Source organism: Ornithorhynchus anatinus, chromosome 11, assembly GCF_004115215.2.
Source record: "Ornithorhynchus anatinus isolate Pmale09 chromosome 11, mOrnAna1.pri.v4, whole genome shotgun sequence".
NCBI classification, from domain to species: Eukaryota; Metazoa; Chordata; class Mammalia; order Monotremata; family Ornithorhynchidae; genus Ornithorhynchus; species Ornithorhynchus anatinus.
The window spans coordinates 8,989,646-9,061,559 of record NC_041738.1 but is presented as its reverse complement, the minus strand read 5'-3'; the positions used below and the strand labels follow the sequence as shown (position 1 = coordinate 9,061,559).

At 45.2% G+C, this 71,914-nt stretch overlaps 1 protein-coding gene and 1 long non-coding RNA gene across 5 annotated transcripts; one reads left to right on the top strand and one right to left on the bottom strand.

Annotated features, from left to right (window-relative positions):
• Positions 1-35,835: 35,835 nt before the first annotated feature.
• Positions 35,836-39,785, bottom strand: CBLN1 (cerebellin 1 precursor). The gene is made up of 3 exons (XM_029074433.1): positions 39,225-39,785; positions 38,915-39,034; positions 35,836-37,638 (listed from the first exon to the last, which is right to left on the bottom strand). The coding sequence occupies exons 1-3, from the start codon at positions 39,495-39,497 to the stop codon at positions 37,441-37,443; spliced, it is 591 nt and encodes a 196-aa protein (XP_028930266.1). The 5' UTR covers positions 39,498-39,785; the 3' UTR covers positions 35,836-37,440.
• A 268-nt stretch (positions 39,786-40,053) lies between these two features.
• Positions 40,054-70,328, top strand: LOC103170616. 4 transcript variants are annotated; one of them, XR_486298.3, is made up of 3 exons: positions 40,054-40,097; positions 62,219-62,331; positions 69,704-70,328. It is a non-coding gene; the product is annotated as an uncharacterized LOC103170616 (long non-coding RNA). The 4 variants fall into 4 exon arrangements; XR_003762772.2 differs by lacking the exon at positions 40,054-40,097 and adding an exon at positions 40,925-41,013; XR_005660594.1 differs by lacking the exon at positions 40,054-40,097 and adding an exon at positions 41,077-41,095.
• The last annotated feature ends 1,586 nt before the right edge of the window (positions 70,329-71,914 follow it).

Genomic DNA, 71,914 nt, shown 5'->3' with positions numbered 1-71,914 from the left:
TCAATCCATTGCATGGAAGCTTAACTTCCTGATTATTGCTCTATTTAACTCGGAATATGAAACATTCCTGCAGGCAGGACCAGGCCCCCACTGAAGAGCGTTCTGCCAGCCAGTTTCCTAGGGGCAATCAAGAGGGGTCAGAAGGTCTCTCGCTGACCCCAAAGGCCGGGTGAACGGATGTTACTGTAGAAGGATCAGGCAAGATCCTACGCGTGGCCCAGTGGATAGAGCAAGGGCCTGGGCGTCAGAATGACCTGGGTTCTAATCCCCGCCCCACCAACTGTCTGCTGTGTGATCTTGGGCAAGTCACTTCACTTCTCTGAGCCTCAGTTCCTTCATCTGTAAAATGGGAACTAAGACTGAGAGCCCCACATAGGACAGGGGCTGTATCTAACCTGATCGGCTTGTACCTTCCTCAGAGCTTAGTACAGTGCCTGGCACATTGTAAGATCTTAACAAATACCGGAGAAAACAAAGCCTGCGGATCCTTTTCCCACAAGCCAGGAGAAGGAAACAAATCTGTGTTTCCATAGGAACCTGCCAGCATGAGCAAGGGCCAGATTGGTTCAAGAAGGATTTGGATAGGTTCATGGAGGGGAGGTCTCTAATGGGCTATTAGTGAGAGTTCTAGGGATGGAAAAGGGGAAATTTGGGATGTTAGATGTTTGACTTAAATAGTGAGAATAATGTCAAGAGGGAAGGACACCACTGGGCAATCCCTCTAAGACCCTGGTGCCCCTGTAAATGACAGAAAACTGGGCTGGGTAGTCCAGTTTTCTGGGCTAGAAATGGCACTGCTATTAATCTCATATTCTTATGGAGACCAGAAAATGCTTGGGTTGGTCTAAGACTGAACAAAGGACTGTTTACCATAAGCACTAATAATAATAATAATAATGATGGTATTTCATTCAATCATTCATTCATTCAACTGTATTTATTGAGTGCTTACTTTGTGCAGAGCACTGTACTAAGCGCTTGGGAAAGTACAACACAGCAATAGAGACAATCTCTGCCCACAATGAGCTCATAGTCTAGAGGGGGTATTTGTTAAGAACTTACTATGTGTCAAACACTGTTCTAAGTACTGGGGTAGATACAAGATCAACTGGTTGTCCCACATGGGTCTCACAGTCTTAATCCCCATTTTACAGATGAGGTAACTGAGGCACAAAGAGGTGATTTGCGCAAGGTCCCGCACAACAGACAAGTGGCAGAGATGGGATTAGAACCCACATCCTTCTGACTCCCAGGCTTGTGCTCTTATCCACTAGGCCTCGCTGCTTCCCATAATACAGGCTGGAAGCAGAAACCAAAACTATCTTCAGGTGTAAAAGGTCTTTATCTTGCCTATTTCTCAAATTTCCCGTACCGACAGCAAATATACCCCCTCTGCTAGTTCTCCTACAGTATGGTCTAGTGGGAGAGAGCAGAGAACTGGGAGTCAGGAGGCATGGATTCTAATCCTGGCTCTGCTATAGCTTCCTATGTGACCTTGGGCAAGTCATCTGACTTATCCATTCAAAATCCTTGAGGTGTCCCAACTGTTTACTCATAGACACCGGTTCCCTGGGCATGGTCTATTGGCAGGACAGCTTTCTGCAGGCACAGAATGTCATCCTTGACTCGTCCCTCTCGTTCACCCCACACATCCTATCCGTTACCAAGACCTGCCGGTTTCACCTCTACAATATCGCCAAGATCCGCCCTTTCCTCTCCACCCAAACGGCTACCTTACTATTACGGGCTCTCGTTATATCCCGGCTAGACTACTGTGTCAGCCTTCTCTCTGACCTCCCTTCCTCCTCTCTTGCCCCGCTCCGATCTATTCTTCACTCCGCTGCCCGGCTCATCTTCCTGCAGAAACGATCTGGGCATGTCACTCCCCTTCTTAAACAACTCCAATGGTTGCCTATCGACCTCCGCTCCAAACAAAAACTCCTCACTCTAGGCTTCGAGGCTCTCCATCACCTTGCCCCTTCCTACCTCTCCTCCCTTCTCTCTTTCTACCGCCCACCCCGCACGCTCCGCTCCTCCGCCGCCCACCTCCTCACCGTCCCTCGGTCTCGCCCATCCCGCCGTCGACCCCCGGGTCACGTCCTCCCGCGGTCCTGGAACGCCCTCCCTCCTCACCTCCGCCAAACTGATTCTCTTTCCCTCTTCAAAACCCTACTTAAAAATCACCTCCTCCAAGAGGCCTTCCCAGACTGAGCTCCTCTTCCCCCTCTACTCCCTCTGCCATCCCCCCTTTACCTCTCCGCAGCTAAAGCCTCATTTTCCCCTTTTCCCTCTGCTCCTCCACCTCTCCCTTCCCATCCCCACAGCACTGTACTTGTCCGCTCAACTGTATATATTTTCGTTACCCTATTTATTTTGTTAATGAATTGTACATCGCCTTGATTCTATTTAGTTGCCATTGTTTTTATGAGATGTTCTTCCCCTTGACGCTGTTTAGTGCCATTGTTCTCGTCTGTCCGTCTCCCCCGATTAGACTGTAAGCCCGTCAAACGGCAGGGACTGTCTCTATCTGTTGCCGACTTGTTCATCCCAAGCGCTTAGTACAGTGCTCTGCACATAGTAAGCGCTCAATAAATACTATTGAATGAATGAATGAATGAATACCTGTTATGTTGCTGCATTGTATTCTCCCAAGTGCTTAGCTCAGTGGTCTGCCTACAGTAAGCACTCAATAAATACAACTATTTGGAGCCAGAGGGTTGAACAAGAAGGTTTTGTCCAAAAGTGGGGTTGGATCCCTCAGCTATTTACCAGCCCAGCCCAATCCCTGCAAGAGTCAGCATATGATTATGACAGGATCGTGGATGGCAAACTGCTATTCTCCTCTGTCCAAACACATTTTTTAATATTTGCTATGGGCTTACTGTATGCCAGGCACTGTACTAAGCGCCGGGGTAACTACAAGCTAATCAGGTTGGACACAGTGTAATTAGGAGGAAGTAGGATTTAATCCCTGTTTTACAGAAGAGGGAACTGAGGCACAGAGAAGTGAAGTGACTTGCTCAATGACGCACAGCAGACAAGTGGCAAAGCCAAGATTAGGACTCAGGTCTCTCCGTCTCTCCCCATCCTCCAACTACTAGGCCACACTAAATTGTTTATATTCCAGCACTCTCTTGTCCTGGATGGGGATACCGATTCCCACAATCCCTCAAGATTTTGGAAACTTCCAGAAGGAGGTAGATTTGGGATAATAGTGGTACTGGAATTTAGCGAATCAGTATTCCTCCAGAGTGAGAGAAGGTATGAGGAGAACTAGTAAAGCCCCAGGTCCTCTGTCTGATTCTTTCCTCTCTGAGTGGGTAAGTACAAGACCTGACCTGCCCGTGTTCTGTGACCCTTCTGACTTTTTTTCTTGGTATTTGTTAAGTGCTTACTATGTGCCAGGCACAGTGCTAAGTGCTGGGATAGATACAAGCTAATTAGGGAGAACACAGTCCATGTCCCACGTGAGTCTCACGGTCTGCATCCCCATTTTACAGATGTGGTAACTGAGGCACAGAGAAGTGAAGTAATTGATCCAAGGTGCCACAGCAGACCAATGGTGGAGCCAGGAGGAGAACTCAGATCCTTCTCTCTCCATTAGGCTACTTTGCTTTGGGGTTAATGATTGTTTCTGGATAAATGAGAAAGTACCATAGCAATGTTTACATATGATTAGGTGAAGCTGAAAGACTGTTGATGATGAGTTAAGACAAGAACCTGGGGGAGTCATTTCCACTGCTCTATCTGTGGGGTATAAATGCAATCCCAGTTTTCTTAACGAGGTGGATTTAGTTTCTACTATTAACCTAAACTTTTTCTCTGGGGTGACTTGTGTGCTGTTAGATTGACTAGCGAGACACTGAATTTTTTCATGGCCTTTTCCTCGTTTAATTATAATAGTGGTAAAAATAGTAATAGTGATAGTGATGGTAGTAAGGATAAGGAGGCAGGAACCCAGGAGAAGCAGCGTGCCTCAGTGGAAAGAGCCAGCCCTCGGGAGTCAGAGGATGTGAGTGCTAATCCCAGATCCTCCACTTGTCCTCCACAGAGAAGCAGCGTGGCTCAGTGGAAAGAGCCTGGGCTTGGGAGCCAGAGGTCATGGGTTCGAATCCCGGCTCTGCCACTTGTCAGCTGTGTGACTGTGGGCAAGTCACTTCACTTCTCTGGGCCTCAGTTCCCTCATCTGTAAAATGGGGATGAAGACTGTGAGCCTCACGTGGGACAACCTGATGACCCTGTATCTCCCCCAGCGCTTAGAACAGTGCTCTGCACATAGTAAGCGCTTAACAAATACCAACATTATTATTGTCAGCTCTGTGACTTTGGGCAACTCACTTCACTTCTCTGTGCCTCCATGACCTCATCTGTAAAATGGGGATTAAGACTGTGAGCCCCATGTAGGACAACCTGATAACCTTATATCTATCCCAGCACTTAGAACAGTGCTTGGCACATAATAAGCACTTAACAAATGTTATAATTATCATTATTATTACAGTGGTAGTAGTGGCCTCTCCTAAGAATCAACTCCTTATCGTGGCAGGAGAGTTTGCGTTTGCCATGTCGTAAAGGGCTACCCATAATGGAAAGGTCTAAGCCAAAGCGTCAGACCATGTTGCTTCACCTTTGCTGGGCAGCGGCGGCATGGGAAAGAGTCAAAGGCGGATGATCAAGCCATCAAAATGGTGATCAAAGACACCGTTTTTGACGGGATGGTATTTATTGAGTGCCTACTAAGTGTGGTGGACTCTACTACAGCATGGAAAAGTACAAAAGAACCCAAACAAGCCATTTTCTGCCCACAATCAATCAATCCATCTCTCAGTGGTATTTACTGAGCATTTACTGTGTGCAGAACACTGTACTAAACTCTTGAGAGAGTACAATAAAATAGAGTTGGTTCCCTTCTTTTCCTACCCATAGTGAGCACAAGGACCTTGCTATCTGATGGAGTCACCTTTCATTTCCAAAATGAAAAATCCTAGCAATTGCACTGTGGGCTTGGAGATTTGACAAAGCACACGGTCTAATGACTAGAGATAAATTACTGAAGGGCCCATCATTAATCCATCATATTTATCGTGCACTTACTATACTGTACTGTTCTGCTTATTGAGCACCGTACTAAGCACATCAGCAGCGGCTGATTAACTCAGCACCTTTGGTGTGTAAAGCACTCTGGACTAGATGTTTGGAGAGCAGAAAGTCACATCTGAAATCTGCTGTGGAAGATAGACATACATTGATAATAATAATAATGTCGGTATTTGTTAAGCGCTTACTGTGTGCGGAGCACTGTTCTAAGCACTGGGGTAGATACAGGGTCATCAGGTTGTCCCACGTGAGGCTCTCAGTTAATCCCCATTTTACACATGAGGTAACTGAGGCACAGAGAAGTTAAGTGACTTGCCCACAGTCACACAGCTGAGAAGTGGCAGAGCCGGGATTCAAACCCATGACTGCTGACTCCCAAGCCCATGCTCTTTCCATTGATGAATATGGGGTGGCTCAAAAAAGCATGAAAATAAACCTAAATATACTCAGTTTTCCTTTAATGTAGGAGTGGCAGTTTCCCGATGAACCCCAAGGAAAGAAAAATCTGCATTACAGTATGTATTACTTAAACAACACTGCATGCCTGCTAACAGAGGAGAAGCAGCATGGCCTAGTGGATAGAGCAAGGACCTGGGAGACAAAAGGTCATGGTTCTAATTCCAGCTCTGCCACTTATCTGCTGTGAGAGGTTGGGCAAGTCACTTCACTTCTCTGTGCCTCAGTTCCCTCATCTGTAAAATGGGGTAAAGACTGTGAGCCCTATGTGGGTCAGGGACTGTGTCCAACCCGATTATTTTATATCTACCCTAACACTTAGAACGGTGCCTGGCACGTAACAAATACCCTAATTATTATTAACAACTTTCTCCCAGCACTGCATCGCAATCTCTCCAGATAGGTGCGTATTGTCAGAAGAATGATCCATAATTCCCTAACAGTGTTCTATACAAAATGCAGAGTGAGAATCAATCAATCAATCATACTTATTGAGCACTTACTAAATGCAGAGCACTGTACTAAGTGCTTGGGTGAGAACAATACAACAGAATTAACAGACACCTTCACTGCCCATGGTGTAATGACAATAGGTAATAGGCACAGGTGGTTAATAAACCAAGGTGAAATGCATGAACAGACATATATACACACACAAAAAAAATATGTTGAAGTGAAAAAATAGCAACTCAAAGATTAGGACAGTGTAAGATGCTGAAGAACCTAGGACCGTGTAATTCAGGCAGTAGCAATTGTGCTTAATTAATGTTACTATTCCAAACCCTTTATTCACAGTTCACTAGACTCTCAGCACGTTATGGGCAGGAAAAGTGACTCCTAATTTGGTTGTATTAGCACTCAGTAAATACCACCAACTGATTATTTATCTGAGCCAGTGCAGGAGGGAGTGGGATCTTTTTGAATGCAGTGATCTGGTTAAAACTCTCTTGAAAATCTCCAATTCTAAGATCTCTCTATTAAGTGCCCTAAAGGAGTCATTATCTGAGAATGAGAACTTGAGTAATCCTACTTCAGTTAGTCAATCAATCCGTGGTATCTATTGAGTGCTCCTTGTGTTCAGAGCACTGTGCTAAGCACTTGGGAGGATATAATAGAGTCCGTAGGAACATTCCCTTCCCCAAAGGAGCTTACGATCCAGCAGGGGAGACAGACACTAAAAGAAATTACAGGTACAGGAAGGCACAGAGTTTAAGGATTTGCATATAAGGATTGCGGGTATGGGGAGTGAGTACCTTAATATTTCCTCTGGGCATATGTGTGTCCAAAGTTTATCAATCAAAGATATTTATTGAACATTTACTGTACTAAATGCTTGGGAGGGTGCGATACAACGAAGGTGGTTTAACTCTTGGTATATACCGTAGTTGTCATTGTTTAGGCAATACCCACACTATATTTTATGAATGTAAGAAGTTTCTATAAAGACCTTGACATTCCTAATATATTTCTGGACAATTTATGAAACCATTATCACTTTCCATTGAGAGAGACCTGTTGATACATGTGGGAACGCATTATTCAAAAGGCCTTGACTCTAGATCTAAAACTGCATTTCATTCAACAATAAAACTGAATCAAGAAGGAAAACAGCCTGGTGGATAGAGCACGGACCTGGAAATCAGAAGAACTTGGGTTCTTATCTCAGCTTCTCCACCTGTCTGCTGTGTGACTTTGGGGAAGTCGCTTCAGTTCTCTGTGCCTCAGTTATCTCATCTGTAAAATGGGGATTAAGACTGTGAGCCCCACGTGGGGCGGGTTCTGTGTCCAGCCTAAATAGCTTGTATCTACCCCAGCACTTAGAACAGTGCCTGACGATTATTAACTGTTTAACAAATACCTTTAAAAAAAGGAACCCAAGTTCTTTCCTCCCTCCTTCCTAGCAACCAAGCTCTTTTTGCCAGGAGCACATCGAGTCAGTTCTCAGTGTCTGGTAGAGAACTAGTATTGCCGACTTGAACACCTTCACAAATTGTTTTTCCAGCAGAGCTCAAAGACCCATTAATGAGTTCGAGTTAGAGCCTCTTGGTAAAGTTCAGTGCTAAAGGGCTTTATCCATCTCATTTTTTCCAATCCTGGAACCTGGGACGTATAGGGATATGGAGTTAGAACAAGAGGGAATCCAGTTGGGATCGGCAGGGTATAAGTGATGACTGGAAATGTAGACAGCGTCTTTCTATTAGACAGCCAGGTGACTGCACTTCTGATTCCTTCTCTGTTGAGTCTAGCGGAGAAGCCATGAACCAGGAGTCTCTGAGGGGGTTCCGCAATGGAGAGGAGAGGGGAAGATTTAGAAGCAGCATAACCTAGTGGATAGAGCACAAGTCTGGGAATCAGAAGGACCTGGATTCTAGTCCCTGCTCCACCACTAGTCTGCTGTGTGACTTTGGGCGATCGCTTCACTTTTCTGTGATTCAGTTACCTCATCTGTGAAATGGGGATGAAGATTGTGAGTCTCATGTGGGACAAGGATTGAGTCCAACCTGATAACCTTGTATCTATCCCAGCACTTAGAACAGTGCCTGACACATAGTAAGTGCTTAACATACACCATAAAGGAAAAAAAAAAGAAGAGAAGCGGGAGGGAGAGAGCAGTCAAAAAGTCAGGCTGTCCTCCTCCTTCCTTAGACTGTAACTCATGTCTAGGAGAGGGACTTTGTCCAGTTTGATTATCTTGTACTTGCTTGGCACATGACAAGCATATAATCATCATCATCATCAGGTCCTGGAATTTCCCTTTTGCAGATCCCTGGTATAGGAACACAGAGCATAATGGGAAAATGGTAACCTTGTTCCTGCCCCTCGAGACACTCACAGAATGACTTGTTTCTTTGATTTATGGCATTTGTTAAGTGCTTACTATGTGCCAAACACTGTTCTAAGTTCTGGGGAAGATACAAGTCAAAGATACAAGTTCCTGTCCCATGTGGGGCTCACAGTCTAAGTAGGAGGGAGAATGGAAAAATGAAGAGAAAGACCTAAGCAAGAAACAGACAAGCTTCATTTTACCTCCACACTAAGTTCCTTCAATTAATTAATCAATCAAGAAATCAGTGGCATTTATTGTGCACTTACTCTGTACCAGTCACTGTATTAAGTGCTTGAAGAAGTACAATAGGGTTAACAGACAGGATCCCTGACTTAAGAAGCTTATATTATTTTTGTTATTGTTATATTTATTAGGTGCTGATTTTGTGCCAAGCAGTAATCTGAGCTTTGGGGTAGATAGTCAAATTGATTGAGCACTTACTGTGTGCAGAGCACTGTACCAAGCACTTCAGAGAGTACAATATAACAATTTACAGACATATTCCTGGCCCACAATAACCTTTCAAAGTAGAGGGGAGGACAGTCATTAATATAAAGAGTTACAGATATGTTCATAAATCCTGTGGGTCTAGGATGGGCTGGGATGAATAAGGGGAGCAAGACACAAGATAATCAGGTTGGACATAACCCCTGTCCCTCATGGGGCTCACAGTTTAACTAAGAAGGAATAGGATTTAATCCTCATTTTACACATAAGGAAACTGAGGCACAGAAAAGTTAAGGGACATGCCCAAGGGCAGACAAGTGGTGGAGCCAAGATCTCCAACTCCCAGGCCTGGGCTCTTTCCAACCAGCCACTTTGCTTCCCTAAAATGTTTTTTGGGGCCTCTCTAAAGTGGGGAAACAGATTCTAAAATAAATTACAAGCAAGGGAAGCAACCTAGTATAATGATAATAATGATGGTATTTGTCAAGTGCTTACTATGTTCCAGGCACTGTCCTTAGTGTTGGGGTGGATAAAAGCAAATTGGGTTGGACATGTTCCCTGTCCCACTTGGGGCTCACAGTCTCAATCCCCATTTTACAGATGAGGGAACTGAGGCCCAGAGCAGTGAAGTGGCTTACCCCAGGTCACACAGCAGACAAGTGGCGGAGCCGGCATTAGAACTCATGTCCTTCTGACTCCCGGGCTCTGAGGGTAGTGAATGACTATATAAATGGCCCCCTAGCAAAGTGAGAGAGGGGGCCATGTGGTCTTAGATCTTGATTTGGGGGACAGGCCTTCAGGGACAGTCCCAGTCCTGGAATCTCTCCCCAGAGTCCCCAAGAACTGCCAACCCATGTTTGTGGGGGAAAAGACAGTCAGTCAGTCATATTTATTTAGCTCTTACTGTGTGCAAGACACTGTACTAAGCTCTTGGGAGAGTACAGTAGAACAATAGAACAGATGTATTCCCTGCCCACAGTGAGCTTACAATCTAGAAGGGGAATACAATATAACTTCAGTTATATTCTACTCTCCAAGCTCTGCACATGGCAAGCTATTGGGAGTCAAGGGAGGCTGTACTTCTGTGTAATGTCTGGACACACTCCCACTTACTGAAAGATCAAGAATATATGTTTTAATGGAAGGTAAAAAAAAGTTGAAGCACTGCCGGAAACTAATCCTAAAAGGTGATCTCCATTTTTCACCGTTTTTTCGTACCCAATGTCTTATTTTAGTATTTTGCAACTATTTAAGCACTCGTGTTTTATTTATGAACTGGGGATTATGAACTGTTGAAACTCCATTAAGTCCTTCCCGGGGGGATATTCTCCGCTGAGGTCCTTTAAATGATCGCTCCCCAAATATCTGTCTAATTCAGATTTAATAGGACCGTTTATTGTATGTTGATCAAATAATAATGAATTAATAAAGCATTTGCTGAGGTTTAGGTAACAGACACATAATCTATCGTGGTTAAAGCTCCATGCAAATGTTTTTAATAATCAGCATTTAATATGCAGTAACTCAGATGTAAATCCAGCTTAAAGGCACATTTGGAAACTGAGTAAGTAGCTTTCTGACTGAGCCCTTTGTCCTGAACAAATCTTCAAGGTGATTGTACCCCCTGGCTTTTGGTGCTGGTGAGTCTAAGGTGGAGAGCATCCTTGAATGTTGTGGGCAATTTGGGACCTCACTCCAGATTGAGCTGTTAGAGGGATTATTCATTCAGAGAGAGGGGAGATTGGGTGTAGATAATACAAGATAACAGATAATTAGCAATCAACCAATTGTATTTATTGAGCACTTACTGTGTGCAGAGCATTGTACTAAGTACTTGGGAAAATACAATATAACAATATACCAGATGTGTTCCCTGCCCACACTGAGTTTACAAGCTATAGGGGGAGTCAGATATTAATGTAAATAAATAAATTACAGATATGTACATAAGTGCTGTGGGTCTGAGGGGCGGGGGGGAGTGAATAAAGGGAGCAAATCAGGGCAATGCAGGAGGAAGTGGGAGAGAAGGAAATGAGGACTTGGTCAGGGAAGGCCTCTTGGAGGAGATATGTCTTCATTAAGGCTTTGAAGGTGGGGAGGATAATTGTCTGTTGGAGATGTAGAGGGAGGGCATTCCAGGCCCAGAAGCGCGACTTGGGGGTGAGGTCGGGGATGAGGTAGTCTAGATAGAGGTATGAAAACGAGGTATAAAACCAAGGAGGGAAGTTAGGAGGACCATGGAGAGAGGTGTCTTGAAGTCAGAAACGCTCAGAGGGATCACGGCATGGAAAGCAGGCACAAAGACAGACCCACAGGGAATGACAACCTAACCCTCTTCATCTGATAATCCTGAAAGTAGACAATCCTCTTATGGACAATGGAGAGTTGACTCTGACCAAGGGACAGAGGCCCATTGAGAACTCCTCCTTCTTCTCCTTGTTGATTGACAGTAGTAAGTCTGGGGTTTGCTCCAGCAGGTATAATAGCAATGATAATAAAATAATTATGGTATTTGTTAAATGCTTACTATATGCCAGGCACTGTACTAAACGCTGGGGTGGTTATAAGCAAATCGGGTTGAATTTAGTGCCTGTCCCAGATGGAGCTCAGTCTCAATCCCCATTTTACAGATGAGATAAGTAAGGCACAAAGAAGTGAAGTGACTTACCCAAGGTCGCACAGCAGACAGGTGGGGGAGCAGGGATTAGAACCTATGACCTTCTGACTTCCAGCCATGTGCTCTATCTACTACGCCATGCTGCCCTGAAGATTTCCCCCGGCAGAGGATCAGAGGGGAATGGCATACAGCCCTGCCTGATTCTGTCTCCCACCCCGAGGTCCAAGGCTACTCTCGCTAGGGGCTACTCACACTAGAAAGTGTCCTCTTAGCAGATCAGAGGAGCTAGAAACATGAACGAATCAATCAATCAGTGGTATTTATTGAGCACTTACTATGTGCCAAGCACTGTACTAAGCACTTGGGAGAGAAGTAATGTGGCTTTGTGGAAAGAGCATGTGCTTGAGAGTCAGAGAATGTGGGTTCTAATCCCAGCTCCACCACTTTGCTGTGTGACCTTGGGTAAGCCACTTAACTTCTCTGTGCCTCGGTTACCTCATCTACAGAATGGGGATTAAGACTGTGAGTTCCATGAGGGACAACCCGATTACCTTGTATGTACCCCGGTGCTTAGAATAGTGCTTGGCACATAGTAAGCACTTAACATATACCTTAATTATTATTATTATTACAATTCAACAGAATTAACAGACTCATTCCCTGCCCATAATGATCTTACTGTCTAGAGGAGAAGCTAAGCTCACCTCTCCCCCTCAGCACCCCCAACCATGACCATGACCATTTTGCTGGTGCTCCCAGTTTAAGAGGTTGGTAATGCACACTCTCTAGTCTCACCAGAGAGGAAGCAGGGCATCTCTTGGGCCCTCAAGACAGGGGATCCAGCTGCATCTGGCAGGGGTTGCTGAGAGAGAGTCGTCTCTTTCCTCTCTCTCTTGGGCTGAGGCAAGTGCGCACAGACTCTGGTGGGCTGTAGCAACCACAACTGGAAGTCATCCACGTTGCTAGGGAGCTCAGGACCCTCCCGGGATCGGCATCCCTCAGTATGTCTTGCGGCTTCCGGGAGCTTGGGCAGCCAGGCGGCAGGTGCCTATGGGTTGATGGGGAGGGTGGTTTGTCACGATCCAGCCGGGGCTGGTTCCTCCTATCAGCCTGAGCTCCACCCCCATCAGTGTGCCCACTCCTTCCCTGCATCTTCCAGCCGGCCGGAGAGGCACCCATTCTCATGTCCTGTCATCCTCCTTCTTCAGATCCTACAGACCACTGCTCTTCCCATCTTCAAAACCCTTCTGAAATCCCATCTCCAGGAGACCTTCCCTGATGAAATACTAATCTCCCTACATCATGTCCTTCCAAATGTCACTTCGGCACTTCCGCACCACTTGAGCCCTTGTTACAACCTACCATAACCCCTATGCCCATTTCTTACATAGCCTATTCCTATACCTTAAGCACTAACTTGTGTATGTATCCACTCATTGTGGGCAGGGAATGTATATGCCTATTGTTGTATTGTACTCCCTCAAGCTCTTAGTACAGTGCTCTACACACAGTAAGTGCTCAGTAAATGCAGTTGAAAGAATGAATGCATTTTCTCTCCTCCTCCTAACTTTACTTTAGTGTCCTGTTTCTCCCCTTAGATTGTAAACCCCTTAAAGGCCTACCAAGGACTGCACTCCCCACAAGCATTTAATACCGTGGGGCTCTCCATCCAGGAAGTGCTTAATCAATACCACTCCTTAAAATTGTTTCCCTAAGCATTAAGCAAATACTTCTCACAGTAGGTTATGAGTCTCTCACCATCTTTCCCCATCTTACATATCTGCTCTCTTCATCTGTTATTCTTCACTTTCCTCTTCCCATTCCTCCCAGGCTCTCCTAACTGTACCTCACTGTCACCTCTCCCACCTCCATCTCCTCGCTTATGCTGTTCTCCTGGCTTGAAACAACCTCCTTCCCTGAACTGTGCAGGACACAGTTCTTCCCATATTCAATAAAATCCCACCTCCTCCAACAAACCACCTCCAGTGAATTCCTACATAAATCCATTAGCGACCCCTAGCATGTATGTATTTATATCTACCTATCCTCAACACTTTGGCATATATATTTATTCAACTGTACATTTAATTATTTCAGCTGATTATTTTATTTCCCTATATGTGTTTATTTGTCTCCTACAGTAGAATGTAAGCTCCATAAGAGCTTCTTTTGGTTATGCTTTTCCCCTCTAGAATGTGGGCAGGGAATGTGACTACCAACTCTGTTATATTGTTCTCTCCCAGTCAGTTGGTACAGTGCTCCGCACACAGTAAGCACTCAGTAAATATGATTGATTGATTCTTACCGAGGTGCTTGATAACTGTACATTACACTCAGTAAATACTATTACTACTCCAATGGGTGTTCAATAAAAATTGCTAAGGATAATGATGACTAAGAACTGGGGAAGACTTGAAATCAGATAGAGCCATGACTGAAGGAAATTAAGAGAGCCCTGAAGTTAGGTCTGAAGAGAGTTTTCAATGTCCTTGGGAGACCAAGCTGCTCAATCAATCATATTTACTGAGCACTTACTGTGTGCAGAGAACTGTACTAAGTACTTGGGAGAGTATAGTTTTTATAGACCATGTTCCCTGCCCACAAGGAGCTAACAGGCTAGAGGGGGAGACAGACCTATAAGTAAAGTATGGAGATAGACATAACTGCTGTGGGGTTGAGGGTAGGGAGAATAAAGGATACAAATCCAAGTACGTTGGTGACACAGAAGGGAGACAGAAGGTGTCTTGATATTGGGGTTACTTAGATTCTGAAGTACTGTAATTTTTTATTTTAATGTCTTCCCCTTTAGCCTGTAAACTCAGTGTGGGCAGGGAATGCGTCTATTGTTACTGTATGCTCTGCACACAGTTAAGAGCTCGATAAATGCAACTGACTGGTTGACTACAGTGTGTTTGAGATGGAGATGCAAAGATCATAATGCACGCAGTATGGTTAGGCAAGCCTTTGATTTCATAATACTACCGCTAAAGGGTTTCAAGAGGGAATCGTTAGGATATTTGCAGTCAATCCAGATACAAAAAGGTAGGAGAATAAGTCATAGAGAGATAGGTATAAAGGAGGAATAATACCACAGCAGCATCGTTCTGGCTTGAGGGAGCCCCGAGTTCGCAAGCGAACCTTCTGCTCTCACACTGTGCCTGACGTCAGCTGCAGCATTTCTGGACCCAAGACTGAGGCTCAACTTCCTAGATGTTTCTGTGGCCGGTCGGTCTTATATACCATTTGACTCTCCAGCATACGTGAGCAGATAGGCCACCAAGGTTTATCATTTGGTGAACAGCTCTTCCTGCCCTGGGCTCATTGACTGTCTGCAGGACTGATGAGTCCTTTTGTGTAAGAGCACAAATCAGTGTTATGGAAACTGTATGTTGGGCTACCCAGGAAATATGACGAGCCATAGGCACAATACCCCTCATTCCTCTGTTGAACCCTCTATTTTCCTCCTCCAGTACAATGTTCTTGCATGAGCCTGACACCTTCATACACAGGGTAAATGGAAGCTTAGTCAGCAGTCATCAACCACTCTCCCCCATATGAGACTTCCAGAGCAAGAGATGAAAGGAGAAGTTCCTCTCCCCAGAACTGCCCCATCCCCACCCTCTTGGCTCCCCCTTGACCCATTCTGGGAAAGGGTGGATCTCCCCTCTGCCATCCCATCCCTCCCACCCCCTGCTATCCCAAGGCTCCTCTGGGAGTGACTTGAGAAACCAAGCTCAGAGCCACAGAGTGGATGGAAGCTGTGTCATTTCAGTGCATCTGGTCACTTGAGATTTGGGGCTCCATTTCTAAAGTGGGAGGGAAGGATGGTCTGGAGAGAGCAATTCTCCCGTTCGCTACGGTGACCGAAATGAGGACCAACGCCAGAGAGAGCCTTTCCCCTGGCACCGTCCAAACTGATTTGAAATATCTTCGGGTCTAGGGAACGAAAGACCCGCATATGTTACGGGTGACATCTCTGTGGAGAAGATTCCAAAAGGAAAGTCGGAATGCCAAGAAGCCATTCCGGATGCCCTTTAGGTCATTTAAAATTCCTCTCTTAGGGCATAAAAACTCTGCTCTTTAAGCTTAATGCATTTTGTCTGTACCTTATTTACAATTGTCTAGTTAATCAAGTCCATCTGTTATATAAATGTGATCATCATTATGCTAATGTCTGCCCTCGACATGCAAATCTGTAAACATTTGCATGCCTAATATAACAGTTCTTGTCCATAGCGTTATGTTCCTATTTACTATCTATATTTTATGACTTATGGATTTCTAAACCTTTAAATTTATATCAACACTATGACATATCTGCAGGCAGAGACAGTTTTATGAGCACTAAAAAAGCTGCAGCACACAACCACTAAATACTAATGACATAAATGGTAGCCACTAATGGTCTCTATTTTTATTACAATACAAAACTTCAATCCATTGTAATTACTCCCGCAATCCACGAGAACCAATCTGTACTGTACGATACCCGTTGGCATCAGGGTGGTTCATGCCGGCGTTATCTGCTGAGTATAGTAGCGCTCTAGGTTGCTAAAGTGGCTTAGATGCTGAAATCAGCAGCCAGAGCTAAAAACGCTCTTTTATTTCCCTTCGGGTCCAGCGGCTAAGAACAACCTCGATAGGTAATGTTCTGGTCGCTTTCCAAACCCCACCCATTGCCGAGTGAGTGGAAGATGCACCAACTGAGATCCCTCTCACTTTTATTCATTCATTCTCACATCTCTGGCCGCAAGTCTTAAAAATCCATAAGAAGGAATGGGAAAATTTGAACCTGGAACCTCTTCAAACATTTCTCTCCCCATATCAATCATTGGTGTTTATTGAGTGTTTACTGGGTGCAGAGCACTGCCCGAGGTGCTTGGGAGAGCGCAGAACCAGAGAGGTGGTAATAATAATCGTGGTGTTTGTTAAGCACTTACTCTGTACCAAGCACTGAACTAAGTGCTGGGGTGGAAACCAGCAAATTGGTTAGGATAGAGTTACTGTCCCACTCGGGGCTCACAGTCTTAATCCCCATTTTACAGATGAGGGAACTGAGGCACAGAGACTTGCCTAAGGTCACGAGACAGCCAAGTGGCAGAGCTGGATTTAGAATTCAGGTCCTTCTGTTTCCCAGGCCCATGATCTATCCGATTGGCCACACTGCTTATACTCACACTGTTCCCTGCCGACAAAGATCTTACAATCTAGAGCCTTTGCTTGTGGACTTTTTCCTCACTCTTTGGTCCCCCACTCCCCAATCTGATGGTTTAATGCCTTTGATTTAACACCCTCTTACTTGCCATCCTTTCCACAAAACTTCCTTCTCAGCTACATCCTTCTTCCCAGGTGGTGAGACCAATTGGGAATTATTGTGCCCATTTCACAGATGGAAAAACTGTAGCATTCCCAGTGTCCATGGGTTTCCTGGTTGACAAATCCCTGAGGGGGTAGCGGATGAAAAAGTTGGGGATGTCAAAAGACCCACTCCCAACACGAGGATAAATGTGTAGGAAAGCAACTATTTCTCCCAGCATCCTTTGGGGCCACTGTCTGAGACAGAATATGGGGCTAAATTGGCCTGACTAGAATATGGGTTGTTTATAATAATTATGGTATTTGTTAAATGCTGCCTCCTTTCTCCCAGGATAGAGGATTCTGCCCCCTCTCCTAAAATGGTCATATACTAACTCTGATATATTGTATGCTCCCAAGTGCTTAGCACAGTGCTTGGCACACAGTGAGTGCTCAGTAAATAACATTGATTGATTGATCCTTGCAGTGGCAGTGAATCTCTCTCTGCCTAGTATGTGAGATGCCAAACCATTCACTGATGAGTATGATCAATGAGTATGAGTATGGTGCTGATAATGCCAAGGTCGCGGGTTCGTTCCCCGTACGGGCCACCTAGTATTGAGAAGCAGCGTGGCTCAGTGGAAAGAGCCCGGGCTTGGGAGTCAGAGGTCATGGGTTCGAATGCCGGCTCTGCCATTTGTCAGCTGTGTGACTGTGGGCAAGTAATTTAACTTCTCAGTGCCTCAGTTACCTCATCTGTAAAATGGGGATGAAGACTGTGAGCCTCGCGTGGGGCAATCTGATTACCCTGTGTCTACCCCAGCACTTAGAACAGTGCTCTGCACATAGTAAGCACTTAACAAATACCAACATTATTATGATATAGGCAGCATGGTGGATTTCAGTTTCAGTGTCACGGGAGAACTATCCAACACATACTGGAATTGGACCCCATTGGGGAAAGAAGAAAATTTCACCTCTGTCAGTGTGTGAAATGACAGATCTGGGGGTCTGCCATCCTGTTGATTCGTAAGGTGGCTATCACTGTCTCACTTCCCCCTCACCACTGGAATCTTTTATAAGGACAAGTTAACCTTCCACCCAAGTTGCAGATTATACAACTGGTAAGTGAGGGAGAAGCAGGTGTCAGGCCCATCCCAATCAATCAATCATCAATCAATCAAATTTATTGAGTGCTTACTGTGTGAGAGCAATCTACTAAGTGCTTGGGAGAGTACAAATAACAATATAACAGGGTTGGTAGACACATTTCCTGCCCATGATGAGTTTGCGGTCTACAGCATTTACAAGAGATAGGTGATAATCTGTGAGTTTAAGAAGAGATGTTTTCTACTTTTTCTCATTAGCTGCACCTGCTCTGGATAGTCCTGCCCAAGGCTAAAGCAAGAGTTTCATAGATTCCATCCATGTTTTACTGATCCTGATATTAACTGATTGATTAGTCAGCTTGAATTTTTTTATCACACCCTTGCATTGAAGAGCCGAAAAATATTTTGTGGCGGTCGTACAGAAGGGGTATTTTTACTGAGAGACTGTGGATTTATGCCTGACTCCTAGCTGGCCCTTGACTTTCCCCATTTGAAAAACTACTTTTTTATGGTGTTTGTTAAGTGCTTACCATGTGCCAGGCCCTGTACTAAGCTGGGGGTAGATACGCTTAGCAGGTAGGACCCAGTCCCTGTCCCACAAGAGGTTCACAGTCTTAATCCCATTTTTCAGATGAGGTAACTGAGGCACAGAGAAATGAAGTGATGTGCTTAAGGTCACTCAGCAGAGAAGCGGTGGAACTGGGATTAGAATCCAAGTCCTCTGACACCCAGGCCCTGGCTCTATCCACTATGCCACACGCTACTTTCCTAGACTGCTCTCTACTTCCCGTCTTCACATTTGACATCTCTCTGAGGCTGCAGGGAAGTGGAGGGCTGTGACTGGGAAGGGGTGTGAAGAGGCAAAGTCTGAAATGCAGGCTGTCAATCAGGTGGATGGGCTGACAACAGGGACTCAAAACAGGCTGCACAGGGATGGGATTGGTGGTGTGGGACTCCAGTATTTCAACTCTAACTGTACTGCACAAGTTCCACAAATAATACCAGATTGATGTGCGGTACTAGGTTTGTCCCGGGATGGTTCAGGCCCAAAATTGACTTTTCTAGAAGAAAATTCTCTTCAAAATCTTGCCCTGGACAGACATAAGCCACAGATTCATTCCTAATTGTGTTGGTCCCTCAAGTCTCTCCACTTGATAGCTACTTTTTTATGGTATTTGTTAAGCACTTACTATGTTCCAAGCACTGTAGTAAGTGTTCTTGCTAGGCAGAATGCCCAAGTCTGAAGAGACCTGGGGAAAGAGCCTGGGAGGGAATATTTCACAAACCAGAAAACAACTTGATTTCAAGAATCTGAAACACAAATGAGAGTGAAACGGGGTGAAGAGCATATAATCAAAAGGGAGAATTGAACAGAAATAGTAATTGTAGTTTTTGTGAAGCACTTTGTATGTTCCAAGCACTATGCTAAGATTTGAATAGATACAAGATAGATTGGACTAAGTCCCTGTTCTCCACTGCACTTACTATGTGCTAAGAATTGGGATAGATACAGGATAGTTAGATTGGAACCAGTCCCTGTCCTTCACAGTGTAAGAGGGAGAGAGAACAAATTGAAACCTCAGAAGCATTCTCATACTTGTAGGGATTCTTTCATAGGAGTTTTATGTTGTAGAAAACATTCTAATCCATCAGTCGATCGATCATGCTCAAGCCCAAATATAAATATGTTGCTATCAATGAACTTGCTGCTCTCGAAGCACCCCAGAGGAATGGGATAAGCTATATGGTAATGTACATATTGTTCTTTTCAAAAAAGATCAGTCATGAAACTCTCACTGCTTCACTGTTCATGAGGCTGAACTATTTAGGGGGTTGATTTAACCCAGACAGACATATGCTGTATCTGCCTCTGACATTTTTTTTTTTAATTTTATGGTATTTGCTAAGGGCTTACTATGTGTCAGGCACTGTACTAAGCTCCGGGATAAATACAAGTTAATCATGTTGGGCCCACTGGGGTTCGCACCTCTTAATCCCCATTTTACACATCAGGTAATTTAGGCATGGAGAAGTGAAGTGACCTGCCTGTGGTCACACAGTAAACAAGTGGGGGAACTGGAATTAGAGTTCCAGATCCGTGCTGTATCCACTAGCCCGTGCTGCTTCTCATGAAGTAAATGTTCTCACATGTTTCCCTATATGAAACAAGCCCTTGTCTTGTCCTCCGCTGTTGAGTCGTTTCTGACTCATAGTGACTCCACGGACACATCTCTCCTAGAATGCCCCACCTCCATCTGTAATCATATGGTAGTGTGTCCATAGAGTTTTCTTGCTAAAATTATGGAAGTGGTTTGCCATTACCTTCTTCCACGCACTAAATTTGAGTCTCTGCCCTCGACTCTCTCCCATGATGCTGCCGCCCATCGCAGGTGAGTTTTGATGTTTAGCAGATTGCCTTCTACTTGCTAGCCTTTGGCCAAGCTAGGAATGGAATGGTGTGCCTCTGCATGACTCTCCCTCCTGTAGGCGAGACTGGTAGATTACTGGAAACTCTCCAGGAAACAAACCCAAGTCATTTAATAATCAAAATCAACCAATCATTGGCATTTTTTGAGCTCTTACTCTGTGCAGAACACTGTACAAAGTGCTTGGGAGGGTGCAACAGAAAAAAACAGACATGCTCCCTGCCCAAGGGGTGAATTGATATAAACTGGGAATGCCTCAAAAGAGGAAAATTCTACAATCTGTAGGGTGGGGGGAGGAGGGGCGGAAGGGGAGAGGAGAGAGACAGAGAGACACACACAGAGAGAGCGAGCACTATCTTGCTAATTTCTAGTATTTATACAAACTAAAAATACTGGATTCTTTACCTCTCTGGACTTTCTCCTCTGTTTAGTGGAGACAAAAGTCGCTGCCCCTCCCTACCTTCCAGAGGAATCGTGAAACCAAAATGAGATGGCCAAGGAGAAAACTCTTAAGAATTTGGCAAATAAATAAAGAAGATCACCCTGATTTGCTCCTTTTATTCATCCCTCCACATCCCTCACCCAAAGCTTTTATGTACATATCCTTAATTTATTTATTTATATTAATGTCTGTCTTCCCCTCTAGACTGTAAGCTCGTGGTAGCCCGGGACTGTGTCTACCAACTCTGCCATATTTTTAAAGTATACTCTTCCAAACGCTTGAAACAGTGATCTGCACACACTAAGCACTCGATAAATATGATTGATTGATTGACTGATTGAAATAAATACAAGGTGGTAGTAGCATGAGGCCACTGGTTGAGAGGTTCCCAGAAATGTTTTCAGATTCAATGGGTCTACAGATTCAGAGAGCATCCTAGCGTGCAGAATGCCTGATTCCATACTTACAAATAGACCCAGCACCTTTCCTCTGCACAAAAGAGGTTCTCATTCAGTGACTGATCTCTCAGTCAATTGATTAATCAATGACTCAGATGGAAAGTTAGGTTTAATTCCATATCTGACCTCTCAAAAAACTTTAAATTGTGAAAGTACATAAATTCTAAATTGGCCAAGGACCCACAGAGTCCGAGTAGGCCTTCAGTTAATGGTATTTTACATAAGGTAATTGCTCCTAACTCGCTGATAAACCCCACTCACCCGAAAGAGTTTCAGAGTAGCTAATGAGCCCTTGAAAAAGATGTGGCAAAGAACCGTGTAACCATCCCGGTTTTCCTCACTATCGGCTTTAGATAGAAACTCCTCGGAAACTCCTTACCATCGACTTTAAGACACTCAACACCTTGCTCTCTCCTACCTCACCTCACTGTTCTCCTATTACAACCCAGCCCACACATTTCACTCCTCTAATGAATAATTACAATCGTTATGGTACTTGTTAATTACTTACTTTGTGCCAAGCACTATTCTAAGCTCTGGGTTAGGTACAAATTAATCAGGTTGGACACAGTCCCTGTCCCACGGGAAGCTCACAAATTAAATCCCCATTTTTCAGATGAGGTAACTGAGGTTCAGAGAAGTGAAGTGACTCACCCAAGGTCACACAGCAGACATGTGGAGGAACTGGGATTCAAACCCAGATCCTTCTGACTCCCAGACCCGGGCTTATCAACTAGGCCATGTGGCTTCCCCCGCTTCCCTTGCTAGACCCAGTTCGGCTTTAGATTTTTCTTGCTGCTTTTGTATTTTTTAGAATCACCAAGATGGGCAGCTCTACTCTAGGTAGGAGCACCGGAAGGATGGGCCTTAAACTCCAGATGTAAGCCCAGCTTGGAGTCAGTGAGAAGCTAATGAACACTTCTAGGATCATCTCTCTCTCATCCTTTTCCTTGTTCTCTTCCCCTCTTTCATCCCAGTTGTCTTCCTCTCTCTTCTTCTCTCTTCATTTCTCCCTCTTTCTTTTCTTCTTTCTTTCTGTCTCTCACTTTCTTCCTGTCTCTTGGCTTTTTCTATCCCTCTTCCTAGTTTCTCTTTTCATCAATCAGTGATATTTATTGAGTGCTTACTGTATGCACTGCATAGAATGAAGCACTTGGGGAGTACAGTACAAGGAAGTTGATAGATAGTCCCTGCCCACAATGAGCTTAGACTCTCTCCCAGCTTATCTCTCTCTTTTTCTGTCTCTCCTTTTCTCCCTATTTCATTCCCTCTTCCTACCTATCTCTCATCTTCTCCCTACCTCTTTCTCTCGCGGTTTCTTTTTCTTCCTCTCTTCCTGCCTCCCTCTCTCTTCCTCTGTCTCTCTACCTGTCTCTTTCTCTCTCTTGTCTTTCTCCTCTTCTGCTTTCATGTCATTATCCATCGCTCTCTTCCTTGGATGGCTTGTCAGCTGTTCCCCAACTTATAATTCCTCCCATTCATTCAATCATATTTATTGATCGCTTACCGTGTGCAGAGCACTATACTAAGTGCTTGGGAGAGTGCAACAATAAACACATATGTTCCTTGCCCACAATAAGCTTACAGTCTAGGAGATTGACATTAATCTGAATAAACAAATTACAGATATGTACATAAGTGCTGTGGGGCTGGGAAGGGGGATCCCACATTAGGTAGAAGAAGGAGGAAAACAACCACTTGAGCACAGGAGATGAGCAGAAAGGGCAAGGAGAAAATATGGAGGAAAGAAGAAAAGATCTGAGGCTTGGAATTAATTAAGTTCACAAGAAAAGCTGAGGGAAGCTCAACTGAAGACAGGTCAACTAGGGTAGGGATGACCTAAATTGTCAGCTCTCAGAAAGAGCGAGTTAGGCACTGTAGTACATAAATAAGATCAACTGCAGAAAAAACACCTAGGGAACAGGGAGTAGTTTGACTCAAAGGTGGAGTTGAAGATGGTTAGATGGTTGTCCTGACTGCTTCTGGTCACAGAGATTCCTTCTCTTCAAAAAATGGCTCACCTTCATCCACATCCACATCCACATCATCTGGTGTAGCAGTTTTCAAAGATCCAAACAACAACCTGAACAAGAAAGAAAACAAACTCCCTGGGGAAGGGGAAAGGAGAATTGGAGGGTGAATCGTAAAGTTTCAAGTCAGAAGAGAGCAGAAAAGAACAACAACAAAATCAGACAGGTAAGATCTGAAAAGAAACCAGGGATAGACTAGAAAGTTTAAAGGGCCAAATTAAAATGATAAGAGTCAGGCAGGAACTCAGCCGGGTACAATCTGTACAAGAGCCCCGGTGCACTGCATTCATTATAGAGTAGGAACCGTGTGACAGAAACACACTGGGTTGACATAGGCTGTCATTATTAAGGTAGGATCTGAAGGATGGATTCTGAAAATATATTCACCCAAGTCCTTTTAAAGGAAGGCATGTTAGCCAACATGCACAGAAGCTCTCCTTCCTCCCTCAAAACATACTGCTGTTAATTGCACTTAACTGAGATTCCAGAAATTAATTTAGAAACACTATCCCTTGTAAAATCCTATTTCATTATGGAGTAGAGTGAGGAACGCTGTTCCATGCCCACGGCCCCCTTCACTCCAGAGAAAACAGACCCCCAAGTAGCCGAGAAGACACCCCCTTTCTGTGCTCTAGAGTCAACAATCTTCTCCTGTGTGGGCCCACTGTGGTAATTTGAAAATTGAAACTGGTTTACCCCACTCTCTCTTCCCTTCGACAAGGAAGGGACGGCCAGGCAGGTGGCTTGGCTGAGCGCCAGAGGGCAGTGGCTAAGGGGAGTTGGAATTATCAAAGTCGTTTATTCTAATGCTCATTTTCTTCCCTTCTGTAAAACGAGGTCAACCCCACCTCACACCTTCCCCTCAGGGGGCTGTGATGAAGTGAACCTACTTAGCTCTTAGCCACTCCTGGTGGGGACCATGGATTTGGGAGTAAATGTCTGAAATTGGAAGATTTAGGGTAGAAACCCTCTATTGCCCAGTTTGCACCCTCTGTCTTGCCCCCAACCTCTGCCTTATATTAGAAGAATGTTCAACCTACAGTGATGCTCTTCAAATCCTGTGGAGAAAGTAGCTTGTTCATGTTAAGAGAAGCAACATGGCAAGAGCACAGGCTTGGGAGTCCGAGGATGTGGATTCAAATCTCAGATCCTCCACTTGTATGCTATGTGACCTTGGGCAAGTCACTTTACTTTTCTGGGCCTCAGTTACCTCATCTGTAAAATGGAGATTGAGACCGTGAGCTCCATGTGGGACAGGGACTTCGTCCAACCTGATTGTCTTGTATCTACCCCAGTGTTTAGAAGAGTGCTTGGCACCTAATAAGTACCTAACAAAAATACCAATAGAAAAAAACAGTGCTTGGCACATAGTAAGTCCTTAACAAACATTACTGTTATTATTAGAAGGATGATGATGATGATAATGATGATAATGATGATGATGATCTCCCTTATGAGACCAATCATCCTTTGGGTCTATAATGGTCTAAATAGAACCTGGTGAATCCTGCCTGGAAATTTGATGTCATGATGGGACTACTCCAGTAGTTATGTGGGTGGGGGGTGGGCTGAAGGGATGGCACAGAGCCACTCTCTCCTTCACCCCACCAAGGCATTCTGAAGCAAGCAGCAGAAGGGAAGGAAGGCTGGCAGAGAATTGTTATGCTTCAGGGTCCACCTTTCCTCGAGGCCCCCAATTCCCAATTTGTAATTTATTTAAATATCTGCCTCCCCCTCTCAGACTGTAAGTTCTTTTTTTATGGTATTTGTTAAGCACTCTCTATGTTCCAAGCACTGTTCTAAGCGCTGGGGTAGATACCAGGTAATCAAGTTGTCCCACATGGGGCTCACAGTCTTCATCACCAATTTCCAGATGAAGTTAAATGGCTTGCCCAAAGTCACACAGCAGACAGGTGGCAGAGCGACTAAGCCACTCTGCTTCTCTTTGCAGGCAGGGATTGTGTCTCCCGACTCTACTGTACTGTACTCTCCCAAGCGTGGGGTACAGTGCTCTGCACACAATAAGCATTCAATAAATACCATTGATTGCTTGATTGTTTGATCAGTAGTTCTCTGCTGGGAGAGCACCATGCTATTAAAACTTGGTGCATGCAGCTCTTCTAAGAATAAAATACAGTGATCTGGTTGGCCAGAATCATGATGCAGGATCTAACTTTCACTGGGAAGTAAGACTCTAAGTATCAGTGGTTCATCCAGTCCATTGTTCTCTTTCCCATGGTGGTAACCAATGGGGCTTGGAATAAAAGTATGACTACCACCCTTGATATCGAACCACCATTAGGAATAGGCCTTTTAGCATCACTTATGATTCACACAAATAACCCATGATGAACTTCTAGTCCATAGATCTATCCAGATTCCTTTGGAATTTGAGGATATTTTCTGCCTATACCATTTCCTGTGGGTTTGAATTCAATATGTTCATTGGACCCAAAAGGGTTTCTTTGTTTCATTTGAACGTATCACCTTCAAACTTGAATCAATTAACCAATCAATCAATCAGTGACATTTATTGAGAGCTCACTGTGTACAGATAACTGCATGTATAACCTTTTGCCCTGTTGTCGTATGAGCTACCCTCCCTTCACCTCTCCTCAGCTAAGCCCTCTTTTCCCCCCTTTCCCTCTGCTCCTCCCCCTCTCCTTTCCCATCCCCTCAGCACTGTACTCATCTGCTCAACTGTATATATTTTCATTACTCTATTTATTTTGTTTATGAGATGTACAGCACCTTGATTCTATTTATTTGCTATTGTTTTAATGAGATTTTCATCCCCTTGATCCTATTTATTGCTATTGTCCTGTCTGTCTGTCTCCCCCGATTAATAATAATAATGATAATGTTGGTATTTGTTAAGTGCTTACTATGTGCAGAGCACTGTTCTAAGCACTGGGGTAGACACAGGGGAATCAGGTTGTCCCACGTGGGGCTCACAGTCTTAATCCCATTTTACAGATGAGGTAACTGAGGCACAGAGAAGTGAAGTGACTTGCCCACAGTCACACAGCTGACAAGTGGCAGAGCCGGGATTCGAACCCATGACCTCTGACTCTAAAGCCCGGGCTCTTTCCACTGAGCCACCCTGCTTCTCGATTAGATTGTAAGCTCGTCAAAGGGCAGGGACTGTCTCTGTTACCGATTTGTCCATTCCAAGTGCTTAGTACAGCGCTCTGCACATAGTAAACTCTAAATAAATACTATTGAATTAATGAGTTGGTGAATGACAATTTTGCTCTCTCTTCCCTGACCTTCATTACTGTGAAAAATTCCATCCTGTCCCTTTTGCCTTTCCAGTATGAAGAGTCTTAATCTTTACAGACTGTTCTAGTGAAGAAGCCATTCCACCCTAGATGCGATCATCTTGCTTGCCCTTCTCTGAACCCTCTCCAACTCTTCATTCATTCATTCAATCATATTTACTGAGCGCTTACTGTGTGCAGAGCACTGTACTAAGCACTTGGGGGAGTATACTACAACAATAAACAGACACATTCCCTGCCCACAATGAGCTTTTTTCATCCTTCCATCAGTAGTATGTACGGAGTGCTTATTCTGCACTGTGAAGTAAACTAAGCCCTTGGGAGAGTGCAATAAAAGAGACAACAGCTACCCTCAAGGATCTTACTAATGCAGACCTGAAAATAAATTACAGGTAGGGGAAAACAAGAGTTTTAAAGCTATGCCCATAAATGCTATTTGAAGGGGGTCATGGTGAGTATCTAAGTTCTTAAGTGATGCCAAAGTGTTGAAATGGCGGTAAGGGAAGGGGAATAGGCCAGAGAGAGAAAAGAGTAATTGAGGACGTCTTCCTGGAGGAGATGATGATGAATTCAGAAGGCCCTTGAAGATGGTTAGAACAGTGGATGGTGGTATATGAAAAGGGAGGGAGTCCCAGACAGAAGAGATGGCATGAATGAGAGGTTGATAGCGAGAGAGATGAGACCAAGGCACTGTAAGTAGGTTGCCTTGGTTGGAGTAAAGCAAGTGAGCCAAGGTGTAGTGGGAGAGGAGTGAAGATAAGTAGGAGGGAGAGAGCTGACTAAGCGCCTTGAAACTGAAGGTCAGGAGTTCCTGCTTGATGTGGAGAGGAATGGGTAATCATCGGAGGTTAGATCTGAGCAGGTGTATGCAAAATATTTTTTAAGAAAAATGATTCAGGAAACAGAGACACATGGACTGGAGAGGGGAGAGGCTGGAGTCAAGGAGGTCTGCAGGGAGGTTGATACAGTTGTTGAGTCAATCTGATTAGCCAGATTGGACCAGGGTCCTGGCAGTTTGGATGGAAGCTGATTGCAACATTCCAGAGACAAATGGGCCCTAATTTTCCATAATGATAGAAACATTCTTGTTGATTTGTTTTCTCATTTACACATATGATGAATTCATTTCATCACCTTCTATCTCCTCGTCTATACCTCCAAAGATTCTTCAACTCCAAGCTGCAGCTTGTCTTGGAGGATAGAGCATGGCCTTGGGAGTCAGAAGGACCTGGATTCTAATCCTAGCTCTGCCACTTGTCTACCGTGTGACCTTGGGCAAGTTACTTAACTTCTCTGTACCCCAGTTACCTTATCTGTCCAACCTGATACCTTGTATCACTATCTCAGCACTTAGAACAGAGCTTGGAACCTAGTAATCACTTAACAAATACTATTAAAAGAAAAAAAGATGGTGCTCTAAAAAACAGAGGAAAATATTCATTCATTCATTCAATTGTATTTATTGAGCACTTACTGTGTTCAGAGCACTGTACTAAGCGCTTGGGAAGTACAGTGCCTGGTTTATAGTGTCTTGTTTATGAGTAATGGTATTTATTATAATTATTCCTGTTGATAATGTGTTTATTTCTCATCTTCTGGACACTCACTTCCAATCACAGAGCTTTTCTTTTTTTTAATGGTTCTTGTTAAACATTTACTATGCGCCACTCACTGTTTTAAATACTGGAGTAGATAAAAGTTAATCAGGATAGACACAGTCCCTGTTCCACAATGGGTTCCCAATCTAAGTAGGAGGGAGTAGAATTTAATCCCTATTTTACGGATGAGGTACTTGAGGCAACAGAGAAGTGAAGTGACTTGCCCAAGGACACACAGCAGACAAGTGGCAGAGCCAGGATTCAGCAGACAAGTGGCAGAGCCAGGATTAAAAACCAGGTCTTCTGACTCCCAAGTCTGTGCTCTTTCCCCTAGGTAATGCTGCCTCTTGAGTGGGTGGGAGATGTAAGGGGGACAGGTAGATGAGCCCTTGATGAATTGGACTTTTATACCCCATCCCCTTGATCAGCCTAAATCAAATGATTGGTAGTGACAGTCCTCACCACACCTCATAGACTCTCCCCAGCTTCAGAGCCAGCGAATCATCCAGTCTCCCTAAATGTATTTTTTAAAAAATAATAATAATAAACTAAACAGTCGGAGCATTACTGAAACCTAAATTGGCTGGATTCTATAAAGATAGGTTGATAATTTGGTAGGCTTCTCATCTGCTGCATTTTTAATACTATATATGGAGCACTTTAGCAATTATAAAATCATCCGACTGCTCAGCAAAAGGGCATGCTGCAGCGTTTATTTTAGAGCTTTGCAGAACACAAAGAACGGGTTTTTTTTGTTTGGGGGTTGTTTTTTTCGAATATAGAATTGGAGCTCTCAGGGCCGTTTAAAAGGGAGAAAATAGACCACCAGTTCCCTGGCCTTTGTTAACAGACTGCACGAGAAATTCCCCCGTCCCTCTTTGAAACTTTACCTAGAAAAGTCTGCAATAAATTCTGATGACTGAAGAAAAAACACTGGCATATCACTGAGTAAGCATGCTAGTTCAGGTGAGCAGGGCTGATCTAGGTAGAGCCTCTTAGCAGAATTTCTGAATGCTGGGGCCCGTAGAAAATTCTCCTTGGGGACGAGAGACCCTCCCTCTATGTTAGGCACCCCCTCTGCAGAAGAATCCTAAAATCATGCTCCCTGCCCCCACCCCCCACCTCAGCCCACCTAGGACAGGAAAGAGGAGAGGCTAGATCAGAGTATTCCCACTGTGTATTCTGAGGACTCCTAGCAAATCAATCAATCAATGGTATTTGTTGAGTGCTTACCGAGTGCAGAGCACTTAACTAAGTACTTGGGAGAGCACAGAACAACAGAGATGGCAGACATATTCCCTGCCCACAACGAGCTTATTAGTCTAAAAAAGGCAAGGTTATTAGTGAGCAAGGAGATTCATAGGCTGGAGTGAGCAGTGAGGGTATGGTTCAGTGCTCAGAACAGTGCTTGGCGTAAGCACTAAACAAATACCATCATTTTTTAAAATGATTATTGAGGGTGGAAAAGAAAGTCCTGGTCAAAAAACTGACAAGTTTCTCCTCTTTCAGACCTGGCTTCAAAATGCCAAGAGTGGGCCCAGCAGCAACTCCTCTGAACCCAGAAATATCCTGGCAGTGCCAATATAGCCATGGGGGATTTGGGATTTGTATTGAGACCATCTTTACCTCCATTCATGATCTAGGTAGAGCTCAGGAGTCAGGCATTCTAGAAGGGAGGAACAGTTTAGATATTTCAAACCTTGCCTGGAGCCTGGGGACCATGTGTGGGGGCCTTAGCTCCCACACAACCTAGAGTTTCATTTCATCCTCAATCTTTCGCCCACACCCTTCCCAGCTCTGTGAGCAGCACTCTGCTCTCTTTCCCTCCTCCCCCCTAGACTGTAAGCGTACTGTGGGCAGGGAACGTGTCTACCAACTGTTATATTACATGCTCCAATGCATAGTACAGTGCTCTGCACCATTTAGGATGCATTGACTGCTTGCCTTTCACTGAGGAAAGTCCTGCTACACCTGATCAATCAAGCCATCAGTGACATAATAATAATGGTATTTGTTAAGCACTTACTACATGCCGAGCACTGTTCTAAGCACTGGGATAGATACGAGGTTATCAGGTTGTCCGACGTGGGGCTCCCAGCCTTAATCCCTCTTTTACAGATGAGTAACTGAGACACAGAGAAGTAAAGTGACTTGCCACAGTCACACAGCTGACAAGTGGCGGAGCCGGGATTAGAACCCTCGACCTCTGACTCCCAAACCCGGGATCTTTCCACTAAGCCTTGCTGCTTCTTAGCTACTCTTCACCTAGCACTTACTTTGTGCACAGACTAAACATTTGGGAGAGTACAGTTGAATTAGTAGACATGATCCCTGCCTTGAAGGATCAGTGGGAGAGACAGATACTAAATTTAATTACAAGTAAAGGAAGGAACATGCGTGCACAAGTATTGTGGTGATAAGTGCATGGATGACTCAGGAGGGAGGGAAAGTAGGATGAGGAGATGACAGATAAATCAGGAAAGGCTTCCTGAAGGAAATGTTCGCAGGAATTCTAAAGAGGAAATGTGGTTCATTGCACTCCATGCCCACAGGGACACCAGGCCGGCAGAGAGTGTGAGTGGCATTTCATAAACCACCAGTGCTAGAATCAGTTTCTCTGCTCGGATTCTGGGCCCTGAGATTGTCTTCTCCTCCATCCTCTAATGCGGTAGCCACCTGCACACAGAAGACAGTGGTCTCTCAGAAGATGGTCCAGCTGCCTGTGCCCCTCCAGGAGGGCTCTGGGATGACTGGCAATCATCAGCCATGTTCCCACTTTAGGACACGGGTGCCCCACCTACATGAATGGGTGCCCTGGGTTGCCCTCTAGACTGTAAGATCATTGTGGACATTGTATTTTACTCTCCCAAGAGCTTAGCACAGTGCTCTACATGTACAGTAAGGACTCAATAAATACGACTGACTCATGGATCGATTGACTGAGGTAAATGGTCTCCAGTTTGGAGACAGGACTCCCGTCTCCCCACCCTGACTCTCTTTCTTCTGATGGTGAGACCCAGTTTGGCCACTGTCAGCCTGGTCCCAGATAGAATCCCAGTCATGCAACAGGAGCAATTCTAAACATGCTCAGCTTTTTCTTGTCTTTTTTTTTCCCATGGCATTTGTTAAACCCTTACTCTGTAGCAGGCACCATGCACTGGGGTAGATACAAGCTAATCAGGTTGGACACAGTCCTGTCCCACATTCCTAATTCCCATTTTACAGATGTGGTAACTGAGGCACAGAGAGGTGAAGTGACTTGCCCAAGATCACCCAGCAGACAAGCAGAGGAGCTGGAATTAGAACCCAGGCCCACGCTCTATCTATTAGACCATGCTGCTTTTCACAGTTGGCACAGTTTAACATGTCTTCCACCCTGCCATAGCCCGAGGCCAGACTGCAGGTGGCAGAGGAGGGTGGCAGAGGTGTGGCAGGGCCCGGCTGCTCTCTGTTCCTGGAAGCCGGGGTGGATCCGAATGGGGATATAGGAAGGGAGAACACCTCATCCCCATTTTCCATCTCCCATCCTGAATCCCGGTAAACAAAGCTAAACACTCCCTGTTTGGGTGGCCCACCCAAGCTGCTGCTGATGATAAAGGTATTGATTAAGCACTTACTACGTGTCAAGCACTGTACTGGGCACTGGGGTGGATACAAGCTAATCAGGCTGGACATAGTCCCCGTCCCATAGGGAGCTCACAGTCTTGATCCCCATTTTACAGCTAAGTGAGGCACTGAGAAGTTCAGGGACTTGCCCAAGCTCACAGAGCAGACATCTGGTGGAATCAGGATGAGAACCCAGGTCCTTCTGACTCCCAGCCCACGCTCTATCCACTAGGCCATGCTGCTGGGGAAGAAAATAATAATAATGACGATGGTATTTGTTAAGTGCTTACTACGTGCCAAACATTGTTCTAAGTGCTGGGATAGATACAAGGTTATCAGATTGTCCCACGTGGGGCTCCCAACCTTAATCCCCATTTTACAGGTGAGGTAACTGAGGCACAGAGAAGTTAAGTGACTTACCCAAAGTCACACAGCTGACAAGGAGAGAGGCGAGCAGGGCAGAGGAGGGAGATGTCTTGTTTTCCATTAGATTGAAAACTCTGCTAGGCTGGAAGTTCCTCGTGGGCAGGGAACTTGTCTACCGACTGTGTTGTACTGTACTCTTCCCAAAGGCTTAGTTCAGTGCTCTGCACATGGTAAGCGCTCAATAAATACCGTTGATTGACGGCTTGATTTCAGTGGAAAACGTCTCCGGGGGAGCCCAGACGCTGAGTGGAAGGGGGATCGTGATTATGTTGTCTTGTTTTTGTCCGTCTGTCTCCCCCGATTAGACTGTGAGGCCGTCACTGGGCGGGGATTGTCTCTATCAGTTGCCGAATTGTACGTTCCAAGCCTTAGTACAGTGCTCTGCACATAGTAAGGGCTCAACAGATACTATTGAATGAATGAAAGAATGAACAAGGGAGCGGGAGCGGGGAGAAGATTCGGGGATGGAGGCGGGGGGTGAGGAGGGGCGAGCTCAAGAGGCTTCATCAAACTCCATGTAAGACAAGGTGGCCGCAGGGGCTGAGTCTGGACAAGAACTAAAGAAAGGTTCATGTTGTTCCAATTCAACCCCCTTCCAAGACCACACCACCTCTCTCTCCCTCTTCCACCCTTCCCAGCCCCTTCTCCTTTCCCTTCCCAGCCCTCCCCGACCTCCCCAGTCCCCTTCCAGGCTCTAGTTAACTCCTTTGCAGGCCCCCTCCCTGGCTCCGGCCTCCGTGGGGTGCCAGCCCCCGGGTGGTCTGGACATCGTTGTGTGCTCCCCCGCCTCTCTTCCCGCCTCCCCACCCCCCCCAGTAAGACGACACTTAACGGCTGGGAAATGTTTGAATTCCCCTCCATCTGCGTAATTATATTCGCATTAGGAATCCATCAGCCCTGGCCGTTACCATTAGCGCTATGGCTCATAAAGCGGCCGGGACGGCTAATGAGCCCAGAGCGGACTGGACGGCCAACGGCCTCGCTGCTCGCCCCCGGAGGCCAGTGGACTCATCCCGGGCCGCGGCCGGGAATGACAGCGGGACGGCTCCAGCAGGGATGGCCCTCCATTCATTCATTCATTCATTCAATAGTATTTATTGAGCGCTTACTGTGTGCGGAGCGCTGTACTAAGCGCTTGGGATGCACAAATCGGCGACAGATAGAGACAGTCCCTGACCATTGACGGGCTTACGGTCTAATCGGGGGAGCCAGACAGACAAAAACGACTGGGAGCTCGTGGTGGGCAGGGAATGTGTCTGTTTATTGCGGTAGTGAACTCTCCCAGACGCTTAGTACAGGGTTCCGCCCACAGAAAGCGCTCCATAAATACGATGAGATGAATGATCGATCAGGCCCGGGCTGGGGCAGGGCCGGGTGGGACTCGCCAGTTTTCCAAGAGACGAGCCCCGAGCCCCTGGCCCGTCCCTCGGACCCTCCAGGAGTCCGGCTGAGCCCCCGGTCCGCTTCTGCACCCCGGCTGCGGAGAGGACCCGACCCCGGGGGAGGAGAAAGAGGTTGCGAGGGAGCGTGCTAGCTACCCAGGAGAAGAATTCCCTGGACAATCTCCCAGCTGGAATCAGGGGATTGGATCAAACGGCCTGGTGAATAATAATACTACTAATAAAATTTTGGTATTTTTATTAATAATAATCGTTATTATTACGGTGGTACTTGTAAGCGCTTACTGTGTGCCAAGCACTGTACTAAACGCTGGGGCGGTTACAATCAAATCGGCCTGCACACAGTCCCTGTCCCACATGGGGCTCACGGTCTCACCCCCCCATTTTACAGATGAGGTAACTGAGGCCCAGAGAAGTGAAGTGACTTGCCCAAGGTCACAACAGATAAGTGACGGAGCCGGGATTAGAATCCATGACCTTCTGACTCCCAGACCGGAGCTCTATCCACTACACCATACTGCTTCTCAAGCGCTTACTAGGGGACTGGCACTGTATTAAGCGCTGGGGTGGCTACAAGCAAATTGGGTTGGACAATCGTGGTTTAGAGGAAAGAGCAAGGGCTTGTGAGTCAGAGGACGTGGGTTCTAATCCCGACTCCGCCACTTGTCTACTGTGTGACCTAGGGCAAATCACTTCGCTTCTCTGTGCCTCCGTTCCCTCATCTGGGAAATGGGGATTGAGACTGTGAGCCCCACATGGGACAAGCTGATTAATAATAATAATAATAATAATGTTGGTATTTGTTAAGCGCTTACTATGTGCCGAGCACTGTTCTAAGCTCTGGGGTAGACACAGGGGAATCAGGTTGTCCCACGTGGGGCTCACAGTCTTAATCCCCATTTTCCAGATGAGGTAACTGAGGCACAGAGAAGTTAAGTGACTTGCCCAAAGTCACGCAGCTGACAAGTGGCCGAGCCGGGATTTGAACCCATGAACTCTGACTCCAAAGCCCGTGTTCTTTCTACTGAGCCACGCTGCTTCTCTTACCTTGTGTCTACCCCAGTGCTTAGAACGGTGCTTGGCACGTAGTAAGCGCTTAATGATTACCATCTCTTTATCATTCTCTTTGCCTCAGTTGCCTCATCTGTAAAATGGGGATTAGGACTGTGAGCCCCACGTGGGACAACCTGATTACCTCGTATCTACCCCAGGGCTAAGGACAGCGCTTGACACGTAAGAAGCGCTTAACGAACACCACAGTCCCTGTCCCACGTGGGGCTCACGGTCTTAATGAAGTTGGCTCTCTCAGGGCCGCCCCACGGGAGAGGGGTCTGTGTGGGGGTGAGGAGGAGGGGGACGAGGGAGGGAGAGCCCCCGCCCTCCCCATCCTGGCCCTCCCTCTTCTCTGTCCTTAGCCAAAGGTCGCCCTTAGCGGCTCAAAACCGGGGTTCTGGATACCTCCCCGAAGGTGGAGGAGAGTCGGGGGTCTGGGAAGGCCATCCCGGCCGTCAGGCTGAGGAGGGGCTAGGAAAGACGGGACGAGAGGGTCCCAACATCCCAGGCACCGAAACTCTACATGGAAAAAAAAAAGTTTTTTTTCCGTGACCCTCTCCCTCCCTCTTTTTCGTAGCTAGGTAACCTCCTTTCTTTCCCCCTGCAGGGCTCTCCCCCTGCTCAGTACGCCATAATAGTAACAATGTTGGTATTCGTTAAGCGCTTTTACTATGTGCAGAGCACTGTTCTCAGCGCTGGGGTAGATACAGGGTAATCAGATTGTCCCACGTGAGGCTCACAGTCGCCATCAAGGCACGGTGTCTTTTGAAGAGGAAAAAAAAAAAATCCCAGACCTCACAAGTCAGACCCCAAGATCCAAGCCTCTCCGACTCCCTCAGGCACGCGTCCCCCCCTGCCTCAAGCGTTTCCCCTCAGGGGTTTGGGGAGGGAGCTTGGAGATGAGGGGGCTCCTCTTGTGAAAAGAGAAATTTCAGGAGATCCTGGCAGCTGGGCCGGCGGAGAGGGAAAAGAACCCGGCTATCACCACCCCCCACTCCCCCCCCAAAAAAGAACGGTGGGTAAATAAGGAAGGGTTGCTTATTATGCTAGTATTAAACGCCCCCCGAGGAGCTAATTAAATTCCTCCCTGAAACCCGGGGGCTGGAAAAAGCCACAAGACGTTTAACCGTGTGCGCTCCGAGCCGAGTTTGGCGACCGGGAATTTTGGAGGACCGCTCCTTCCGAAAGAAGCCTTTCCTCACCCCACCCCCGCCCCAGCCCCCGCGCCCTGGAACTCCAAGTTTGGGAAGTGACTCCGGCTGCCTTCCAGTCTTAAAATGAACTTGTTTATTACACTTTTGCTTTCACATATTTAGATACAATCAAAATCTTTTGCGGACCCTTTAATAAAAGTAGTAATCTCCGAGTACTGCAAAAAAATTATAGCATTTACATCTCTTAAAGACCGTAAACAAAATAATACCTAGCTAAACCAATAAGTGTACAGGATAAGGGTTTGAGAGACGCTTGTATAAAATGTCATCGGATTCGGATTCTATAATACAGACGATGGTAAAAACAAGCTGGGCTTACGTGGGGGCGATTCCGTACGGAACCGGGCGGATTCCCCTTCTGTGAAATTTAAATTTAGGATTCATTTAGAGTATTCGGTACGGTTTGTCCTAGCGCGGGGAGCTGTCCTCTCGGATGGCGCTCCCGTTGGCTGCGAGGGGGGAATGCTTTTCTCTCCCGATGGAAGGATTGCAGAAAAGCTACGAGAAGGCGGGCTCCGACCTGACGGATAACGATGCTCAGTTTCTCAGACCCATCGACCGCTAAATTGTGCGACCGTGCGAGAGATCGGACACTCGCAGGCACGGCTGCGGCCTCCCCCGTCGGCCGCCTCCTCTTCTCATCGTCTTCTGGACGACTCTATCCCCGAAATGCCCTTCCTCTTGGGGCCGAGCCCCTAAAGATTACGGCATCGAAACCTCTTTCGTCCCTTCCCATCCGTTCTTTCCTCCCACCTCGGACCCGTCGAGAGTGGATGGGCGGCATTCAGAAACCTTATTTCTCTTTAAGGAAAATAAAAGTCCCCTTGAAACTTTATTGAATCGAAGCCAAATGAAATTTCCGATATTCACACATATATTACAGAGTAAGAGAGTAAAAGTTCGATATACTTCTTGGCGTTTAGTCGGGCCACATTTTTACGAGAGCGAAACAAGCATCAAAACATTTAGCAGCCTTATATTTTCACAATCACTCTGAATATTACATAGAAATACTGAAATATTCTATTCCATCAGTTGCCACCGGGAATAGATCTTCGTGTATAAATTTTTTTTTGGAACTGTCAGCCAGTCAACAGCGAAGCGAGTCTTTTTTTTTTTTCTTTCTTTCGCCATGGCATCCGTGTATTCAAAAATACCTTCTGAAAGTTAACTCTTATCCAAGTTTAAGAGCAACGCTTTCGAAACGCAGAAGACCACCCCCCCGGAAAGGGCTACGGAGAAGAACACTGTTAAGTATCAGCAGAACGACGGAGTCAGCGGGAAGTCGACCAAGGGAGAAATATTTGAAGACTTACACCATCGAAATACAAAGGCTTTGGGGTTGTTGTCCGTTCGATTTTTAAGCTACTTTGGGATGGGGGAGAGGGAGCATTTGGTTATTGGAGGTCAAAGCCAATTACAACGCGGCCTCTCTTGGCTACAACAACCGAAGAAGGGGGAGGGAAATCATATTATTCGGAACGTGTACACAGACCTACGCGGAATTGAGCTTCTTTTACTAAATGAACAGAAAGAGTTTGCTGTCCAGAGCTCTTTATACCCAGCTACAATTTGGGAATCTGTACGAAATTCTCAAGACGTGCTGCTTTATCTCTCTTTCTCGTTCTCTCTCTCCCTCCGTTCTAGCGAGGAGTCCTTTAGAGAGGGAACACGAGAAATCCAGAGAAGGTAGAATATTTCCAGCCTCCCATCAAGTTTCCCCGCTCCAGTTTGAGGTAGGCCCGGTCCCCCTTCTCCATCTGGATCAGGACGCCGTTGCTGGCCGCCTCCCGGGTCACATCCTGGTCCCCGGCAAAGGCCGAGATCACCGGCCAGCCGTTCAGCATCAGGCTCACCTGGAGGGCGGCGGAACACAGAAAACGGCGTCACGGGAGCCCGACCGAAGCCCAAAGCCCAAAACGTTGCGGCAAACCTCCCCAAATTCCGCCTGAAGGGACTGACGGTCCAAAAGGGGGGGGGGGGGGGAGTGTGTGTGTGTGTGTGTGTGTGTGTGTAAGCGGATTTTCTTTTCTCCGCAATCGATCAAATGAAGTTTTTTAGTGGGGGCAAAGCAACGGGGAGGGGGCGAGCTACGTGCCACTTGGAGAGGCGGCATCCGAGCCCGGTGCTTTGCCCACGGAGAAGCAAAGGACAGATTCCCGAAACCTCGCCCCTTTCCTACGGGGTTTTCCGGCTGACTCCTTGTGGGCAGGGAAGGCGCCTGCTCATTCTACTGCACTCTCCCCAGCGCTTAGGACAGTGCTCGGCACCTAGTAAGCCTTCCAGCGATTCCATCGATGGATGGATCGACGGTCCGGGGGTCCAGCGCATCTCTCCCAGATGATCTGGGGCGGGGGTGGGGGGTGTTAAGCAAGAAGGACGGGAGGCTGGGAAAGAGCGGTGGGACGGGGAATGGGGGTCCGGTGGGGGGGCTCGGCTGGTCACCCCTCGAGGGGCGCGGCGGGGGCTGCAGGGCCAAGCAGAGGGGGAAATCCCGGCCGGAGCGATCCGCCTTCCATCCCGCTGCTGGAGGGGGCCGGGGCCTCCCCCCTCCCGGGATGCTGGGCAAACCTCCCTCCTTGTGCGCCCTGTCCGACCGCGGGCGGAGAAGACAACGGACAGAGGCTTCCTAGAGCCCCTCTGCCCACCTCACGACCAGCCCCTGAGGACCCCCCACCCCCTCCCTCCCTCTCTCCCCCCCCCCCCATCGCCCCCTTCCCCGGCCAGTTTTGGGCAGAGCTGACCTGAAGGTTTCTGCCCCCCTGGAGCCGTCCGGGAGGACTCCCGTCCAGCGTTCTGAACGCGCGCTTCGCCTCCAACTTTCCCCCCTGGGACCCCCTGCTTCCCTCCCCTCTCGGAGAGAGGAGACTAGAGGTCCCTCCGAGGGCGGGGAGGAGAGGACGATAATGGGAAGGGGAGCCCCGGGGACCCCCTCGCAGACCACCGGACCCTTCTGTCAGCCGGGCAACCCCCTTCCTCTCCCCAAGCCCCGTCCCCCGCGGACGCCAAGCGCACCGTCCGCCTCACCGAGGGATGGATCGATCGATCCCCGGATCGACCCCCTCCCACGTCCATCCCCTAGCCCTTCCCCGGGGCCGATGTGGGGGCGGGGGGCGGGCTTCGGAGGCTGACCTGGATGGTCTGTCTGTTGTAGACTTTCACCACGTGGAAGTTGAAACTGTAAATCCCTTTCCGCGGGGAGATGAAAGTGCTGCGCTCCGAGTCGAAGTTGCTGCCGATGTTCACTAGTACCTGCAACGGGACGCAAGGGGCGAAGGGGGGGAAGGGGCTGAGCGTCTTCGCCCGCCCCCCACCCCACCCCCCGGGGGAGCGGCGGCGGCGGCGGCGGCTTCCTTTTTCCTTTGCTCTTCTCTCTCTTCGACCCCGGCCTCCCCCTCCCCGAACCCCCTCCCCGACGGGGGCGCGGGGGGCCGTGCCTCACCTGGTCGAAGTAGATGATCATGGTGCGGTTGCTCATCTCGCTGGGCTCGTGGTTGGTGCTCCGGATGGCGGAGAAAGCCACCTTGGCGCTCCCCGAGCGCACGGAGATGCCCAGCGCCGTGCCCGTGGGGTCGGACGTGGGATTGGAGTCGCAGACCACCAGGCACTTGCCCTCCAGGACGATGGGCTCCGTCTCGTTCTGGCCGCGGGCCGGACCGGCCAGCCAGGCCGCCGCCCCCAGCAGCAGCAGCAGCAGCTCCGGGGCGCCCGGCATCGCGGCCGGACCCCGGCGGCCTCGCCTCGCCTCGCCCCGCCCCCCGCCCCCCGCCCCCGGCGGGGCTCGGCTCCTCCTCGGCTCGGGTGGCGCCCGCTCCCTCCCCGCCGGCCCCGGGGCTCAGGGGCGGCCCGCCAGCGGACGCATGGCCGCCGCCGCTGCTTGCAGCCCGGCTCCTCCCTCCCGCTCCCGATGCGGCCGGCGCTGCAGCCGGAGGTCGGGCGGACGGAGCGCGCAGCCGGCGAGCACAAAGGCGGCCGCCCACCCGCCCGCTCGCCCGCCTGCCCGCTCGCCTGCCCGGCCGCCCGCCCGGCCGCTCCGCCCCCCGGCAACCGGGCCCCGCCCCTCCGCCAATGGGAAGGCGCGGCGCTCCCCTCTCCGCCAATGGCGGCGCCGTCCGCCCGCGGCCACCTGACACGGGCGCCGTTCTTATTAGATGCCGGCCGGCGGGAGGCGCGGGGCAGCGCCGGCCCCGGAGCCGGCCGAGGGTGGGAACGGAGGGACGGAGCGCCCGGCGCCCCCCCTGCCCTCCTGCCCCGGCGCCCACCGCCACCCACCGCCACCCACCGCCACCCACCGCCACCCTCGCCCCCCGCACAGGTAGGGGGCGGCGCCTGCCCCGCTTCCCGGGGACGGCTCGGCGGGAGGACGGAGGGGGACCGGCCGTCGGGGAGAGAAGGGACCGGTTGGGGAAGCCGCGGGGAGGAGGGCGCTCGGCTCGCTCCGGGGACCGGTCCCGCTAGGCGAGGGGCGGGGAGGACCGCGTCTGCGTAACGGGCTGCCAGGGCGGCTCGCTCGGAGGCTCGGAGGCGCCTGCGTGGGCGCCGGGAAGGGGAGGGGCTCTGGGGCCAAACGGGCGGGGCTTTGGGCGGGAGGGGCGGGGTCTCGTCGGAGGTGGGCGGGGCTTCGGCGGTGGCCGCCCCCCGGGAGGCGGCGGCGTCGTCGTCCTCTCCATCCTGCCCGACCGGTCCAGCCTCTCCGGGCGTCTCCTTGGCAACGCGTCGCTAGGGAGAGCCCCGCCCGTGCGGAGATGCTCGGGGGGCCGGGAGCTGGGACACCCCCCCCCCCCCCGGGTTCCGGGCCGCTGCCGTTGGCCCCCAGCTGCGGGTCTTGTTTTTGTCCGTCCGTCTCCCCCGAGGCGGGGATTGCCTCTATCTGTTGCCGGGTTGTGCGTTCCAAGCGCTTAGTACAGGGCTCTGCGCGTAGTAAGCGCTCAATAAATACTATCGAATGAATGAATGAATGAATGATCCCGGGCTCCGCGAGGCCCCTCCCCCAAAGCTCCGACGCCCCCGCCCTCCCCGAGGCTCGCCGGGACGCTTCGGAGGCCGGAGCCCACCACCCTGCGGCCATCGGCTCATTTTCCTTTTTTGAAAGCCTGTCGTTTTTACTGCCGGTCCCAGCCACCGTCTGTTTTCTCCCACCACCCTGTTTCCGTCACTCGCTTGCAACTTTAAACAGACCCTGCGCCGAACCCCAACTCGGTCATCGCACTTAATACGAAGCCTCGCTCCCGGTGTGTGTTTGCTGTGCGCGTTTATTCTTGGGGCTACTAGGACTTTATTATAAAGAGAAAGACATCAGCGAGCATAGTAAAGGTAAAATGAGCAGCTCGCCCAGTGAATTCTGTCAACCTTAAATATATATATGTGTGTATATATATATATATATATATATATATATATCTTTGGGGAGGTTAATTCAGGAATCCGTTGAAGCCAGTTCGGGACTCACAAGTGGGAGGGAATTGGATCGTGGGAGTAAGTGCCCCTCAGTCTTGTTTATGCTTTTCAAGAAGACTGAAACCGGATCTAGCTTGTGAGATGTCCTCCAAATAAGCAGGACCGGGAATCCAAGGTGGGGAGCGAGAGGAGGAGTGAGTGGCCAAACTGTTAATAATGAACTGATGGTGTGTGGGAGAGAGCCATCTGGGTGGCCGAACGTGCTCGTGAAATTCAAGAACCATTGAATGAATGGCGTTCTAAACATTCCTCCAGCGCTTAGAACAGTGTTTCGCACCCAGTAAGCGCTTACCAAACGCCATCATCATCAATCGTATTTATTGAGCGCTTACTGGGTGCAGAGCACTGTACTAAGCGCTTGGAAACCAGGAATCAATAGTCATCGTCAGAAATGCCTCTAAGATATCCCCAGAAAGAGACCTTCTCACTTCCTAAAGAAGACTTGCTGAAAGCAAATCATTTTCTCATTTACTAATTTTGGAGTCCCAGCCTTTGCTTAACCGTGATTTGACACCATGATTTGGCTCTCCGCTCAGTAGAGCCAGGGTGACTCCCTCTCTAGACTGTTAAATTCTGGCGGGCAGGGATTGTGCCTCTTAACTCTACTGTATAGTGCTCGGTGCAGTGCTCTGCACCCATTAAAGGCTCAATCAATACCTCTGATTGAGTGGCTTATTGATTGATTGATTGATTGATTGGGCCACCACAGTGGGTAGAATAAAATCGCGGCCTTCCGGCCCAGCAAACTGAGAGGAGGGATTTCCTTTCCGTTGTCTGTACCGTTTAGGGAAGGCTCTTCTGAGCTTGCTGACAAGGCAGCGATTTGGTTGGGGTGGGTGTGTCCAGTGCTAGGCAAGAACGCAATTATCTCCTGAGCTTGAAAAATTTACCAATACTTTAGTTGTCAAAGGGCCGTTTTGAAGACATCCCATTTTACTTTCTTCAAACTGAGGCTTGTAATAAAGTTGGGAAATGTGCATAAAATGCAGTTTATTGCTTCATTAAACTGCCAAAGTGCTTCCTTTGGGGATACTTATAACCCATCATTATACGTGAGTTAAGAAAAATAATTTCACATACGAGGAACTTCTAAGACTTTTCTTCAGTGTGGAGATATTGGAAACCGAGGACAAAAGTATTATAAGAACATCTGGCTGAAACTTTCGGAATAGCATATTGCAGAGATGTTGCTATCCTGGGAAACACTTTAAGATTGTAAATGAAGGAATCTACCCGGTTGCTTTTGTGTCCTTTCCCAGTTAATTGGCCCCGGAAGAAATTAGGCGTCTTTAAACATAGCTTTTGTTCGTGGAGTCAAAGCTTTGTTTCCAACCACCAAAGAGATCCCTCCATTTGTGAGGAAATAACGCAGCGGCTATTCTGTTGTAATGATGAGGAAGGTGATGAAGTGCATTTATTCCATGGACATTTCCAGATACTTTTTTTCACTCCCACCCATCCTCTCCTGAAACTTAAGATCTCTGATATCCACAGCCATCAAACAGGATTCAAAACCCCTTACGGTACAATTCCTCTGCATTCGATTCATCTTCTTCAGAGAGTTGCACCTTAGAGACACTATTCTATTGTCAGGTGTAGAATTTAAGATTTCATGGAATCAAGGTACAACTTGGGTCTGAGCATCATATTTTAAGTAAGCTGGAAAAACGTGGGATAATGGTTTTGTAAACTGCTGAAATTTCAACCTAATCCTGGTTCCTTTGAAGAGAGTCTGAAATAATACTTTTTGTTTTGTGTCTACACTACAGGCATTCCAAAAGACAACGCTGCAGCTATCTTTTAAAGTGTCATGTTTTTCACGATTTAGTGTGCTGTAGATTCAAATTGTTATCCATATGGACAGTTTGAAAGGGTGCCATTTTGGCCTGTAATTCTAATGCCGGGGTGGTTGCCTCTTTTTTAAAAGGTCCCAAAACAAAGGCTGTGATAAAATGCTCATACTTTGAAACTTTAAAAAAAAATTCTATATTGAATGGTGCCCCACATCTAAGGTCTTTGGACTTTGCCCTCCGTTTGTGAATGGCAAATCAGACCAGGTTTAGGATCGGTGTGTGAAATAGGATCTAGTGGTGATATGCATGTTTACAATGCCTTTTCTCAGTGCAATTCTACAGAGTTGAATTTACCTCTCTCATTTTTTGAAATAATATTTTTTAAGGTGTGCCAGCTCTTATGGAAATAACAAAATATGCAGTTTCTTCTTTATGTTTGCAAGGAGACTCTATCAGTCTAAGCAATTCCATCATTATTTTGAAAAGAATGATTAACTCTCCTGAAACATATGTTAGTAAGAATTTAGCATACAGGTCCATCATTATTTAAATAGGTGTTCATGTGAGGGGGGGAAAAAAACCCCTCACGTAGCATGAAGCTCTAGGAATTTTCCAAGATGTAATTTTCCTGTTGTTTCAGATTGTTTATTTGGGGAGATATAGAAGAGTTCTTTACTATATTTTTGATTAGACATGTTCGGTTTGGTTAGGCTTGTCTTCTATCAGAAGATGTAGGTTTATTAATGGACTCTTTCTTTTAGTCATATCGGTATTGGATTGCTCGCTGGAATCAAGGATTTCAGAAAGATTCACAGTTTTCTAAAGTAGTGGCAAGAGAACTTAGTAAAATGGCAAGTGAAATGGAAGCGATTCCTGGCTAGAGGAACATGGGGGGAAGGGTATCATTAGAATCAAGACTTCTACCCCACTTCCTTCCTGAGGAAGCTGGCATTATTATCGCTATTTGGTACATGCTGTAATTAATGGGCCACTGGGTCACAAGTAGCTCTATCAATGAATCCTATGGTACCTCTAAAAGTCATATTACAGCACAAAATGCCCAAATTTAAAATATACCTCCAGAAAGACTCTATGATAGTGTTGTGACTACAAAATAAAAATTTATTATACCTTATTTAAAATTAGAATATTTAATGGACAAGATCCACTTTAAAAATTGCACAACCCAAACCTTAATCTTTGATGTTATAACACGTGGCAGAAAATCCTAAAGAGAAACAAAATTTGCATTTTAATCAGGTTAACCCAAGCAGGTGGATCTCAAGAAGATATTGTGACTTGTAATCATCTTCATTTTGCGTTCTAAAATGAGACTTTCAAGTGATGAAAATCAGAAATATTTTTACTCTGGTCTGTTGGCAATTTTTTCTTTAGCTGGTATTTTCTATTTCAGCGAGATCTCAACAAATGATGTAGAACCATTTACAAGCTTTTATTTTGTTCAAAGTAGTTCATATGCCAAAGTTAAAAATAAACTTAGGATAGGCGATTTAACGTATAGCTGTTTTGAGTGTGGGGAAGCAGGGCACTTGTGCGTGAAGCAGATTGTTTTAAGACAAACCATTTACCAGAAGACCCCTCTAGTAGTGTCCCAGAAATGACACTCAGTCACCTTGCCTCCTCCTACCTCAGCTCACTGCTCTTAATACAACCCGGCCCACACACTTTGCTCCTCTGGTGACAACCTACTCTGTACCTGAATCTCATCTACCTCGCCGCCGACCTCTCACCCTCGTCCTACCTCTGGCCTGGCATGCCCTTCCTCTTCATATCCGACAGACAATTACTGTCCCCACCTTCAAAGTCCAGTTGAAGGCCCCTCTCCTCCGAGAGGCCTTTCCCGACGAAGCCCTCATTTCCTCTTTCCTACTCCCTTCTGCGTCGCCCTGATTTGCTCCCTTTATTCCACGCCCCACTACAGCCCCACAGCACTTATGTACATATCGGTAAACTGTTTATTTCTATTAATGGCTGTCTCCCTCTCTAGACTATAAGCTTGGGCAGGGAACACGTCTACCGCCTCTGTTATATTGTATTTTACCGATCGCTTAGTTCCGTGCTCTGCACCCAGTAAGCACTCCAAAAATAGGATGGCTTGATTAATTGACATGAGGAGTTCAAACTGTTGTGCTCAGTTTTGGGGAATAAAAACTGTGGTCAGACCCCTAAGGCAACCAAAAAATTATCCTGCTGTAAATTTCTGGTGTGGGGCAAGCATGTTTTCTGAAGAGAAAAATCTGAATGATGTACTGGCTGCTTACCTACAATTAACAAGAAACATTCTGGAGGTAAGAGCAGTGTTTTGGAAGCCATATTTCTGTCAACATGTCAACCACATTCTTCTTTTCTAGCACTTAGCACAGGGCTTTATCCATTGTAAACACTTAATAAATAGTATTGCTGCTGCTGCAACTGCAAGTATTCCTACTATGACTGTTACTATTACTTGCCACCCCGTGATTGGCCTAAACCACATCCGTCCTTTTGTCTCTTTTGTGAGACCTCAGGAAAGGCGAGGCAAACCAGAAGCAGGATTGAGAGGGGCGGGGGTGAGGTTGGAGACTACAGGCTTCCCAGACTCTAATCCTGCAACTTTCCATCAGGTGGAGTCCCCGACCAGGGAGGAAAGCATATAAAGTCCTCAAACCCAAATAGATACATCCAGGAGTAGGGAAGGATTTGCTAACAAGCCTAATCAATCAACCATTTGAATGTTTTGAATGTTCAGTGTTGCTAAAAGGTATATTTGGTGATAATTTTTAACCTGGCATTGGAGTGCCACTTACAGAAAGAGCCTGTGTGAACACGGAATTTGACCCCCTTCATGGGATTGTGGATTGTGGCAAATACCTTTCAGCATGCAGGAACTAGAGAAAAATTTGTATTTGGCAATATGCTGGGCATTCTTCACGTTTCTTGACCTTGTTTCTTTTCCCCTCGATGCAAATAGATGTAGCCGAGAATGCTGAGATGCCAAATGTAGTGAATCCCAGCTAGAGAAGTTTGGGTTACCCCAGCTCTAGACAGAGCTGATTTGAATGTGCCAGTTTTAGCATGTTTTGTTGACCGAAATTAACATACATATTTTCACTTGAATACTTTCCTTAAGTAGAGCCTAAAGTTGTATCAACTGTCACTCATCTAAATCTGTTTGCATAGCTTAAAAATAATATGTGTGTGTCTGGCATAACTTTCACAAATATGGAATTCATTGCTATTCTGTAGTCGAATATTTATTGAAAGATTTGGTTCACACAGGGATTGCCCAGAGTACCCTGATTTCACTATTAAATCGAAAGTTTAAATAATTACTGCGTGGGTCTAGGAAAAACATCATGGCTTAGTGGATAGAGAATGGGTCTGGGAGTCAGAAGGAACTGGGTTCTAAACCCCCCTCTGCCACTAGTCTGCAGTGTGACCTTGGGTGAGTCATTTAACTTTTCTGGGCATCAGTTACCTCATCTATAAAATGGGGAGTAAGACTGTGAGACCCTTGTGGGACAGGGATTTTGTTCAACCTGATTAACTTGTATCTACATCAGTGCTTAGAACTTTGCTTGACTACATAGTGAGCACTTAACAAATACCATTATCATTATTATTATGATTGTTCTCTGGCCCTATCTGGGAATTGAGTTCCCAGATGGAGCTGGAAATGGGAGCCAGGTAGTTTCAGCATTCCTAGGGTCAGAGTTAGGGGCATGCTCTTGTCTTCTGAGGCAGTAGAATTAGTCAAGTGCATATCATTGCCATCTCTCAGGTTACCCTCTCAAGACTTGTGGCCTTCTGGATTTCATGTGGGTCTGTGAATGAACAAGGCATAGAGGTGCTGCGTTTTTTTTATTATTATTATTCTTGTTTTGGGCTTTAGTCAGACTGATAGCATGTTTTGATAAATTGCATTTCTACATTGAAGTAACTCTACCCTTTGGGCAATTGTTATATTATACTCTCTCAAGGGCTTAGTACAGTGCTCTGCACACAGTAAGCGCTCAATAAATATGATTGAATGAATGCAGGAATAAATTTGGTATTCACCCCACTTTCAGCCCTTCAGACCTTTTGTAATATCCGTAAATTATTTATATTAATGGCTGACTCTCTCTCTCTAGACTATAAACTCGTTGTAGGGAAGGAATGGTTCTACCACCTCTGTTGTATTGTATTCTCCCAAGCTCTTAGTACAGTGCTCTGCATATGGTAAGTATGCAATAAATACCATTAATTGATTCAAGGCCCTTGTACCCAGGTAATTCAAAAACCAAAGGTGGAGATTATTGTTCATGCATTGCATTACTATGCTATGCCTGACCAGGAAGGTATTTTTTGTGTGAGAGTCAGCTTAGGGATTTTCATAACTGTCTCTTGCTCAATTATGCTTTTTAATTGCAATTTTATAAGCATAATGTATGGCGCACAATTAGATGAACATGTTTGAAAGTCAAAACTTGGGAATACAAATTTCCTCATGTTGTTGGATTCCTCCTTTTGTTTAGATATACTCATAGAGAAGTGGCAAGGCCCAGTAAATAGGGCCTTGGAGTCAGAAGGACCTGACTTCTAATCCCGGCTCTGCCACTCATCTGCTGTGTGACCTTGGGCAAGTCACTTAACTTCTCTGTGCCTCGGTCATCCCATCTATAAAATGGAGATTGAGACTCTGAGCTCCGTGTGAGACAGGGACTGTGTCCAACCCAATTACTTTGTATCTACACCAGGATTTAGTACAGTACCTGGCCCATAGTAAGTGCTTAACAAATACCATGATTATCATTATAAGTAGTAGTAGTGCTTAAAACAGTGCCTGGCACATAGTAAATGCTGAAGAAATACCATAAAAAATAGATGGCTCAGTTGTGGGGGTTTTTTTCCCTAGCATATTCCTGAGGTCCTCTTCTTTAAGTAGAGAACTAGTATTTTTCCATACTTTTGTTTTTCACATTCTAAGAATTTCTTTGTGGTCTTTGACATTGGTTTAGTGTAGAAATAACCGCGCGAGTTCCATTTCTCATGATTCCTAGTAAGTGTCATTTTATATTAAGCTGGGACCGGGTTTCCTTAAATAGAAATCTCACACAATGCTGAAAGCACACCTTGGTGAGTTTGGTATACGAGGTGCCTTCTCAGCATTGTATAGTAACGGAAAGAGAGCCCTTTGGACTATCTAAACAGATTTATGGAGACTCATTATCCCAAACTACAAGCCAAGCTTTCCCCTTATCACATGGAGTTAACAAAGAAATGAAGTACAAACTGAGATACTAGATGATGAAGAACATTTAGGAGGGCTGCCGTTTATCTACAGAAATCAACTCTTTGACCCCATTCCCTTGTAGCATGCCTCTCTACACAGTGAAACAAAGGGAATGCCTGAATCTGCTTCCCTTGGCTAGTTCGGGGATAATGTCAGCTTGTAGAAGATGCCTTTTGGGGGCCAAATGAGATCAATGTCATGCAGCATCCCTGGAGATGGTATATTAATGCCTTTTTGTTGCCGGAAGGGATGATCCAGGTGCACAAGTATAAAGGAGAAAGAATCATCTGCCTCATTGAATAGGGTTATGGGGTAGAATTTAATTTATCTTTATTCAACAGAAAACAAATGTAGGGGTGCAGGCAGGATGGCAATTTCCATCTATACCCCACTCATAAGACTTGGCATATTAAACATTCATATCAATTATCATCAAGATGCACTTCCTTATGACTCTTAATTATGATCAAGCACCATCTAATGTTGGTTTAGTGTGTCTCCACTCAAACAGATTTTATTATTAACCATTTGAGATAATGACCAAATGAATTCATTTCAAAAAACGGACTTAATAACTCCAGTTTACTTGGATGCCTGCAGAAAGGATGCCCTTTTATAGGAAGATATCAAGATCTGATTTTAGCTTAAAAGTTGAGTCTTTGTAGATTAAACGTACTTAAGTGGCATGATTTTCTAGAATGGCAGGCATTTTTTTTTCTTTTTTGGTATTTATTGAGTGCTTACTATGTGCCGGCCATTGTAAGCCTTGGGGAAAATACAAGCTAATCAGGTTGGAGTTCATGGTCTTAGTCACCCTTTTACAGATGAGGTGACTGAGGGACAGAGAAGGGAAGTGACTTGCCTAAGGTTACCCAGCAAGAAGGTGGCAGAGGGAGGATTAGAATCCAGGACTTCTGATTCCCCATCCCATGCTGTATCCATTAGGCCATGCCACTTCTTTATTTCCAAGTAAGCAATGAATCACTATAACATAACTAAAAATGTTTTTTCTAATTTCACAAATTCCTTTTTCCTTTCCAAATTTGCTTTCTTTGGGAAGACTGTATGAATCATTTTTTCACCTAGTTTTGGGCTCCTGCAAAAGTGGCATAGGTCTTTTGTGGGTTGTCTTTCATTGGAAGTGGTGTTGATATTTAGCCACATGAGGAAATCCAACTAGGCCTTAAAATATTTAGGAATTGATAGTCCCCTATTGTGAGTAGGTGCTTTTTTTAAAAAATGGTATTTGTTAAGCACTTACTTTGTCAGGCACCGTACTAAGTGCTGGGGTAGATATAAGGTAGGTTGAATACCATCCATGACCCACCTGGGTCTCACAGTCTTCATCCCCATTTTACAGATGAGGTAATTGAGGCACAAATAAATTAAATGACTCACCCAAGGTCACAAAGCAGACAAGTGGTGGAATCAAGATTAGAACTCAGGTCCTCTGACTTGCTCATTTATTATGCGGATTTTGATAGCCTCCAAAGCCATCTTCCAGAGACACTCCATTTTGTTGGCAAGTTTTTCACAGGATTAGAGAAAGTTAATTCTGTAGTTAGTTCTAAAATAGCCCTACAGTCTCAGAAGCTGCCTCCCAGGCTTTGGGGGTGAAATGCAAAGCAGACAAATCCCTCTCCTTTCATCCTCTTTTCCTTTTAAGCACCCATCTTTTTATTTTGATTGACCTATATTTTCTTGTTCAAATTTCAGGAACTGTGAGCATACATTAGGTAGGATGGCATCACAGCTGATAGAAAGTACACTAGTTTCAGATTCTGACTACTCAGTTATCCTGAAACAAAGTTACAGATTGAAACAGGAGAAGCAGCATGGCCTAGTGGAAAGAACACGGGCCTTGGAATCGGAGGACCTGGGTTCTGATCTCGGCTCTGCCGATTCCTCGCTGTGTGACCTTGGGCAATTCACTTAGCTTCTCTGTGCCTCAGTTTCATCAACTGTAAACTGGGGATTCATTGCCTGTTCTCCCTCCTACTTAATCTGTGAGCCCCATGTGGGCAAGGACTTTGTCTGCCCTAAATGACCTGTGCCTGCCCGGTGTTTAGAACAGTGTTTGACACATAGTAAGTGCTCAAAAAATACCATAAAGAAAGGCTTTTGGAATCTTATAGCAAATATGTGGCTCTGTTGTGACATGTTCCCCCTCTTGGCATATGTTTTTTCCTTTATAATCAATGGGACAGTCACAGAGGTAAGGCAAGAGATAATATTTCAGAGAAGTCCTAAATCTACTGTTATATATTGCATATCATTAACAGGTTGTGTCATTTGGAATTTTTATCCAGTGTGTTCTTTTGGTGGGTAATTTTGAGTAGACGTCAAAGGTGTAATTTAGAGACACCAATCAAGGCTTTCAGGATTTTTCAGATCAATGCAAACCGTAGAGGGAGAAAGTAGAGAATTAAAAATACAATCATCTTTCTGTTCAAGCAATTACACAAGTGATGCTTTTGTGATCTTGGACGCTTTGGGAAGCAAGCGTTGGGTGTTACTGCACAAACAATTTTTTTCCTCAAGTCTAGTGGGAATCTTTCACTGCATGAAGATGAAGCTCACGCGTATGCTTAAGCTAGATGCAAAGTAATGGTTGGGAATGGAATTCTCTAGTTCACGTACTTTCTTTAGACGGTCCCGTTTCAGCCTCCCAAAAGAGTACTGTTCACCAGTGACCTCGGTGTACGTGTTCTTTGCACTAAGAAATAGCTGTGTAATATTATTGTGACGGAGTAAGTAAACTGAAGTTTGCCTGCACTGCTAAATCAGCACCCTGAATGAAATTGGCGGATTATACTAATTTAGCTTTTAATGATAAGAGATTTAAGCATAATTGGTTAAAGAGTTTATCTACACAATATGAGTCACTCCCATAATGTGCCATTTTAAAGCCTGTAATTTCCAGGTGTTAAATACATTTTCCAAGTTATCAGGAGAAGTGCCATAAAAATGATCTCTCATTTCAAGCATACAAATGCGTATGCTTTATTTGTTTTCTCTACACCTACTCACTATCATTGTGACTTTCTGTTATGACCTTCCTAGCTCCTGGACATATTTTCATATCCCCAAGATATCGGTGCTATCATTGTTTCATGAAGGCTGATCTTGTCTCAAGAGAAGTAATCACTTTTTTGTGTTTTGGATAGTATTTTTTAAGGGCTTACTGTGTGTTAGGCACTGTATTAACCACTGGGGTAGATACAAGATTATTAGATTGGACATAGTCACTGTCCCACACGGGGCTTGCAGTCTTAACCCCTATTTTAGAGATTGAGGGAGCCGAGGGATGGAGAAGAGAAGCGACTTGCCCAAGGTTACACAGCAGTCAAGCAGCGGACTGGGATTAGAACCCAGGTCCTTCTGACTCCCAGGCCTGTGTTCTGTTCACCAGGCCATGCTGCTTCTCATTTCTTTCCAGCTGGTAATGATCAGTTGAATGAGGGGCAGCAAACTCAGCATACGTAAGCGCTGTGACTGAAAGTGCAGCCCAACTACTGGGAGAAGGCAAGTCAGAGGTGGGACAAGATAGTGCAATGGGACACTGGATCAGGAAGGCTTGGATTTTGTACAGCGTAACACTTTGTGTGGAAGTACTGTAGCTGAGAATATAATCAATGTCTTTATTTTGGCAATTCACTGTTATGGTGCTTTGTCAATACATCACCAAAGTCTTTCTATAATAGTCATTTTGCTCAATGTCTCCTATGGGGACACCTCAGTCTGCTTTCCCCAGCCCAACAAAGAAGATCAATAGATTCAAAATGCCTCTCTTCACTTTTCTTTATAATGTGGCATTCTCCCCCTGTATGAGGTTTAAGGTGAGATATTATATTCTAGCTGAAATCTCTGAAGAATCTGTGGGAGAATCCTAAGATCTACTGTTCCTTTCCTTTTGCCCTTTGGGGTTTACGTCTTTCCTTCCATAGCATTTCCTGGTGTATCAGGCTTTGTTAGAGTCTCCCTCTCTTTCTCACTCCCTCTCTCTGATCCTGTCTTTCTTCTCTCTTCTCCTTCCTCCCTCCCTCTCCTCCCCCTTTACATCTCTATCTCTGTTTTTCTCTCTTCCCCATGCCCCTTTCCTTGTCCCTCTCTCTGTCTTTCTTTTTCTCTCTCTCTCCCTCTCACTTTCCAGTTTACTTTTATCTTATCTTTCTCTTACTGGGTTTTTGAATATGACTCTGTATACATAGGGTGCTGAGGGACAGATGTCAGAGATTTTCTTTTCTTATGATGCTCCACCATCTCACGTCATTTCAAGAGGAGTGAAAAGCATTACACCAGTCCTCCTTTCACCACCTATTTGGGAGAAACAATGAGGTGGCACCTTTCTCACCCTCTTTTCCTAATCTCCTATTCCTAAAATGTTAGATGAGTCCTGAAGGATGGGGTCAGAGCGAACACTGAAAGGTTCTTCACCAACTTGGACGCACACCGAACTCCGTCCTCTCCATCCCGTAACCTTGGCATTATCTTTGACGCAGCTCTCTCATTCAACCCATGTATTCGATCTGTCACTAAATCCTGTCGATTCAACCCTCACAATATTGCTAAAATCTGCTCTTTCCTTTCCCCCAAAACTACTACCGGAGTGGCTTAGCGGAAAGAGCACTGGCTTGAGAGTCAGAGGTCGTGGGTTCTAATCCCGACCCTGCCACTTATCAGCTGTGTGACTTAGGGCAAGTCACTTAACTTCTCTGTGCCTCGGTTGCCTCATCTGTAAAATGGGGATTAAGACAGTGAGCCCCACATGGGACAACCAGATTATCTTGTATCTACACCAGTGCTTGGAACATAGTAAGGGCTTAACAAATACCATCATTAATATTACTATTATTGCCACATGAATCTAAGCGCTTATCCTATCCCTCCTTGATTACTGTATCAGCCTCCCAGACAATCACTCTCCCCATCTTCAAAGTCTTGTTGAAGGCACATCTCTTCCAAGAAGTCTTCCCTGACCGAGCCCTCATTTTCTCCTACTCCCTTCCGTGTTATGCTGATTTGCTCCCTTTATTCACTCCTCCCTCAGCCCCTCAGCACTTACGCACACTGTAACTTATTTATTTACATTAATCTATCAATCATATATTTTAATGTCCGTCTCCCTCTCTAGACTGTGAGCTTATTGTGGACAGGGAACATGTCTACCAGTTCTGTTATAATGTACTCTCCCAAGCACTTAGTGCATTGCTCTGCACACAATAAGTGCTCAGTAAATACAATTGATTAAGCAAATCCCCTTATGGTAGGGCAGGAGCACAAAGCTGGCCACAGATTCAGTAGGTCAGGCCCTCCTGCCCCCAGTCTTGGAGTTTCAGAAGGCCTGGGGCTTATGGGCCGAAGTGGCTGGGTCAGAGCTGGCCCCTATTTTGGCCTTTGGATACATCTGGCCCATCCCGGCTTGGAGAATTTCTTGGAGCCCCTTCCGGCTTGAGCAGTATCTGATGCATCAACGCCAGAACAGTTCATCAAGTCGAAGACCAATCACGGAGTTTCAAACCTTGTGATTTGCTGGCATTAATGCAACACTGCCTTGTTCTTCATAAAAAGCATTGACTGTGCATTCGGCATCTTCCTCCCAAGAACCTTCTGCTTGATTATTAACAAATATTAACAACTGTGGAAACGCTGATGTGTTGCCAGTAAACATTCAAAAGACCAAATGTTCCTAGGCGCCTTATCTTTAACGTGGCTGGATCAAATGAGTTGCTAAAAGCAGCGGGTTCATATATACGTGTATAAATAAATAGATCCATATAGCTTTCACATTCAAATGAACATCAGTATCTAGTACAATGGTGAGTAACATTTACTGTGAGACTAGAAAATGATTGTTTTTAGTGTTAATGAATCTGAGATCTTCCATGTAGACTTTAAGATTCTTTCCGACGTAATGGAAAAGGTTAGTTCCCCTAATTGTGAGGAAAAAAATCCCCCTCCCTCCTCCTGCCCCCTCCTTCTACCCCCAATATTTTTTAAAAGGAAAACACACTGGTTTGGATTTTACCCCTGTTGCCAAAAGTTCTGAAGATCCCAAGAGTTTCTTCCCGAGATAGATTCTATAATAGAGTTAAGAGCTCCAGAGGAACACTTTTAGCTAAGAGTTTCAAAAATCAAAGAGAACAAAAAATGTCCAATATTTTCTACAAGTGAAGAGGAAAGAGGCAGTGGAATATCTAGCATGGCCCCATTCTCAGATCTGTTCCCAAAGCCCAATCATCTATATAGATGAATATTAATCTTCGAGTCAGACATTTTGAAAAACCCAGTTCCAACAATTTTCAAGGGAGTCCCCCCACCCCCACCCCCTTCAGTCATTTTCCTGAGGAGAATCCCAAACAAGGGTGAGTGGCTGAGGGTCAAGGGACAACTTGAGCCAGGGTTGTAGTCCCAAAGCATTTCCTCCAAGAGGCCTTCCCCGACTAAGCCCTCACTCCTCTTCTCCCACTCCTTTCTGCCTTGTCCTTGTATTTGAAATTGCTCCCTTTTTTCACCCCTCCCTCAGCCCCACAGCACTTATATATGTAACCCGAAATTTATTTACTTATATTAATGTCCTTCTCCCTCTCTAGATAGTAAGCTCACTGTGGTTAGGGAATATGTCTACCGACTCTCATATTGTATTCTCCCAAGTGCTTAGTTCAGTGCTCTGCACACAGTGAGTGCTCAATAAATAGGACTGATAGATTTATTGGCACCCAACCTCCCCTAGTTTGAGAGCAGAGCAAAAACTGTACCTCCCCCTCTTCTACCATCAGGCTTTGGAACTCCCCGGAGCACCAATCCAGTTCGACCAAACCATCAGAACCACTTTTCTGACAGTCCTGTCTGCCAGGGCGGTCTGCCCGTCAGGGTGTGTGTGCAGGAGAGGGGGTGGTTGCATCTGTTCTATTTATATAAATGTTTCAGACTGGCTGTGTGGCATTTCTTCTTTCTCAGAGTATGTCAGCTGCTTCATCAAAGCAAGAGCAAATCAATAAATACTTATTCGAAAGTCCTAATTCCCAAGAGCTATTTGGAAAGGTTTAACAGTGTGAAAGGATATTTTGAGATCTCATGATTATAAGTCCCCTGGTTCTACTCATTTGGTAGCAGCTCATCACGATGTGTTAAGCAGCCAGTCATGAAAAAGACCATCCAAATCCTGAATTAGTTAGCAGCTCAGTGAATCTTTCCTTTTATGAATTTCTGACTAGGGCAACATTTTTTTGGCCTGGTCATTGACTTGCTTTGGTATGAAACAACTGGAGTTTTAGGTTTCCTTTTGCACAGAGAGTAAGATAGGAACTCATTATAATAGTAATAATAATAATATTTTATTTGTTATACAGAGAGTAAGATAGGAACTCATTATAATAGTAATAATAATATTTTATTTGTTAAACACTTACTGTGTACCAAAAACGGTTCTTCACACTGGGGCAGATACAAGATAATCAAGTCGGACACAGTTCCTATCTGACACAGGGTTCTCAAACTAAAGTCTGTCATCAACATGATAGAAGCAGCATGGCTCAATGGATAGCCTGGGAGTCAGAAGGACCTGAGTTCTAATCCTGACTCCACCTCCTGTCAGCTGTGTGACCTTGGACAAATTACTGGAACTGGGATTTAGAAAAACCTGAGTTCTAATTCTGGCTCCACCACTTGTCTGCTGTGTGACCTGGGCCAAGCATCTTCACTTCTCTATGCCTCAATTACCTCATCTGTAAAATGGGGATTAAGACTGGGAGCTCCATGTGGGACTGGGACTGTGTCCAACCTGATTATCTTGTATCTACCCTGGTGCATAGTACAGAGCCTAGCATTTAGTAAGTGCTTAGCAAGTACCATTTTTAAAAAAAGAAAGAGAAGGAAGCAGCAGTAGGCTCATCTTTAAAATGTCTAATGGCCTTCTAGGTTGTAAATGGGTGTGAGTGTGTTTAGCTCTGGAGGGGTTAAAGAAGTGAATTGACAGCTACATAATAAGAATTTCTAACACTGCATCTAGGCTTCTACAACATCTTTGACCCTATCTATCTTTCAGTAGTTCCAGCTTTTTGTTGGCATGTGTGAGTATCCTGGAGAATAATGACACTTGGACGCTGACAGAATGAGTTGCATTTTCAATTGAGAGCACAACTCCCACTTTTTCCTCATTTAATCCTCAGTAGTGTTTAAACCTCAACATCTTTAAAATAACTAGAAACGTGACACTCCAGTCACTCTTTTGACAAACTGAGAACAACAAATTGTTATCTGCTAGTCAGAAAATGTAGAATTTCATCCAGATGACAACGAGCGGAAATGTCGAGGAGGAAGCACGGAATACAATCTTTAAGGGCTGCAGAATTAAAAAAAAAATCAATACTTATTTTAGAATCTACCCCAAGGATTCCACCTCTACTTGACAACATTTTATTATCAAATATCCAAAAATCATTACTACAATATCACAAATATACAACGACATTAAAAAAAATGGACTTTGTTCTCCCGGGAAAAGGACATAAATATCCACAAGAAAGGTTCTTTTTTTTTTTCCTGAGGAAATGGTTATTAGTCAATTAAAACACTCAGCGACAATCCATGTAAAGTAGTTTTCATCTTTTAGTTCCAGAGCTTGAAACATAAAGATTTGAGAAGAGTTCACTTGGGATAGGAAGGAAGGCAGCCTCATGCCAATGAGATTCAAAAAACATGCAATCCGTGTTTGCTAGCTGAATATTCACTGTCTCATCCAGCTGTTTTTTATCAACTCTCCTGTCATTATGCCTAAGGACCCATGCAAAAAATATTTACCAGCTAAGTAATATTGGGATGAAAACTATTTTTTGATCCTGCACAACAAAGCCATTTGGGTCACTTGGTGAATGTTGGTTTAGATGTTCAATAAGAACATTTTGATAGGACAGCTGGAAAATTGATCGAAGGATGAAATTCTTATATGTGCTCTAACCACGCTTATAATAGCCATTTCATGAAAATCCAAACAGATTCTAAATATTTAAGGTTTAGAATTATGTTGATTTGCTTCTTTGTTTCTGGAAAGCAAGCAAAGAGAAGGTAATTATTTCAGTGGTTTTGAGTTTGCATCATTCAAGAGCAACATGAGCTGATGGAAAGAGTATGGGCCTAGGAGTCAGGGGACCTGGGTTCTGATCCCAGCTCTGCCACCTGCCTGCTTTATGACCTTGGGGCAAGTCACTTAACTTATCTGTGCCTCATTCTACTCAACTGTACAATGAGGATTCAGTACCTGTTCTCCCTCCTTCCTAGACTGGGAGCCCCATGGAGAAAAACAACCTTGTTTGACCTGACTGATTTGTATATATCCCAGCATATTGAACAGTGCTTGAGAAAGAGTAGCACTTAACAAATACCGTTAAAAAGAAAAAAAAAAGAAGCCAGCCTATGAATTTGTTGTGACCACCAACGAAAGAGTCAAACTAATATATGTTCTCCTAGAAAATTTCATTTTTTCAAGGATTTCTTCAGTGTTTCTTTGCCGAGATAATCGTTAAGTGTTAAAGCTATGGGCACAAAAGTGTTGTATTACCTGTAGTAATGTCTACAAGATAGACAAGAATTCTTTCTTTACCCATCACTGTGCATCCCACAAGTAATTCTTCCTCTTTATTAGTCTCTTTAAGGACACGGTCTCCAAAATTCTTTATACGTTACCTGAGCTGCTCATTGTGAAGCAAGTTTTTCCCCTCTTAAACCCCCACCATCCGCGTTCCATGTTTACGATAGTCTTTCCAAAGCAAATTTTCAGACATACTTTATAAAGAATTATTCTCATTATGAATAAGTGCATTGGTTTGGTCTCTGTAATTGTGGAATAGTCAGTGGGCTTGACTTGGTATCAACCCACTGTAAGACTGCCTGGTTGTTTTTAGTGACTATTTCTTTTATTAACAGTAGGCTTCTTGTTAAATGGAGTACACTACCCTGCGTTCAGCTCAGGAATTCCAAATAAATAAGGTAAGCACAGTATTTTCCCAAAACCATAAATGTAATAGAAGGAAGCTGTGCTTGAGCCTTAGAAAGATACCTCTCCTGCTGAGAATCTCACATCCATATTGGGGTTTTCTTTGTTAATCAGGTGCAAAATAAGGCAGCTTTTTGTTGAGCAGAAGACCATCATTAATTTTTCATAAGAGCAACAAAGTTTTGAATAGCCCAGAACCTTTGGAATCAGGCTCTTAGAGATTCCAAAGAGAGAAGAAGAAGAAAGCCAAAAGAAGGGTGTGTGTTCTTTCACTGGATATTTATTTCCCTCATTTAAGATGAGGAAAAGATTGTGAACTAACAGTTCTTCAATCTGAACCTTGTTTTAAAAAAAATCCCTTTTAATGTTTTTTTATGAATTATGCCCCGACCTTCAGCTTTGTCCTACATTGTGTGAAGATGATTCCTAAACACTATTTTAGTTTCGTCAATTAAGGCAGAAGGTATAAGTATTCTTCTCGATTCTAGCATTAGTATTATCCCAAGTGTGGCATTTATGTCCATTTGGTTCTTGGGTATAAATAAATACCTAAGTAGAAAGACCAATGTGTACCCTACCAGGACTAATAAACTAAAATAATATGGCATTGATTTTGTTCAGGGTGTCTAAATGTGTTTTTATAACTGCGTATGTTTATAGCTTCTTCACAAAACTGACATGAATTTCAGGCAATTAAGAAGACATGAATTTCAACGCTTTCAGGAGGAGGTTCTTCCCAGTGGGTCTGTAGTCTTAGAAAATTGCAATACCTTTAGGTTGACAAAGCGACCACAAATTCCTAGACTTGAACTTCGTCAAAACGATATAATAGATTGCCGTAATGTATCAGACAGTCAGAGGTATTTGTTGAGCGCTTACTGTGTGCAGGGTACCGAACTAAGCGCTAACACAATACAACAGAATTGGTAGACGTGATCCCTACGCCCAAGGAGCTTTCAATCTAGGAGGGGATACCGACACTAAGATAGATTATGGATAAGGAAAATAACATGTTTTAAGATGAGCTCATATTAGAGGTGATTGTGCTAAATCTGTTGGAGAAGTGTTTCTTATAGTTTTCATCAATGAATACAGATAGTAAAGAAAGAATTATTCAGATTGCATTTGTGTTTTTTGCTAGAAATTCCTCCCAATTAGAAGGGAGCAATTAGAGAATTTATGATCCAAAACTGTAAGTTGCCAGTGTTTGACTCTATGAAATCCTGGCAGACTTGAGCCCATTCATTCATTCAATTGTATTTTTTGAGCGGCCACTTTGTGCAGAGCACTGTACTAAGGCCTTGGAAAGTACAGTTAGGCAACAGATAGAGACAGTCCCTACCCAGTGGGTTCACAGTCTAGAATGGGGGAGACAGACAAGAAAACAAAACAAAGCAAGTGGACAGACATCAATTGCATCATTGTAAATAAATAGAATTATAGATACATAGGCATCATTAATAAAATAAATAGGATAATAAATATGTACATTTTATACACAAGTGCTGTGGGGGGGGGGGAGAGGGGGAGAACAGAGGGAGACAGGGAGATCAGGAGAGGAGGAGGAGCAGAGGAAAAGGGGGCCTCAGTCTGGGAAGGCCTCCTGAAGGAGGTGAGCTCTCAGTAGGGTTTTGTAGGGGGGAAGTGTGCGAGTGTGGCAGATGTGAGGAAGGAAGGCATTCCAGGCCAGAGGTAGGACGTGGGCCAGGGGTCGACGGCAGGACAGGCGGGAACAAAGCACAGTGAAGAGATTAGCGGCAGAGGAGTGGAGTGTGCAGGCTGGGATGTAGAAGGAGAGAAAGGAGGTGAGGTAGGAGGGGGCAAGGTGATGGAGAGCTTTGAAGCCAATAGTGAGGAGTTTTTGCTTCATCCGAAGGTTGATGGGCAACCACTGGAGATTTTTGAGGAGAAGGGTGACATGCCCAGAGCATTTCTGTAGAAAGCTAATCCAGGCAGCAGAGTGAAGTGTAGACTGAACTGGGTGTTGACTTCAACTTTTTTTCTTTTCTGGTAGAACGAATCTCCCGCAGTGTGTTGACCTCAGTTAAACCAGGGTCAGGTTCCCTCTGCAAAGGCCAGGCTCTCTCTGGAGAGAGTTTAAACTTTCGCTGGTGACTGAAGAGTAGGGTATGCTTTTGTTCCATCCAGAGCAGCCGCCCTTTCAGCTTGCTCTAAACTTATATCTATCCCAGTTCCCAAAGCCACCCTCTGCTCCAGTTTCCACCTGGGGGCCTAACATCTGATCTCCTAAGCAGAGGTAGTCCATCTCTTTCCAGACCCTTTACAAAGGAGAAGCGGTGTGGTCTAGTGGATAGAGCACAGGTCTGAGAATAGAAAGGACCTGGGTTCTCACCCTCACTCTGCCACTTGTCTGCTGCATTACCTTGGACAAGTCACTTAACTTCTCTGAGCCTCAGTTACTTCATCTGTAATATGGGGATTAAGACTATGCCTCCTATGTGAGACAGACACTGTGTCCAAACTGATTAACTTGAATCTACCCCAGCACTTAGTACAATGTCTAGCTCATAGTAAGTTCTTAACAAATGCCATTAAAACGAAAAGGAGATGATTTGCCAAAATGTCTGTCCCACTCTTTTGATTAAGACACCTGACTTTTAAATGCATTTAAAATGAAATAGCACCTTCAGAGTGGTCAGTTCACTCTACCAAGTGCTTTGAGAAACAATGTGGACTAGAGGAAAGAGCATGGCCCCCAGAGAGAAGCCCTGGGTTCTAATTCTAGCTCCACCACTTGTCTACTGTGAGACATCGGAGAACTCACTTCACTTCTCTCTGCCTCAGTTCCCTCATCTGCAAAATGGAAACTCAATACCTACCTATTCTCCTGCCTACTTAGACTGTCAGCCCCTTTGGGGATCTGATTAACTTGTATCTACCTCAGCACTTAGTACAGTACTTGACACATAGTAAGTGCTTAACAAATAGCAATATTATTATTATTGTTATTGACAATAACAGATCCCAGACATGATACATTCGTTGGCCACAAGGAGCTAACACTCTAACCAGGGAGACAGACAAACAATTGAATGCACATTGAAGTAAACATACATATACTGAGGTTGGGCCTAAATGAGTTAAAAATGCCAGATAGAATGGCTGATGGATTTGTGTGGCTTAGAGTACTTGGAACTAATCGAGGAAGGCTCGTTGGAGGATAGTGAATTTCACTGGAACAAATGGGAGGGCTTTAAATGTGGGGAGAGTTGTGGTCCGTCGGATTTGGGGAGGGAGGAAGTGGGGGGAACAGCATGATTGAGGGTTCTTAGGTGGGAGAACTGAGAATCAGGTATGGTAAGAAGGTTAACTTGAGAGGGATAAAGAAGGTGAGTTGGATAATAAAGAGTGAAGAGGGCAGATAGGTAAGGAGGAGGGAGGGTGGAGAGAACAGATAGTTAAGGAGGAGCGAGTTGGAGATCCTTGGAGGCTACTGTGAGGAGTTTTGATGTTCTGAGGAGAGGAGAGTTAGGTGCTGAGGGAAGCTTCATGAAGCTGCTTGGCCTAGCAGAAAGAGCATGGGACTGGGAGTCGAGGATATGAGTTCTAATCCCTACTCTGCCTCCTGCCTGCTGTGTGACCATGGGTGTGTCACTTAACTTATCTGCACCTCAGTTCCCTCAATTGAAAATGGAGTTTCAGTGCTTTTTCTCCCTCCTACTTAGACTGTGAGCCCATGTGGGAAAGGGACGTGCCTGACCTGATTAACTTGAATCTACCCCAGCACTTAGAAGAGTGCTTGACACATATTAAGTGCTTAAGAAATACTTTTAAAAAATTTGTGGATCCACTCAGCCCACTGAGGCATCCCTTACTCTTTCAGAGGCAGAGTCCCTCCATTATATAAGTGAAGTAGCAATATTTTTAAAAAGTCAACTGGTCTGTCTCCCATCCAGGTTTACTTGAGGTTGCGACGGAAGCTCTTGTACCGACAAGGAGTCGTCACCACCAGAACTGATTTCCGTGAAGATGGAATGAGAGCACGAAATAATGCAACTGGGTCAGATGGGTAAGGATGAGTTGTTTTTGGTGTGTTTGAGGAGATAGGAGGAAAAGGGATTCTGAATTCAGTGAAAATATTCAAAAATACCCATTTGCTATTTTCTTCCCAGGATATAAAGACCCTGTCACCTGCTTCATTCATGGAATTACCAGAATGGAATTGGGAGTCCAGAATTTGTAAATGTGGGATATCCCCTGTTGCCTGGGAAATGCTGCTGGTACTTTGTGGGGGAAAGTGTCAGCTGACCTCTTCTGTTGACAAATATTTATGTTAGCAAGTTGATGGGGGCTTGGGTAACTTCTAGTTAGGGAAGGGTCCTTCCCTTCTACACCCAACTGATCTTGGTAAGACAATTCCCCTCTCCCCTTTTCCTCACTAATGCTATTTTTTTCAATGAAAAAAAATACTTAATACTTACTATGTGTTAGGCACTGTACCAAGCTCTGGAGTAGATGCAAGCTAATCAGGTTGGACAATGTCCATGTCCCACATGGGGCTCACAATCTTAATCCCCAATTTACCGAGGCCCAGAAAAGCTAAGTGACTTGCCCAAGGTCACACACAAGGCCTCTGACTCGTAGCTGATTTAATGTCCGCATATGTAAAGCTATTTGAGCACCAACGTGCCTCTTTATGCCTTTCCTAACTGCTATTGTCCTAGAGTTTTTCACTGCTGTTAGGTAGCCAGTGAAGCCTTATGGGAAAGGAGTGGGAAAGCAGGAAAAATTAGGGCTTGGCGGGGGGGGGGGGGGGGGAGTTTCTGGATGCAGGGATGAGGATCTCAACCTAATGGACTTCACCCAATGCTTTTTGATATCTTTGGCTGGGGATTTGTCGGAAGCTGCACGCTTTAGCACCTTTCTACACTCCTTCTGCTGAAAGAGACCGTTTCTCCTTGAGAAGCTGTCTTCTCCCATATTGTTCTGGGGAATATTCTTACTTCATTCTGTCCTTGGCCATTTCCACCTTTCATCTAATCTGACCATTGTGTGAAAAAGATTGGTATTGAAGGAAATCAAAATCCATCCAGTACAGTTTGGGGGAAGAAAGATAGAAAAATGCTATTTTTCACTTTGCCTGCTCTTTACTTATTTTATTTCAATAAGACGGGTGGGATCTATTTGAGATCCTCTTAGAAATACTCAAGGTATAATTACAGTACACAGATTAAAGGCCAAGTTCTTTCAAAGCTGTCCCACTCCCTAAGATGTAACACTACATCACATCTTCATTTATTCCTTTAAAGCTTCAGAATCAGAGAAATTGGGTTTGAGGCTTCTTTTAAGCCAACTGTCCATTCCCTTGGCTGATCAAGAATTGCTCTCTTTGTTCTACTTCCATTGTTTTGTTCAGGTTACCTTTTCCTGTCCCGAGAGAGGGACCTTTTTATCATTTCCTTAGCAAAACTACTTTCCAAACTGCATCTCAATTTCTGCTTCTACTTTTATGTTTCACTGTAGCCTAATCAATTATTCTCCCCTCTCTTCAAATATTTCCTAGTCTGCTGACTTTTTTATCTGTTTATCTTTCTTTTTATCAAAAACTGCATTTCTGCTAATGTGTGTATGTGTACACATAAACTCCTCTCTCTAACTTATTCCAATTTGACTACATCTTGTGATGAAAGTTGTTAACTCCAGTTCTCCAGTGCTGGTAATAATAATAATAATAATTGGGCTATTTGTTAAGGGCTTACTATGTGCCATGCACTTTACAAAGTGCTGTGGTGGAAACAAGCAAATCAGGTTGGACACAATCCTTGTCCCACATAGGGCTCACGTCTTAATCCCCATTTTAAAGATGAGGGAACTGAGGCACAGAGAAGTGAAGTGACTTGCCTGAAGTCACACAGCAGACAAGTAGTGGAGTTGGGATTAGAACCCAGATCGTTCTGACTCCTAGGCCCGTCTTTTCTCCACTAGGCCACGGTGCTTAATTTCATCAGTGTGGTCTAGCTGTTCTGATGGCCTTTTTCTTCAGAAGCAGCAGGGCCTGGGACTCAGAGGACCTGGGTTTTTACACCAGATCAGCCACTTGCCTGCTGAGTGACCTCGGGCAAGTCACTGAACTTTTCTGACCTGGGTTTCCTCACCTGTAAAAAGGGGATTAAATGCCTGTTTTTCCTCCTACCTAGACTGTGAGCCCCATGTGGGACTGTGTCTGACTTAATTATCTTGTATCTGCTCCACTCCTTAATAGAGTGCTTGGCACATAGTAAGTGCTTAGCAAATACTGGGTTATTATAATTCTTACCTATTTCTATCCTTTGGCTGTTGAATTGAGGAGACAGAGTGCTTCCACCCTCAGCCAGCTCCTAACTGTTTTTCAGAATTTTGTCATGCCATGGATAACTCTATTTGCACCGTGTAGTCCTCGTGTTCAGTTTGCATTTTTTTAGTTTCCAATTTCTGTTTCAGTTAATACAATTTCTGACTAGAATTTGTCACATTTCCCAATGTAGTATGTTCTACTCCTTTTATTACTGGGTTAATTACTCATCTTCTAAGTTATCAGTGAAGCTGTTAGGAAAGAGAAACTCTGCAATGCCCCCTCACCAGGACTTTCCAAATGGAGGAGGAGGGGTCCAAAGCAGTGTATGTGTGTTTGTGTGTGTGTGTGTGTACACATATTCATTTACCAGGCTCCTTCTTTGAAGGTACTGTGCAATAGATGAAAAACATTTTTTGACATTCTTAAAATTGGCTGATGTAAATATAGAAGGACCCTGGCTGGAGACACTGGCAGCTCATTGTGGGCAGGGAATGTGTCTGTTTATTGTTGTAGAATACTCTCCCAAGTGTCTAGTACAGTGCTCTGCTCATGGTAAGTGCTCAATAAATAACAATAATATTTATGGTATTTGTTAAGAGCTTACTGTGTGCCAGGCACTGCACTAAGCCCTGGGGTGGATACAAGCAAATCAGGTTGGACACAGTCCTGTCCCATGTGGGGCTCACAGATTCAAACCCCATTTTAAGGATGAGGTAATGGAGGCACAGAGAAGTAAAGTGACTTGCCTAAGGTCACACAGCAGACAAGTGGAAGAGCTGGGATTAGAACCCATGACCTTTGACTCTCAGACCCAAACTCTATCCGCTATGTCAAGCTGCATCTATTATGAATGCTGACATATATATCTGGACAGAACCAGGCCCTCAATCAGAACCCCAAATGGACCCCAGGAGCACCCCAACCCTGCAAGGGGAACCATCCCAACCTGAACTCTCCTACTCCGACACCCCCAGCCCCACTGATGTCCGTGGTTCAGAACGAATTCCTTCTGGCTCCCTGAGTTTACCCAGACTCTCATAGGCAGAGACTTGCTTTGGTTGAAAATTTGGATTCTGGCTTAAATCAACGTTCAGAAGTGTGTCCCTCCTCGTACCCAGTTGGGCCCAGCTTGACCCATCCTCCTTTTTCAGTGGGAAAGCAGGACTCTCCAGGTGAGATTGACTGCACGAGCGCTAATATCTTTGTGGGCTGCTGGGACTTTTATTAGCTGCAAAGTCAGAGGGTCTTGGGGCAGGTGTAATTCTTTCACAAGTCTTCCAGATCTGAAGAGGTTGGAAATAGGAGTGGAGGTGTAGCCTCCCAGCCCCAAACATGGCCCCTTTCTGACTCACTGCTCTGCGACCTGGCCTTGAGTCAAGCAAGGTTCTACTCAGTGGTTCTGAGGTACCTTCCAGCCACAATAGGGCTGGAGAGTTCACTATTTCCAGCTGAAAAGCAGCATGGCCTAGGGAATAGAGCAAAGGTCTGGGAGTCAGAAGGACCTGGGTTCTAATGCCGTCTCTGCCACTTGTCTGTTATGTGACCTTGGGCAATTCACTCCACTTATCTGGGCTTCAGTTGCCTCATCTATAAAATGGAGATTAATACAGTGAGCCCCATGTGGGACATGGACTGATTAACTTATACCTACCCCAATCTTTAGTACAGAGCTTGGCACATAGTAAGTACTTAACTCCTTCTTAGATGTCATCGAGTCGTTTCTGATCCATAACCACTCTATGGTTCTTTTTCCATAGAATTTTCTTGGTAAAAAACTAAAGAAGTGGTTTACCATTGCCTTCTCCTGCAGAGTAAAAGCTTAAGTCTCTGCCGCTGTCTTTGATCAGCATTTTGATCACTTGATCATCTGCCTTTGATTCTTTCCTGTGCTGCGGCTACCCTGCATAGTTGAATCAACTTTATCTGTTGCTTTGGCTTAGACCTTTCCTTTATGGGCAAGAGAATTTTTTCTGAACCACGGACACCAGTGGGGCTGGGGGTGTCGGGGTAGGAGAGTTCAGGTTGGGATGGTTCCCCTTGCAGGGTTGGGGTGCTCCTGGGCTCCATTTGGGGTTCTGATTGAGGGCCTGGTTCTGTCCAGATATATGTCAACGTTCATTAGAGAGGCAGCTTGACATAGTGGATAGAATTGAGAGAGAGAGAGAGAGAGAATTTTTCTCAATGGCATAGCGCTAAGTTTTATTAGCGCATGCAAACTCTCCTGCCACGGAAAGGTGTTGCTTCAGAGGAGAGCGCTTAGCAAGTGCCATTAAAAAACTACAACGCTGAAGATTTAGTATTTATTTATTGGGTCTGTGACTCATGACACTCTGACCTCTGACCGCCCCCCCACCCCCAACCTCCTGCCTGCCATTACTCTTTCTATATAAGCCAACCCGGCCCATCGTACTGCTGGCCGAATCCATGGAATCCTTGCCATAGACGTGCCCGTAGCTTATTATAGGGGAAGTAGGGGATGCCAGGAAAGGAGGTGGGGGTATATAGTTCATGGACTACAGAGCAAATGTTCTATCAACCTACCCTACGTCATGCATTGCTGCCCACACAAGATATTATTCACCTTTAAAGATGAAAGAAACTATAGATCAAATCCAGACACCTCCTGCTGAATAAAGAAACCTTGGATCCAATAAAAGCATTGCCTGCTCAGTTAAATTTCCTAAACAACGTCATGTGTGATTTGAGCAGGGTTCTTCTACAGTTCCCATTCAAAGTGAGTACCCCAAAAAGCATCAACAGCGGCAATGATTTCTCATGACAGATGCTTTTTCTTGAGCACTTTTTTCCCCAAAGAAATCATCCCCCCAATCGTGGTCTTTTCTCTGCTGAAATGTCCTCATTTATCCACGAGTTCCCAGCTCCCTCATCCCCAAATGTGTGCACGTAGGAGGGGAGGTTTTGTGAGAGCACAGTAGGGTCTGTTGGCCATACAATCTTTAGGGCCACACCCAACCACCTGGGTAAAATCTATCTTCAGTGGCATCCTTTTTGACTAAGAAGGGCAAATACACACCCACACCCACCCACATAGCCACTATAAAACACACCCATAAAGGTAATTTGCTAAGTTTAAATTTATGAATTCCTTATGTGTTCATAGTGAGAAAAATCATCTTTCTTTTCAATTTAGCTAATTACACTTATATGGGAGTGTGTTCTATCAGGTGTGTGTGTGTTTTCTTCATAGTCAAAAAAGATGGCACGGGTGACAGATTTTACCCGGGTGGATGAGCCTGCCCTTTGAGGCTGCACGACCCACTGACCCTCCCATGCCCACACAAAAACTCGAGAAGCAGCATGGCCTAGTTCATTCAGTCAGTAGTATTTCTTGAGCGATTACTATATGCAGAACACTGTACTAAGCGCTTGGAATGTACAAATCGGTAACAGAGACAGTCCCTGCCCTTTGATAGGCTTACAGTCTAATCGTTGATAAAGCCCAGTGCTGGGAATAGGGAAGACTTGGATTCTAATCCTGCCTCTGCCACTTGTCTGCTGTGTGACCTTGGGCAAGTCACTTCACTTCTCTGGACCTCAGTTACCTCATCTGGAAAGTAGGGATTAACATTGTAAGTCCCCAATGGGACATGAACTGTGTCCAACCTGATTAGCTTGTATCCATCCCAGGGCTTAGTACAGTGACTGACACATAGTAAGCACTTAACAAATACCATTAAAACAAATTGAACAATGACAACAGAGAGGAAAATCTTCCCTGTAATCTTTGGGCTCTCCCCCTAGATTCCGGGGGAATCTAGGATGGGAAGGCATACCTAATTCCCGTGCACATCCAGACTCCTCTAGGGGGTACACTCTGCCCCCGGCAGCGTGGTGCTTCATCTCCCTAGTCCAAGTGGCCAGGCCTGAAGGAGGGCTGATCCACTCTCAGCTGGTACAACTAATAATAATAATGGTATTTGTTAAATGCTTACTATGTGCTAAGCACTATTCTAAGCGCTGGAGTAGGTACAAGGTAATCAGGTTGAACAAAGTCCCTGTCCCACCTGGGGCTCACAGAATCTTAATCCCCATTTTATAGATGAGGTAACGGAAGCCCAAAGAAGTGAAGTGACGTGCCTAAGGTCACACAACAGATAGGTGGTGGAGCTGGGATTAGAACCCACGTCCTTTTGACTCTCAGACCCATGCTCTTTGCACTAGGCCATGCTGCTGCCAAGTGAGTGGCTGCCCAAGATTCTCTGAGTAAGGAAAACTGCCCAGTCAGTAGAGGATCTGAAGGGAAAGTTAGCCTAGCATTTATTACCTCTGTACTGGAGGAACAATAAACCAAATCTTAGTCCCAGTAAAACCAATAATCTGGTCAGGGTCTCCCTGCCCACCAAGGGAGCATCTCCAAATTCCTGGCTCGGTCTAAAGAGGAAAAAGTTTCTTTCCCAGCTTGATTTTGTTTGCTGTTCCCCTTTGTCAGGAATTGGGAGAGAAGTGCAGTTTAAGAGATGGCATCTAGACCTCTATATCGTTTTCATAGATCTAAAAAATGCATCTGATACCATTCAGTAGACTGGACTCTGGGCTTTGGCGATCTTGAGAAGTAAGATCATGTGCGGTGTACCTTTTTCTTTTGACTTCTTATTGAGTTATCATGTCTTTGTATATATCGATTTTCCCATAATTTGGCTTTTCTTCTTTTCAAAACAAGTATAACAGTGGAGAATGCAGGACATGGGTATTTCCTAAGTTTGTTAGAAGTCTGTCTTAAATCACTGCAGAATAGAGAACCCAGCAGTGGGAGCTCATCCATTTTACCCTATCCTCGAATCACATCCAGGGTTCTGCCTGAGATATATCATTTTTGCCCAGGGTTTACAACATGGAAAATGTGATCCTAAGCCCTGTGATGACCCTAACACATTTCCCTGGTGTGTCTAGGAACTGGGATGTAGTCATTTCCCAGAAAGACAAAGTTCAAATCGAGCTGTGTTATTAATTGAGCACTTACTGAGTGCAGAGCACTGTACTAAGCGCTTGATGTGGACCTCGCTGTTTGTTGAGGCCTATAACTGCACCATGGGCCCTGTCAGCAGCCCATCTGATCCTATATTTCTGGATCTCCTTCTCCCTACAGCACATCATCAGAACCGATACTTCATTGTCGGAGAAGCAACTGAAGCAAATTGCCTCCCACTCATCCATTCTCACTCGCCGATTATAGAGGAAGAAGAAGAGGATTTATTAGTGGTTACAACTTGTGGCAGTTTGTGGCCACTAAATAAATATTAAGTGGCGACGCTCTCAACAAAAGCAACCGAACCCTTCAGTGCCTTGCAGGCAAATCAATGAGCTGTAATGATCATTGATCAGCAGATGAACCAATCACCCATATGTAACAGCACATCAAAGAAGATGGCACGGTTGCTCTCCAGGAATTGTTTGAAATGCTTGAAAAGCAACAGTGATGGAAAAGGACACCTCACCTCTTAGCAAGGAATGAAGATCCCATCAATATTTATCATGTCCAATCAGGATCGCTCATCACACCAAGATGGGTGAAAGAAAAGACCTGGTGTACCTGCGCTCTCTATTTTAGATTAGCCTCCCCTAGCCATTTTAATTTATTTTTTCATTTTATATTGTCTCAAAACCTCGGTACTTAGCACTCCCTAGAAAGCTATGTGAGAATTGTATGAAAATTCTTCAAATATGTAATGCATAGAAGTACTAAGTAAAAAATAAATTTAATGTGGTATAAACGGTGTCCTTGTTTCAGTTTCTGTTCGAGCAGTAAGTACATCCTTTTGGCACACAATACAAAATAATCGGTTCAAATACATATCGGTACCTTATTGGATTTCGGTTCTTGCTAAAAAGGTCTTGGACACAGCAGCCATGCGGATGTTCTTATTTACAAGTGCTGCCGAAAGGGAAATTAATGTCTGCTGTGCCACAGTAATTAGGAAAATTTAAGACTCCTTTTGCTTCAGCATCTTCTACCTAGGGTTGTATGTCACGGGTGTTTTCATGAGAATTCTCTGGATTTGTGTCATTAATAACAGGCAAATGGCCAGATAGTGTTGGAATGTGTGTTACATTTAATCAATTTGCTATTTGTATTCATTATGCATGTCCTCCATTTTGAGTCATGAAAAATTGAAAGGCCATTACAAGTGGAAAGAGCATCCTGGATTACAAATGATGTAACAAGAACATAAGCACTATTAATTGGTCAATTGTGCTTGTCAGGACATTTAAAGTGATTAAGGCAGGAAGATTAGATAAGACAATAATGTGCACTTGAAGTTAAAGTACAAGTAAAACCAGGGCAAATCTCAGGCCCCAGATAAGCAGAGCCAAATGTAAGGACATTTAGAAGCTTGCCCAAGAGTTTAAAAAAGCAAAAAACAAACAAAAAAAACTGTGAAGTTACTTTTATTAAAGAATTCAGAGAAGGTTTATTCAAGGTATTGTTTCCCTTCCCAGCTCTGAGGTGATCGGTAAGGGAAGAAAAAGCTAGAAATGATTTCCTAGCAATGTTGACACTATTGTCCTCTATGTTCAAGGACTTGAGAAGCAGCTTGGCCTCATGAATAGAGCACCGGATTGGAAATCAGAAGGCCTTGGGTTCTATTCCCGGACTCTCCATTTGTCTGTTTGACCTTGGGCAAGTCACTTAACTTCTTTGTGCCTGAGATACCTCATCTGTAAAATGGGGATAAAGATCGTGAGCCACATGTGGGATATGGACTATGTCCAACCTGGGTAGCTTGTAACTACCCCGGTGCTTAGTACAGTGCCTGGTAAAGAGTTAGTGCTTAACAAATACCATTTAAAATAATAATAATAATAATAATAATAATTTGAAGAAGATAGAACTGTCAAAATCTTTGGTAACAGATTGGATATGTGGGTTGAATGAGAGAGTTGAATCGAGAATAATGCCAAGGTTATATGCTTGTGAATCAGAGAGGATGGTGGTGTTGCCTATGGTGATGGAAAAGTCAAGGGAAGGACAGGGTTTGGGTGAGAAGATGAGTTCTGTTTTGGGCTTGTTAAATTTGAGGCTGCATTAAATTGCATCACCTTAAAAGTTCATAAACAATTTGACCACCAAAGCGACTGCTTTGGTTTCACAAAAAAAAACCCTTCATTTTAAAAACTGACGTGAAATCAACTTAAACTTGTTAGGTTGGATGCTGTTTTTAGGCATCTTTTTGCCTAAAGCTTACATGGAAATGTGTTCAATAGAAAAGGTAGAAAATAAATAAAGGCACAGTGCTGCTATCATCTGTTTTGGGATGCTATAGGGCTGGAGTATTTTAATTTAGGTATACAGATTGTC

Excerpts from the sequence above, each read along its gene's own strand:
- CBLN1 (XM_029074433.1), bottom strand. The coding sequence starts at position 39,497 with ATGCCGGGCGCCCCGGAGCTGCTGCTGCTGCTGCTGGGGGCGGCGGCC. Across the intron at positions 39,035-39,224 it reads TGATCATCTACTTCGACCAG|GTACTAGTGAACATCGGCAG; the intron begins GTGAGGCACGGC and ends GTCCCGTTGCAG. Across the intron at positions 37,639-38,914 it reads ACAACAGACAGACCATCCAG|GTGAGCCTGATGCTGAACGG; the intron begins GTCAGCCTCCGA and ends GCCGCCCTCCAG.